Source organism: Suncus etruscus, chromosome 2, assembly GCF_024139225.1.
Source record: "Suncus etruscus isolate mSunEtr1 chromosome 2, mSunEtr1.pri.cur, whole genome shotgun sequence".
NCBI classification, from domain to species: Eukaryota; Metazoa; Chordata; class Mammalia; order Eulipotyphla; family Soricidae; genus Suncus; species Suncus etruscus.
Genome location: NC_064849.1, coordinates 152,999,573 through 153,071,661, shown reverse-complemented (window position 1 = coordinate 153,071,661; position 72,089 = coordinate 152,999,573).

The following is a 72,089-nucleotide window of genomic DNA, read 5'->3' as shown; positions in this document are numbered from 1 at the left end:
GAAGCTCACTCTTGTGGTGAGCACAGTTATAGAAATAACTACACTGAGAACTACCATAATCAAGTGAATGAATGAGGGAACTGGAAAGCCTGTCTGGAGTACAGGTGGGGGTGGGGTGGGATGGAGGGAGAGTTGGGACTTTGGTGGCGGGAATGTTGCACTGGTGAAGAGGGGTGATCTTTATATGACTGAAACCTTATCACAATCATTTATGTAATCAAGATATTCAAATAAAGAGAAAAAAAAAGAAAAGTTAAAAAAAAATGAACACCCTCCTCCACCAGTGCAAACTTCCCAACAACAATGCCCATTTCTCTCCTCCCCCACCCCTTCATGCATTCAAGACAGGCATTCTATTTCTCTCACTAACTACGATTGTCTGGGGCAGGAAAGATAGCATGAAGGTAGGGCATTTGGCTTGCATGCAAAAGGACGGTGGTTCGAATCCCGGCATCCCTATGGTCCCCAGAACCTGCCAGGAGTGATTACTGAGCATAGAGCCAGTAGTAACCTCTGAGTGCTGCTGGGTGTGACCCCAAACAAACAAACAAACAAACAAATAAACAAAAACTCCACTACGATTGTTATAGTTGTTAGTGTAGTTCATGACATAATATTCCATTGTGTATATTTACCACTGTTTCTTTAGCCATTCACCTGTTATTGGGCATCTGGGTTGTTTCCAGATTCTGGCTATTGTAAATAGTGCTGCAATAATATAGGTGTGAGAAAGGGATTTTTGCATTGTGTTTTTGTGTTCTTAGGGCATATCCCTAGGAATGGTACAGCTGGATCATGTTAGATCATGATAAACTTCCAGTTTTTTTTGAGAAATCTCCATATTGTTTTCCATAAAGGCTGACAGCATTCCCACCAGCAGTTCCCACCTCACATTCCCATCAGTACTTAATGCTTTTGCTTTTTGTGATGCGTCCCAGTCTCTGTGGTGTGATATGGTACCTCATTGTTGTTTTGATTTGCATCTCCCTGATGATTAGTGATTCAGACCAATTATACATATATATTATTTAAACAACTTTATTACATACATGATTGTGTTTGAGTTTCAGTCATGTAAAGACCACCACCCATCACCAGTGCAACAGTCCCATCACCAATTTACCAAATCTCCCTCCTCCCCACCCAACCCCTGCCTGTACTCTAGACAGGCTTTCTATTTCCCTCATACATTCTCATTGTTAGGATAGTTCACAATGTAGTTATTTCTCTAACTAAACTCATCAGTCTTTGTGTTGAGCTTCATGAGGTGAGCTGGAACTTCCAGCTCTTTTCTCTTTTGTGTCTGAAAATTATTATTGCAAGAATGTCTTTCATTTTTCTTAAAACCATAGATGAGTGAGACCATTCTGCATCTCTCTCTCTCTGACTTATTTCACTCAGCATAATAGATTCCATGTACATCCATGTATAGGAAAATTTTGACTTCATCTCTCCTGAGAGCTGCATAATATTCCATTGTGTATATATACCACAGTTTCTTTAGCCATTTATCTTCAAGGATATCTTGGTTGTTTCCAGAGTCTTGCTATGGTAAATAGTGCTGCAATAAATACAGGTGTAAGGAAGGGATTTTTGTATTGTATTTTTGTGTTCCTAGGGTATATTCCTAGGAGTGGTATAGCTGGATCGTATGGGAGCTTGATTTTCAGTTCTTGGAGGAATCTCCATATTGCTTTCCATAAAGGTTGAACTAGACAGCATTGCCTTTTGGCCCTTTGTATTTTTTCTTTGAGGAAGTATCTGTTCATTTCTTTTCCCCATTTTTTGATGGGCTTAGATGTTTTTTTTCTTGTTACTTTCTGACAGTACCCTGTATGTCTTAGAAATTAGCCCCTTATCTGATGGGTATTAGGTGAATAATCTCTCTCATTCTGTGGGTGGCTTCTGTGTCCTAAGCACTATTTTTTTTGAGGTGAAGAAGCTTCTCAGCTTAATATAGTCTCACTTGTTTATTTCTGTTTCCAGTTATTTGGACAGTGCTTTTTCTTCCTTGAATATGCTTCTAGTCTCAATGTTATGGAGTGTTTTACCTACGTGTTCTATATACCTTATGGTTCTGGATCTGATATTAAGGTCTTTAATTCATTTGCACTTGACCTTTGTGCATGGTGATGGAGGGAGGTCCGAGTTCACTTTTTTGCATGTGGCTGACCAGATGTTCCAACACCACTCGTTGAAAAGGCTTTCCTTGCTCCATTATGCATTTTTTGACCCTTTATCAAAGATTAATTGGTTGTATGTCTGGGGAACATTTTCTGAATACTCAACTCTATTCCATTGATCTCAGGTTCTATCTTTATTCTTTTCCCTTCTACTTCACAGTATAGGCAATGATGATTGTATTACATACTTATACAAAATAAACATTAGAGAAGTTGAATGAATAGGCACATAAAAAGCCTATGGATAAATCTTCATTGTCTGACTATGTGTGTGCATGAGTGTATGTGTGGGGCCACCTCTATATCTGTTGATTGTCCTTCTTTAATATATGTAATGTCTGCCTATGTTGTATATAGTCTTTTCCCCTGTTAGATATAACACTCCCCCACAGCTTACCACTATCTAAATCCTTTTCTATCCCTTCACTGCAGTGTCTTCTGACTTGCTCTCAGTGATCCCCTATCCCCCCACCTTTCTTAACTGTGGACTGTTGCTTGCTAGTGGATTTGGTTTTTAAAAAAAACCCAACTCTAGGACATTTCCTGATCTGTGACTACTTTTGGAGCTGTTTCTAAGACTCCATAAGAACATGTCACAGGCTAAAACTGTGCTCCAGATTTTATCCCTTCCCCAGGCTATTTCAAAATATTTATTTTAAAATAATACCTTAATTTAAACGCCATGATTACAAGCATGATTGTAGTTGGGTTCCAGTCAGAAACAGAACACACCCCTTCACCAGAGCAACAGTGCCACCACCAATGCACCCCCATCTTCCTCCTCTTCCATCTTGCCTATATTCTAGACAGAAATTCTACTTCTCTCACTCATTGACGTTGTCATGATAGTTATTAGTGTGGTTATTTCTCTAACTGCACTCACCACTCTTCATATCATGAGTCAGTCCTTCCAGCCCTTATCTCTATTGTCTCTGGACATTATCACAATAATATCTTTTATTTTTCTTAAAATCCATATATGAGCGAAACTATTCTGTGTCTATCTATCTCTGTCTGATTTATTTTATGCAGCATAATAGTTTTCATGTGAATCTTTGTATAGGAGAATTTCATGACTTCATCTCTTCTGATGGCTGCATAATATTCCATTTATTGTGTATCTGTATCACAGTTTCTTTAGCCATTCATCTGTCGAAGGGCATCTTGGTTGTTTCCAGAGTCTGGTATAGTAAATAGTGCTGCAATGAATATAGGTATGATGAAGCCATTTTTGTACTGTGCTTTTTTGTTCGTAGGGTAGATGCCTAGGAGTGGTACAGCTAGATCATATGGAAGCTCAATTTCTAGTTTTTTGAGGTATCTTCATATTGTTTTCCATAATGGTTGGATAGGCAGCATTCCCGCCAGCAGTGATAGAGAGTTCCTTTCTTCCCACATCCCCACCAGTACTATTATTCTTGTACTTTGTGATGTGTGCCCGTCTCTGTGGCATGAGATGGTACTTCATTGTTGTTTTGATTTGCATCTCATTGATGATTAGTGATGTGGAACATTTTTTCATGTGCCTTTTGGTGAATGGTTTCTCTCATTCTGTGAGTGACTTTTGTATCCTAGGTACTATTTCCTTTGAGGTGCAGAAGTTTCTCAGCTTAATATAGTCCTGTATATCTGTTTCCACTTGTATGGAGAGTGCTGTTTCTGCCTTGATGATGCCTTTATTCTCAATGTCATAAAGTGTTTTACCTATGTGTTGTTCTATATACCTTATGGTTTTGAGTCTGATATCAAAGTCTTTAATCTATTTGAATTTGACCTTTGTGTATGGTGTTAGATAAAGGTCTGAGTTTGCTTTTTTGCATATGGCTGACCAGATGTCCCAAAACCACTTGTTGAAAAGGTTTTTATTGCTCCTTTTGCATTTCTTGCCCCCTTTTCAAGATTAATTGATTGTATGTCTGTGGAAGGAAGATTCTCTGAATACTCAAGTCTATTTCATTGATATGAGGGTCTGTCTTTATTTCAACACCATGCTGTTTTAATAACTATTACTTTGTAATATAATTTAAAATTGGGGAATGTGATGCATCCCATATTCCTTTTCCCAAGGGTTGCTCTAGCTTTTCATGAGTATTTATTGTTCCAAATTAATTTCAGGAGTAAAATTTAATCCACTTCTTTGAAGAATGCCATGGGTATCTTTAGAGGAATTTTATTAAATCTGTACAATGCTTTGGGAAGTACTGACATTTTAATGATATTCATCCTGCCAATCCATGTGCAAGATATGTGTCTCCATTTCCTTGTTTCTTCTTTTATTTCTTTAAGCAGGGCTTTGTAGTTTTCTTTGTATAGGTCCTTCACCTCTTTAGTTAAGTTGATTCCAAAACCTTTCAACCTGAAAATGAGTCTGTCTGGGTGCAGTATTGTAGGTGAAGCATTCATTTTTTTGAATTTTGGCACTGTATTCCACCACTGCCTTCTGGCCTTGAGGGTTTCATGACAGGTCTTCTGTAAATCTTAAGCATGTTCCTTTGAATGTAATTCCCCTGCCCCCTTTTTTCTGGGTTATACCTGAAGATACTCAGCGGTTACTCATGGTTCTTTACTCAGAAGTCACTCCTGGCAGGCTCTGGGGACTATATGGGATGCTGAGATTTGAATTGGGACCTGTCCTGTGTTGGCTGGGTGCAAGGCAAACACCTTACTGCTGTGCTATCACTTTGGCCCCTGTAACTTTCCTTTCAGATCTTGATCTTGCTGCTTTCAGTATTCTATCCCGAACTGTGGGATTTGTCATTATAAGTAGAATGTGTCTTGGGGTGTTTTTCTTTGGATCTCTTTTAGCTGGTACTCTTTGGGCATGCAGGATTTGGTTGCATGCAGTCTTTAGCTGTGAAAGTTTTTCTGCAATGATGTCCTTGACTGTTGTTTTTTCCTGGGGATTTTCTTCCTCTGTCTCTGGGACTCCAATGATTCTTATGTTGTTTCTGTTGAGTTTATAAAAGACTTCTATTTTTTTTATTGATAATTGCATTTTAGGCAGTGTTTTTTTATATAATTTTTATTTTGATCATAGTGTCTTACATATTGTTGACAATAACATTTTAGGTACATATTTACATAAAATCAGGGGGGATTCCCATCACCAAATTGTCCTCCCTACCCCTATTGTGTTTTACCTCATAGTTTTGCATTTTCTATAAAATTAAGAAGAATGGAAAATAGAAAGGATGAGGGCCAGGGCCAAACCTCCCATTTCCTCTTCCCTCACCCCAGGGCGGCTAGAATATGTGGTCCCCTCTGTATCCAACCCACTACTTAGTAGTCTTGCACCTGTTTGGTCTTGAAGACTTCTATTTTTATCTGTTCACTTTCTTTGAGTAATTTTTCCGTGGTCTGATCATTTGCTTTAAATCTTTTTTCCAATATTTTCTGTTGTATGGAGTTGTTATGCATCTCATTTTTCAGCTCACTGATTCTATCCTCAGCTGCTGTTACCCTGTTTGAGAGGCTTTCCATTTTCATTTCATCTACTGATCTTTTCAGACCTTTTATTTCAGTTTGGAGTTTTCTGATTTCTATCCTCATATCAACTTGGTTCTTACTTCAATTTATGCTTTCTTTGAGTTCTATAAACAACCTCCACATTTCCTCTCTAAACTCCTTATCTGAGTGGCTAACTAGGTAGTTGGCAGTTTTCAGGTCATCAGAGCTGCCATCTTCATTCTCTATGCATGGTGTCTGCTTGTGTTGTTTTCTTATTGTGACACCTGTTGTGTGTTTTTTTCTACCTGTTATGGTGGGATTCATTGGCTAGAAGATGCACACTGCAGTGCAGTGAAGCAAAGCCACTTTGCTCCTCTGGCTCCACTCTTTGTGGGTGAGACAGTTCACCTCCCAAGAAGAATCCTCAGGGAATGATGGGCAGAGTGGATCAAAGTCCAGGCCATGGGACAACAGAGAGGCAAAGTCCAGAATGTCTGCTGTGTGTCTTCAAAATATTTAAAGGGAATATATATATATTTTGTTAGTATATTTTATATGTATTTCCTTAATAATTATAATTCTTAGTGTGCATTTTCTTATGTAGAGGTAGTTTTCTCCATCTCTTTTTGGATATGTTTAGTAGAAAATTCTAGTATACAAGTCTCTCTTGGGCTCTGAGTTCATGTTATAACCAGTTTATAGGGATTGTTTAGCTTGTTATTTTTGCCCCATATGCACCAGTGTGGCATGGTTCCTTTTTGCATAGGCAAAAAAGAAAGTTCTTATTTAATATAGATGTGAACACATAAATTTTATATTACAGTGGTATCTTTCATCCTGAACATTTTATAAGGACTTTACTTAGACTTTAGTTGATCAGAGATATTAGCCATTCATTTCTGAATCTTGGATTCCATCTATAGAACTGGCACGGTCTTCTGCATCAATACAAAGAAATAGACTATACCAGGAAAGGCTCTAAAGCTGCCCTGTCACTGACTTGCTCCAGAGTAGGTTCATATAACACCCTGACAATTTGGAAACAGCAACACTTGCTTTTTCAGGGCAGGGATTCATGTATTGCCACCTAATGGTGAGCTGAAAACAAAAGACACTCTTTGACACCTGACTTCGACATAGGATCCATGCAAAAAATAAGATCTCTAATTACAGAAATCTGACTGCAATATCTATAATTGAGAAGAGCTTTTACTGGGACCACGAAGAAAGACTTTGAAATTAGACAACTTAGTATTCTGGAGCCTGTAAATGGTCGTATGGCAGGATGCTTTATGAATAGGGTCTCCCTATTTTTAGGCCAAAGGCTTTTCTTTTCTCTTTTCGCCAATTCTTGCTGCACCTTTGCAAAGAAACCTGCCACACACACACACACACACACACACACACACACACACACACACACCCTTTTTTTCTCTTATAAGTAGGAACTCCCACCTTTTCCATAGAATCTTTGGACATGGATTATTGTGTTTTACCTCATAGTTTTGCATTTTCTATAAAATTAAGAAGAATGGAAAATAGAAAGGATGAGGGCCAGGGCCAAAAGGTCTCAGCTGCATTGGTGGAGATAAAAAAGACAGCACTAAATATCCAAGCCAAATTAACAACAATAGAATTAAGAAACCTAAACTTTAACAGTCTAAACTTAAATGGACCTATTATACATGCAGGGTAGGGGACAAAGGGTGGTGGTTTAGGATGCACTTTGGGACCATTTGTGGAGGAAGATTGATACTGGTGGTGGGAATGTCCTTGATTCATTGTATATATAAAATTCAAGTCTGAAAGATTTTGTAGATAACAATACTTTTAATAAAATAAAATTAAAAAATAAAATAAAAACAAAAGAAGCCTGCATTTATTAAGGCAATGAGGACAAACAAACAACTACCTATTAACCTTAGTAGCTTTGTCTTACAATTTTGACAACTACAGAAGATAAAGTATTAGCTTTGAGATAAAACAAAAACAAACAGAAAAGTAAACTGAAAACCAAAAAAAAACCCACCTTACTCTGGGATCTGGAGTTATAGGCCTGCAGATAGGGCACTTGCATGGCAGCCAACCTGTATCAAATCCCTGGCATCCCATAAGGTCCCCTGATCCTGCTGGGAGTGATTTGTGGGTAGAGGGCCACATTTAGTCATGCTAAGTTTTGCCCCAAACAGAGCAAACCAAACCAAAACAAAGCTTTTCTCTCTCATTCTTTGTTCTTATTGCTTATTGTCCAGTACCTTCCCAAAATTTGGCTTCTATTCACAGGGTTTATTAAAAATTCAAATAAAAAATTTTTTTGGCTTTTGAGCCACACCAGGGGGCACTCAGGGGTTACTCCTGGCTTTGCCCAACAAATGCTTTTGGCAAGACCATATGGGATGCCAGGAATCGAACCCAAGTCTGTCCCAGGTCAGCCACATGCAAGGCAAACGCACTATCACTATACTATCTCTACAGCCCTAAATAATAAAAATTATTATGACATGTTGATGGAATACAGGATAGCACATCTAGTGTTGTCTATTCTTCTTTTGCTAACCTCAATATTTCTTTTACTAATTTTCAAGTAAGGGCAACAATTTAAGGATGTAAAAACAGTAAAGGCTATTTTACTAAGACCGGTGGGATGTGTGTGCTAGACATGGTGCTAAGCATTTTACAGTTATTATCTCCTAGGATTATCATAATCACATCATAACAACAACATTGCTGTATCATTCTAATTCCAATTTTGCTGATAGGGAAACTGAAACAAATTTAACTCATTTGGATTTTACTTAAAGATGGCAAAAATTTAAGACTGAAACTTCAGACTCAATGCCAAACATTTTCTATTGTTCATTTAATTCTCAACATATATTTGAAAAAAAAATTTTCACAGGGCTGGAGAGATAGCATGGAGGTAAGGCATTTGCCTTTCATACAGAAGGTCGGTGGTTCAAATCACAGCATCCCATATGGTTCCCTGTGCCTACCAGGAGCAATATCTGAGCACAGAGCCAGGAGTAACCCCTGAGCACTGCCAAGTGTAATCCAAAAACCAAAATAAAAAATAAATAATAATTTCACATCTTGAGAAGGATCCTGGCCCTTTGATCAGAAGTTGCGTTGGATTTCACAAAGTTTACATTAATCCTTATCACAAGCATTCAATTTAACTCCAGCTTCCAACAGGAATTCTACCCACAAAATAATAGTAGAATATAATGTTAAAAAAAGGAAAAGATGATTAGATTCTAGGGTTGGAGATAGCAACCACAGTAAGCAGTGGTCCTCAAACTACAGTCCAAGGGCCACATATTGCAGTTGTTCCCATTTTGTTTTTTCACTTCAAAATAAGATATATGCAGTGTGCATAGAAATTTGTTCATAGTTTTTGTCTTTACTATAGTCTGGCCCTTCAACGGTATGAGGGAGAGTGAACTGGACCCCTGTTTAAGACGTTTTGAACCACTGCTTAGAAACGTGTTACTTTGCATGCAGGGACCTGGGTTCAATTCCTAATACCCCTTATGGTCCTCTGAGTCCACTAGAAATGATTCCTGAGTTTTGTCAGGAGTAAGCCCCGAGGACCACTGAATGTGGCCCACACATCCCCCCAAAAGAGGATCATATTCTGAATAAAACAAAATATATCGTAATGTCAAAACTTTATGATGCCATAACAAGGGATAACAATCTTCCCTTCTATGGTGTGTATGTGTGTGTGTTTGTGTGTTTGTGTGTGTGTGTCTGTCTGGTCTAAAAGAGTTGAGGAGGCTGGGAAGATAGTAAGGCACCTTTCTTTCATATGGCAGTACCTCATTTGGTCCCCTGAGCACAGAAGTGATCCCTGAGCACAGAGCCACGAGTAAGCACTGAGCACTGTTGGGGTTTCCCAACCTCCAAATAAAATAATTGAGAACTATTTAAAAACGTGGGATACAGAGTTCTTAATTTCCTGGTATCAACTATTCTAGTTTCCTGAGTTTCACAGATTCTACCTTTACTTTTCTGTCTTCTTTGACATGTAGTTTAGATTAGAGATTATCAAAAGTGTTAGTATAGTTGTATACATTTATTAGTATATTTGTTGTTGTTGTTCAAAAAAGATTGTTGTGGAATGACCCACTCTTGGTAGTGCACTGGGGCTATCAGGCCAATGAGGTGAGGACCCTAGGACCACAAACTGGATGTGCTGCAGGAGGTGTGGTCATGAGAAATAGGGATGAAACTCAGGGCTTTACATTGCAAGACACATACTCTACTCTTGGAGTAACATTTCTGAATTGATGTAGTATTTTTTTCTACATGTTAATTATATGCTTGGTCATATAGACTAATTACTAAACAAACAGAATGTGCATTTTTTCTATTTTGCTGGTCTCCAGCATGTGGAGCTTTGGACAAATCACATTTGAAAATACTTATTGACTAGTCTTCATTAGAGCTTTAAAATATCCATTTGAACATATTTTACATACATGCAACTAAGGCTTTGAGATCTTTGAGGCCCTTGGGAGGAAGAGTCACAGTTCACAGGCCATAGGGCAGATAATACAAGCGAGCCACACTCTTCCTTCTACATAATGAGATGTCTGCTCCTTCCTGAGCACATTTATGCTGGCCCACGCTCCTGGTGCTAGTGCAGGCGTCAGCTCCATCGATCTCAGACAAACAAAGAGTCACTTATCCATATGCTCAGGGTGTTTGACGCTTTGTCCCTGCCCAGTCACAAATTAGTCACTTTCCGTTAGTGACTGTGAATATAAAGGAGGCATTTTTCAGAATATGATCTTGTTTGAATAGCTAGGAACAGACAAACCAAGAGCTATCTTTTATAATTTAGTATGTGTCTACATGAAATTATTTAAATCTGTGGTCTTTCTACATAGTAATCAAAAATTTGCTTATGAAGCTCCAGTTCTAAAATGGGATGACCAGACTGAAACAAAAATGAACCAAACATGTAGAAAAGTTAACTTTCTCAGTTTTATTTCTTACATTGAGGGGCATAGCCAATTTACAGAGTAAGATAATTTTATTTCTTTATTTATTAATATATTCTTTATTTTCTGCATTTAAATGATTTATTTTCTTTATTTCTAAAGAATTAAATCTTTTAATTGAATTACCATGAGATACACAGTTACAAAGTTGTTTATAATTTAGTTTCAGTCATATAATATACAACACCCTTTACCAGTGCATATTTCCTGCCACCAATGCCCTCAGTTTCCCTCCCTCCCTCCCCTTGCCCTCCCCCTAGACTGCTTCCGCCTTACATTTTTAATAAGGGAATTTTAGAGTTAGAAGAATACTCAGAAATCATGCAGATTGAATCATAGGTCTATAAAATGTCCCAGGATAACATTTTCAATAACCTCTACTTGAACACTCCAGCCTAAGGAGCTGTGTTGTTGGCTGTTGGAAGCTGGAATGCCCACATTTTGGGGAGGCTGGTGATCTTATAGCATTCTCTTTTACGTTGAACGTGGCACAGTTTGGTTGTTTATAAGTTGATGGACATGAACCTTTTCCCCCAGATTTTCTCATGCTAACAGTGCTGCAGCAAACATCTTTGAGAGTATCCATTACTCAGAAAAAAATCCCACCAGAGGAATTGTAGTTTTAATAGGTAATGCTGTGTTACTTCTAAAAAATATTATAATAATTAATTACTTATTCAAAAAAGCATGGCAATGCCTGTTTCCCCAGTAGTTTTATCAAGGTTTTGAACTTTTATTCACAAATTGGAAAAAATCCTCACTTTGTTGCTTTGATTTCAATGCCACTACTGAGGTCAAACATTTTTTTAAAATGTTAATTGTTTGTGTTTGGTCTTCTGTGCTGTGTGTGTGTGTGTGTGTGTGTGTGTGTGTAGGGTTGGTTTGAAATATTTGTCTATCTTTGGATTATTATAACACTAATTTTCAAGAGTTCTTCATTAAAAGTTGACATTTCTATTATTATTATTCAGATCATAGTATCTAACTTAACTCTTGTCTTAGTCATCACTGAGTAGATTAATTTTTCAGTAATTTTCTTGAATTATCCTTGTTGTAGGCCAGTGTTTCTTAGCCTTTCTCCACTATGGCTCTCTCTGATGATCATTTATTTCTGTGTTTCCTGTCCTTCTAGTTGGCTATTCTTATGTGGGGTCTCATTTACTAGCTGTCCACCTGTTGTCCCTTCCGAGTAAACTGTGGCCCATAAGAAACCTTATGGCACATGATTAAGAACTGCTATGAAGACAAACCCTTGGTTTTGATTGAAAAAAAAAAAAAAACAAAAAACCAAAACACCCGAGATTATCAAGCAATGTAAGGAAGGAGGTTCAAAGAAAAGGCATATTAGAGAAGATATAAAAGCAGTGGTGAAGGATTTTGGGCACTTTGGTGATGATGAACATAAATGAATTTGTTTATAAAATCCAGGATCAATGGCGTCAGAACACTTGCCTTGAATGTGCTGAACTGGGTTCGATCTCCAGCATCTATACAGTCCCCCCTCATGAGTCATCTGTGAGCACAGAGTCAGGAGTAAGTCCTGAGCACAGTTATGTGTGGTCCCAAAACAAAAAAAAAACACATAAAATTCCTATACAGTTAACATTGCATTCACCATATTACCTACACTGCAATTAAGAAGAGTGACAAAGTGACTCTTGCTCCTCAATGAGTTCTACCATAGATATGATCAGTGGAAGACAGGGCCTTGGCTTTTTTTTTTCTTCATGGACCAACAGACCATGAGCTTGTTGGTTACAGAATCTCAAGTGCTGCTGCTCCAAGTCTGCTAAACTAGAGCTTTATGTTCTACAGGATACTTGGCCAATATGTGTGTACATTAAAAGGTGAGAAAAATTCTTGAGTATACAGGGCCTTAAGTTTCTGTTCTAGGGTCTGATGTTTATATATAAATAACTATAAGTCATTTACCAAGTAATTTAATTTGGCTAAAATAAGATAATGTTCCCATCAGTACTCACTGATAAATCTTTTGTAACAAAATTCAACACTTTTATCCTGGTTTCCACTAAATTTCATCATATTTGTTTCAATTCTGACTTATGATATGCCTTTTAATTTTAAATCTATATTTTAATATAGAGGTTCTTATTACCAATTTTTTTTTGGTTTTTTTGAGCCACATCCTGGCAGGTTTGTGGGACCATATGGGATGCCAGAGATAAAAACTGGATTGGTCATGTGCAAGGCAAATGCCCTATCTGCTGTGTTATCACTCCAACCCACCCTGTAAATTATTAAGAAGACAAATTAGTTTGGGATCATAGGCAAAAGAAATAGCACATTAGACTTTTATTGGTCCTACTCAACAGAACAAGGTGACACAAATGCAATATTTCCTGCCCCAACAATAGTAATAAAAGGTGGGCCTGTTCTTCCATTTGGGTTGAATGGGAGACCTAATTAAGACATTTTCTGAGTCCAGTTTGACACCATTACCAAGGGAGTAGAGGTAGAGACTCCACTAACAGTGAATGATCCCAGCATACTCTCTTCCCTTGCAGGTCTTGAGACCACTCTCCTCACAGATAAAGAGACTGGCAGGAGAGATCCAATCATAACCCAATCAGGGAGCCCTGTCCATAGACTACCAAAGTCAGTGGAACTTATAGGATACTCCTGTCACAGTTGATAAGGCGTTTGAGACTTTTCTTCCCAGCTTGGGGACAATGAAAGGAAATAGAGAAGGTTACTTGCATATGGACAAGCATTGTCAAGAGTTACTCCTGAGCATAAGGCCAGGAGAAGTATCTGAGCACTATCAGCTGTGATCCAGATTACACAGACAAATTGACTCCATGGACACTTGTGAATTACTAATATTGGAATTGATTTTTAAATTAATATTTCAGATGTGATGGTAAGTCAATATATGAATGGTAAGCCATTCTCATATGCTTCATTAAAAGTATTGTGAAATTGTGAAACAATCCATAAATTTGACAATTTAAAAGCAACCAATTTCTTAAAAATTTACCTTTTTTTATACAGATGCAATAAAAATTTGAATGGATTTAAAATAATGAAAAAATCAATTCATAGTCTAGAGTTTTGTGAAAAAGGAAATCTCGGGGACCAGAGCGATAACACAGTGGGTAGGGCATTTATTTTGCATGCCCTGACCCAGGTTCAATCTCCAGATCTTCGATCTTTGATCTTCAGAGCCTGTCTGGAGTAATTTCTGAGTGTATAGCCAGGAGTCACCCCTGAGTGCCACCAGGCATGACCAAAAAAACAAAACAAAACAAAACAAAACAAAAAACAAAACTAAAAAATGTAAGGTTCTAGACTTGTATGTTTAACTGGAGAGCTGTACAAACATTTAAAAACATCAAAACTAATCTTACATAACACTTTTTAGAAATTAGAATAAGGAACATGCTTCAACACATTGTTAACATATTTTTTACTCTGATAACAAATCCAAAGACAATACAAAAAAATAAACTATAGACAATTCTCTTATGAATTTAGACCAGATATATTCCTCAGAAGGAAACTAGAAAATTATAGCTAATTTAAGAGAATTATACAACAGGATAAAATGACTGAATTCCAGGTATGCAAGGTTTGGTTATTCATTGCAAATTCAATGAATATAGCCCATATATCAATAGGTTTGATGCAAATAAGAAATAATCACATAGACTTTTCAGTAGAGACACATAAAGAATTTGACAAAATCCAATAATCATTCATAGTAAAAACCTTCATTAAGTTAGGGGATTATATCACTTTGATAAGGAGAATCTACAGTAGATCTACATTTGGCATCTTGTGTGGGAATGAATACTTTGTCTCTAAGATCCCAAACAAGATGTCTATTCTCAACTGACACTTAACACAATACCAAAACTTTAAGATACTGCTTATAGTTGGAAAAATAAAAGATCAAAAAGAAATGAATAAATCTAGTTTTGAATGATGATGTCTGCTTATGTAGAGAATTTTGAGAAAACCACCTCACATTTTTTCTAGAACTAATAAGTAAGTTAATAAGATCATAGCATAAAATATATGATCTTTAGCCACAAAGTATTCTCATTTTATATACTTTAATATATCAAATATCTACGTTTTATGTACTATGACAAAAATTACACATGAGCTGAAAGTTTAAATATAATGTCATAATAATGGCCTCCCAAATTTAAATACCTGGGGCCAGAAAGATAGGAGAGGGGTTAAGGTACTCAGTCTTATATATAACCAACCCTAATTTGCTTTCTGATGCCATGTTTGGTCCCCAAGCATTTCTAGTAGTGATTTCTGAGCACAATATACATAAGATACATAAGTATCCTATTTGCCTTATGTAGCTTACCTTCATACTTCATACTTCAAATACTTAAATTAAATATGTATTTGACAAAAATTATATGCTGAAAATAGCCAAATGCCGATGAGAGGAAAGAAGACCCAAATATATAGAGATTATATAATATTTATATATAAAAACACTAAACATTAAATAGTGCAATCCCTTCAAATTAAACACAATGTTTAATGCAGTTTCTATAAATACTCCAGAAAATTTATTATGTTAGCTAATTAATGACATAGACAAGCTTATTCTGTTATTTATTTAGAAAAACAAAGGCAGTGTGTGTGAAGAAGACACCTATGCTGATGAGCATAATAGAGAACACAGAAATAGTCTCACACAATTTTGGTGACCCAGTTTTTCTGGACTCAGGCATAAAAACAACTTAATGAAAGAGCAATAGCCTTTTTCACCAAATATCACGGAAGCAATTGTATATCCATGGGCAAAAAAGATACGTCTTGGGCCAGGAGATAGTACTGTAGTTAAGGCTAGAGCTGAGTAAAAAGTTCTTAGACTTGACACACAATAGAAAAATCCACTAAAGAAAAAAGTGATCAATAGGATCTCTTAAAAATAATGCTTTGTGAAAGTTATGGTTAATGACAACAAAAGAGAAGCTATATAATAGAATAAAAGATTTGCAAAGCTTATATTTTATAAATAACTAAATTTAGGGCTCGGAGAGATAGCACAGTGGCGTTTGCCTTGCAAGCAACCGATTCAGGACCAAAGGTGGTTGGTTTGAATCCCGGTGTCCCATATGGCCCCCCGTGCCTGCCAGGAGCTATTTCTGAGGAGACAGCCAGGAGTAAACCCTGAGCACCGCCGGGTGTGGCCCAAAAAACAAAAAACAAAAAAAAAAACAAAAAAAAAACACACACACACAAAAAAAAACCAAAAAAAAAAACAAACCAAAAAAATAAACCCAAAAAACTAAATTTAGGATATTGGGAGAGCTACCCAAACCAAGTTGTGGACTAGAAATATGGCCAAGTTTGGGGCTGGGAACATGGATATGTGCTTTGAATGCTTAAGATTTTGTGTTTGATCCCTGGTGCCATGTGCACATCTCTCCCAGCTCCACCCAGTGTGGGCTCAGACTATTTCCTATTGAAACAGCACTGGGAGTGTCCCCATCCAAAGAAATTACCAATGTGGTAAGTATAATGATCTAATTGAAAAATAAATAACTTTATGAAAGTTTGGATAATAATGATCATTTTAATGATATATACACTGCTCATAATGAAACTAAATGAAATATAAGTAAAATAATATTGTAAAAATACTGTAAAAATAAATTTTGTATTTGTACAATAAATATTGTAAAATATATTGTAAAAAGAAGTAATAATAATATTCATATAACTATGAACAACAAGTAAAAATCTCAAAAGATTTTGACTAAAAGAGGTGAGAAAGCAAAAACATATACTCTAGTATTCCATTTATAGACATTCAAGAGCAAACAAAACAAACCTAACATGATAGACATCAGAAGAATATTTACTTGAGAAAGTGGTAGATACAAATATTCTGAAAGGGAGAAAAGAACTTTTAAAGTTTTTTGTTTGGTTGGTTTGGATTTGAATTTGACACACTCAAAAGTGCTCAGAGATTACTTCTGGCTCTGTGCTTGAGAAACTAGCACTGGAAGTCAATCATAACTACCTTACCCACTATTTTGTCTCTTTAAGCCAAAGAACTTTCTAAGTTGATATCAATATTTTTAATTTTTTTAGCTCATGGGTACATGAATTTGTTCATATTCATCAGAATGAATCTTAATGAGCTGTGCAAGTTAATCACTATAAACTATACCCTAATAAGTATACATTAAAAAGGAAAAACTAGGGAAAAATTAAACATCCAGGTAATTTAAGCTGCTTCAAGGTACAGATTTCTATCTTGCTGGGAAAGACCATGAAGATATGGTTGAGGACCATCTGCCTCTTATCCAGTTCAGTCATCACCCAGAGCACAGTCCAAGGGCATAAGCCAGACAGTTTTTAGAAAAGAAACACCTTGTAAGATAGACTCTGCAACTTCAGCAATTATCTTCGTCAGCATCACATCCCTCAGTATCACAGCTCTATGCTAAGCAATCAGTCTTCAGGAAATCTGCTCCTGCCCTTATTCAAGCTCCTGCTGTGTTACTTCTGTTTTGTCCTGAGCACACCTTATTCATTTCACAGGAATGAATATTACATGTTAGTACTTCTTCCCCATTGTGCTACCAGCTCCCAAAAGGCTGTGCAGGAGACAGTAAGCAATGCCTGTTACACACTCCACTTCTGACAGGCTCACGATTGCTCCATGAGGTGTTATTTCCAAAAAAAGAGTGGGCTATCCACCATAATACCTTCTTTTTTTTTATTTTTTTTTTATTTAAACACCTTGATTACATACATGATTGTGTTTGGGTTTCAGTCATAAAAGGAACACCACCCATCACCAGTGCAACATTCCCATCACCCAAGTCCCAAATCTCCCTCCTCCCCCCCCAACCCCCGCCTATACCCTAAACAGGCTCTACATTTCCCTCATACATTCTCAATATTAGGACAGTTCAAAATGTAGTTATTTCTCTAACTAAACTCATCACTCTTTGTGGTGAGCTTCCTGAGGTGAGCTGGAACTTCCAGCTCTTTTCTCTTTTGTGTCTGAAAATTATTATTACAAGGGTGTCTTTCATTTTTCTTAAAACCCATAGATGAGTGAGACCATTCTGCGTTTTTCTCTCTCTCTCTGACTTATTTCACTCAGCATAATAGATTCCATGTACATCCATGTATAGGAAAATTTCATGACTTCATCTCTCCTGACAGCTGCATAATATTCCATTGTGTATATGTACCACAGTTTCTTTAGCCATTCGTCTGTTGAAGGGCATCTTGGTTGTTTCCAGAGTCTTGCTATGGTAAATAGAGCTGCAATGAATATAGGTGTAAGGAAGGGGTTTTTGTATTGTATTTTTGTGTTCCTAGGGTATATTCCTAGGAGTGGTATAGCTGGATCGTATGGGAGCTCGATTTCCAGTTTTTGGAGGAATCTCCATATCGCTTTCCATAAAAATTGAACTAGACAGCATTCCCACCAGCAGTGGATAAGAGTTCCTTTCTCTCCACATCCCCGCCAACACTGTTTATTCTCATTCTTTGTGATGTGTGCCATTCTCTGGGGTGTGAGGTGGTATCTCATCATTGTTTTGATTTGCATCTCCCTGATGATTAGTGATGTGGAGCATTTTTTCATGTGTCTTTTGGCCATGCGTATTTCTTCTTTGTCAAAGTGTCTGTTCATTTCTTCTCCCCATTTTTTGATGGGGTTAGATGTTTTTTTCTTGTAAAGTTCTGTCAGTGCCTTGTATATTTTGGAGATTAGCCCCTTATCTGATGGGTATTGGGTGAATAGTTTCTCCCACTCAGTGGGTGGCTCTTGTATCCTGGGCACTATTTCCTTTGAGGTGCAGAAGCTTCTCAGCTTAATATATTCCCATCTGTTAATCTCTGCTTTCACTTGCTTGGAGAGTGCAGTTTCCTCCTTGAAGATGCCTGTAATGTCCTGGAGTGTTTTGCCTATGTGCTGTTCTATATATCTTATGGTTTTGGGGCTGATATCGAGGTCTTTAATCCATTTGGATTTTACCTTTGTACATGATGTTAGCTGGGGGTCTAAGTTTAATTTTTTGCAAGTGGCTATCCAATTGTGCCAACACCACTTGTTGAAGAGGCTTTCCCTGCTCCATTTAGGATTTCCTGCTCCTTTATCAAAAATTAGATGGTTGTATCTCTGGGGAACATTTTCTGAGTATTCAAGCCTATTCCACTGATCTGAGGACCTATCCTTATTCCAATACCATGCTGTTTTGATAATTGTTGCTTTGTAGTACAGTTTAAAGTTGGGAAAAGTAATTCCTCCCATATTCTTTTTCCCAATGATTGCTTTAGCTATTCGAGGGTGTTTATTGTTCCAAATGAATTTCAAAAGTGTCTGATCCACTTCTTTGAAGAATGTCATGGGTATCTTTAGAGGGATGGCATTAAATCTGTATAATGCCTTGGGGAGTATTGACATTTTGATGATGTTAATCCTGCCAATCCATGAGCAGGGTATGTGTTTCCATTTCCGTGTGTCCTCTCTTATTTCTTGGAGCAGAGTTTTATAGTTTTCTTTGTATAGGTCCTTCACATATTTAGTCAAGTTGATTCCAAGATATTTGAGTTTGTGTGGTACTATTGTGAATGGGGTTGTTTTCTTAATGTCCATTTCATCCTTATTACTATTGGTATATAGAAAGGCCATTGATTTTTGTGTGTTAATTTTGTAGCCTGCCACCTTGCTATATGAGTCTATTGCTTCTAGAAGCTTTTTGATAGAGTCTTTAGGGTTTTCTAAGTAGAGTATCATGTCATCTGCAAACAGTGAGAGCTTGACTTCTTCCTTTCCTATCTGGATTCCCTTGATATCCTTTTCTTGCCTAATCGCTATAGCAAGTACTTCCAGTGCTATGTTGAATAGGAGTGGTGAGAGAGGACAGCCTTGTCTTGTGCCAGAATTTAGAGGGAAGGCTTTCAGTTTTTCTCCATTGAGGATAATATTTGCCACTGGCTTGTGGTAGATGGCTTTCACTATATTGAGAAAGGTTCCCTCCATTCCCATCTTGCTGAGAGTTTTGATCAAGAATGGGTGTTGGACCTTATCAAATGCTTTCTCTGCATCTATTGATATGATCATGTGGTTTTTATTTTTCTTGTTATTGATGTTGTGTATTATGTTGATAGATTTACGGATGTTAAACCAGCCTTGCATTCCTGGGATGAAACCTACTTGATCGTAGTGGATGATCTTCTTAACGAGGCATTGAATCCTATTTGCCAGGATTTTGTTGAGGATCTTTGTATCTGCATTCATCAGTGATATTGGTCTGTAATTTTCTTTTTTGGTAGCGTCTCTGTCTGGTTTAGGTATCAAGGTGATGTTGGCTTCATAAAAGCTATTTGGAAGTGTTTCTGTTTGTTCAATTTCATGAAAGAGTCTTGCCAAGATTGGCAGTAGTTCCTCTTGGAAAGTTTGATAGAATTCATTAGTGAATCCATCTGGACCTGGGCTTTTGTTTTTCGGCAGACATTTGATTACTGTTTTAATTTCATCAATGGTGATGGGGGTGTTTAGATATGCTACATCCTCTTCCTTCAACCGTGGAAGATTATAAGAGTCCAAGAATTTATCCATTTCTTCCAGGTTCTCATTTTTAGTGGCGTAGAGTTTTTCAAAGTAGTTTCTGATTACCCTTTGAATCTCTGTCATATCAGTAGTGATCTCTCCTTTTTCATTCCTGATACGAGTTATCAAGTTTCTCTCTCTCTCTTTCTTTGTTAGGTTTGCCAGTGGTCTATCAATCTTGTTTATTTTTTCAAAGAATCAACTTCTGCTTTTGTTGATCTTTCGGATTGTTTTTTGAGTTTCCACTTCGTTGATTTCTGCTCTCAGCTTTGTTATTTCCTTCTCTCTTCCTATTCTTGGGTCCTTTTGTTGAGCATTTTCTAGTTCTATTAGCTGTGTCATTAAGCTACTCAGGTAAGCTCCTTCTTCCTTCCTGATGTGTGCTTGCAAAGCTATAAATTTTCCTCTCAGTACTGCTTTTGCTGTGTCCCATAAGTTCTGAGAGTTTGTGTCTTTATTGTCATTTGTTTCCAGGAACCTTTTTATTTCCTCCTTGATTTCATCTCGGACCCACTGGTTATTGAGCATGAGGCTGTTTAACTTCCAGGTGTTAAAGTGTTTCTTCTGAGTCCCTTTGGAGTTCACAAATAATTTCAGAGCCTTGCGGTCAGCGAAGGTAGCCTGCAAAATTTCTATCCTCTTGATCTTATGGAGGTATGTTTTATGTGCCAGCATGTAGTCTATCCTGGAGAATGTCCCATGTACATTGGAGAAGAATGTGTATCCAGGTTTCTGGGGATGGAGTGTCCTATATATATCCACTAGGCCTCTTTCTTCCATTTCTCTCCTCAGGTCTAGTATATTCTTGTTGGGTTTCAGTCTGGTTGACCTGTCCAGTGTTGACAAAGCCGTGTTAAGGTCCCCCACAATTATTGTGTTGTTGTTGATATTATTTTTCAGATTTGTCAACAGTTGTATTAAATATTTTGCTGGCCCCTCATTCGGTGCATATATGTTTAGGAGAGTGAATTCTTCCTGCTCTACGTACCCCTTGATTAATATAAAATGTCCGTCTTTGTCCCTTACAACCTTCCTGAGTATAAAGTTTGCATTATCTGATATTAGTATGGCCACTCCAGCTTTTTTATGGGTGTTGTTTGCTTGGATAACTTTTCTCCAGCCTTTTATTTTGAGTCTATGTTTGTTCTGACTATTCAGGTGCGTTTCTTGTAGGCAGCAGAAGGTTGGATTGAGTTTTTTGATCCATTTAGCCACTCTGTGTCTCTTAACTGGTGCATTTAGTCCATTGACGTTGAGAGAAAGAATTGTCCTGGGATTTAACGCCATCTTTATTTCAAAATTTGGTGTGTCTTTTGGGTAGTCTTGTCTTAGATTAGGTCTTTCAGTTTTTCTCTTAAGACTGGTTTTGTGTCTGTGAATTTTCTGAGCTGTTTTTTGTCTGTGAAACCATGTATTCTTCCATCAAACCGGAAAGTGAGTTTTGCTGGGTATAGTATTCTGGGTGAAGCATTCATTTCATTCAGTCTTGTCACAATATCCCACCACTGCTTTCTGGCATTGAGCGTTTCTGGTGACAGGTCTGCTGTAAATCTCAGGGAAGCTTGCTTGAACATGATTTCCCCTTTTGATCTTGCTGTTTTCAGAATTCTGTCTCTATCTGTGGGATTTGTCATTGTGACTAGGATGTGTCTTGGGGTGGTTTTTCTGGGGTCTCTTTTGGTTGGTACTCTTCGGGCATGCAGGATTTGATCACATATATTCTTTAGCTCTGGAAGTTTCTCTTTAATGATGTTCTTGACCATTGATTCTTCCTGGAAATTTTCTTCCTGGGTCTCTGGGACTCCAATGATTCTTAAGTTGTTTCTGTTGATCTTATCATAGACTTCTATTTTCGTCTGTTCCCATTCTTTGACTAATTTTTCCATTGTCTGCTCATTTGCTTTAAGTTTTTTGTCCAATCTCTCCTGCTGTATGGAATTGTTATGTATCTCATCTTCCACAGCACCAAGTCTATTCTCAGCTTCTGATACCCTGTCCCAGAGCTTATCCATTTTGTCATTCACTTCGTTTACTGACTTTTTCAGTCCTGTTAGTTGACATGTTATTTCAGTTTGGAGTTTTGTCATTTCTGCCTTCATATTTTCTTGGTTCTTATTAGTGTTCTGTTCAACTCGATCCATGGTTTCTTGGAGTCTGTTGAGCACCTTCCATATTGCTAGTCTAAAGTCCTTATCTGAGAGGTTGATTAGTTGTTCAGTCATTATCTGGTCCTCAGAATTGTCATCTTCATTCTCTATGTCTGATGCTGGTTTGTGTTGTTTCCCCATTGTCACACTTGTATTGTGGGTTTTTCTACGTGTTGTAGTGGTATTCATTGTCTATATGATGTAGGCAGCACACTCCTCTGGCTCCTCCCTTTCTGGATGGGCTGACTTGCCTCTAAGGGAGGGGAGTCCTCCGTGGATGAAGCCTCACACTGGGACAAATCTTAGGCCCGAGCATGCAACAGAGAAGACAGTCCAGAGAGAAATGTTTGCTTCTGTGATATAGCGCCGTTCTTAGTGTGATTTTTCCTTCTTGTTGCAATGGAGTTCTTTCCTTAGAAAGAGTGCACGGCCGCGTAGCGAAGCGGAGCGGCCGTGCTCCTCTGAGCCTCCAGGTTTCTGGAGGCTCTTTTTCTGGAGGCTCTTTTTGCCCCACTCGCAAGAGTTTCACGCAAGAGGACAGTAGACAGACATAGACAGGTCACACTCACAGTCTTTCACAGCTGAGCCCCACTGGGCCGGTGTACTTTTGCGGATTTTCCCCGCCTGGTGTCACACACAGGGAGCCAGCTTTTGCAAAGGTTAGCCGGTTTTTATGCTCTGAAGTCCCTCCCTGAAAATGGCGTCTGGGCGAGCGAGGTTTCTGGAGGCTCTTTTTGCCCCACTCGCAAGAGTTTCACGCAAGAGGACAGTAGACAGACATAGACAGGTCACACTCACAGTCTTTCACAGCTGAGCCCCACTGGGCCGGTGTACTTTTGCGGATTTTCCCCGCCTGGTGTCACACACAGGGAGCCAGCTTTTGCAAAGGTTAGCCGGTTTTTATGCTCTGAAGTCCCTCCCTGAAAATGGCGTCTGGGCGAGCGAGGTTTCTGGAGGCTCTTTTTGCCCCACTCGCAAGAGTTTCACGCAAGAGGACAGTAGACAGACATAGACAGGTCACACTCACAGTCTTTCACAGCTGAGCCCCACTGGGCCGGTGTACTTTTGCGGATTTTCCCCGCCTGGTGTCACACACAGGGAGCCAGCTTTTGCAAAGGTTAGCCGGTTTTTATGCTCTGAAGTCCCTCCCTGAAAATGGCGTCTGGGCGAGCGAGGTTTCTGGAGGCTCTTTTTGCCCCACTCGCAAGAGTTTCACGCAAGAGGACAGTAGACAGACATAGACAGGTCACACTCACAGTCTTTCACAGCTGAGCCCCACTGGGCCGGTGTACTTTTGCGGATTTTCCCCGCCTGGTGTCACACACAGGGAGCCAGCTTTTGCAAAGGTTAGCCGGTTTTTATGCTCTGAAGTCCCTCCCTGAAAATGGCGTCTGGGCGAGCGAGGTTTCTGGAGGCTCTTTTTGCCCCACTCGCAAGAGTTTCACGCAAGAGGACAGTAGACAGACATAGACAGGTCACACTCACAGTCTTTCACAGCTGAGCCCCACTGGGCCGGTGTACTTTTGCGGATTTTCCCCGCCTGGTGTCACACACAGGGAGCCAGCTTTTGCAAAGGTTAGCCGGTTTTTATGCTCTGAAGTCCCTCCCTGAAAATGGCGTCTGGGCGAGCGAGGTTTCTGGAGGCTCTTTTTGCCCCACTCGCAAGAGTTTCACGCAAGAGGACAGTAGACAGACATAGACAGGTCACACTCACAGTCTTTCACAGCTGAGCCCCACTGGGCCGGTGTACTTTTGCGGATTTTCCCCGCCTGGTGTCACACACAGGGAGCCAGCTTTTGCAAAGGTTAGCCGGTTTTTATGCTCTGAAGTCCCTCCCTGAAAATGGCGTCTGGGCGAGCGAGGTTTCTGGAGGCTCTTTTTGCCCCACTCGCAAGAGTTTCACGCAAGAGGACAGTAGACAGACATAGACAGGTCACACTCACAGTCTTTCACAGCTGAGCCCCACTGGGCCGGTGTACTTTTGCGGATTTTCCCCGCCTGGTGTCACACACAGGGAGCCAGCTTTTGCAAAGGTTAGCCGGTTTTTATGCTCTGAAGTCCCTCCCTGAAAATGGCGTCTGAGCGAGCGAGGTTTCTGGAGGCTCTTTTTGCCCCACTCGCAAGAGTTTCACGCAAGAGGACAGTAGACAGACATAGACAGGTCACACTCACAGTCTTTCACAGCTGAGCCCCACTGGGCCGGTGTACTTTCGCAGATTTTCCCCGCCTGGTGTCACACACAGGGAGCCAGCTTTTGCAAAGGTTAGCCGGTTTTTATGCTCTGAAGTCCCTCCCTGAAAATGGCGTCTGAGCGAGCGAGGTTTCTGGAGGCTCTTTTTGCCCCACTCGCAAGAGTTTCACGCAAGAGGACAGTAGACAGACATAGACAGGTCACACTCACAGTCTTTCACAGCTGAGCCCCACTGGGCCGGTGTACTTTCGCAGATTTTCCCCGCCTGGTGTCACACACAGGGAGCCAGCTTTTGCAAAGGTTAGCCGGTTTTTATGCTCTCTCCACAGTCAAGAGTCCTTGGCTTTCAAAAGCATTCTGCACCTTGCGTGGCTCACTGGGACGACCAGTTCGCGCTCGCGCCCGGGGTCCAAAGCCCCGCCCCTCGGGCTGCACGCGCATGCTCGGTGCGCGCCGCCGTTCCTCCTGCCTCCTCCCCCGGGACTCGCGCGCCGCTTGAGAGCGACGAGGCAGGTTCCTCACGTGGCCACGCCCCCCCGCCCGCTGTTTGCGGGAGCGCGCTCGCTGCACCTCCGGGTCCCGGGAGGTTCTGAGAGCGAGCGAACGAGCATGAGAGGCGATTGGCTGGCCCGGCTAGCACGGCTTCGGGCCGGAGCAAACTCTGGGCGAAGCGAGCTGGGGGCCTCCCGGGGCGGTGCGCACCATAATACCTTCTTACCAATAAGACAAACATTATAAATTTGTTTGATGCCCACATAAGATATAGTTGGAAAAGGTTGGTGAAGGAAAGATCTAGAAATACCAAATTTCACACACACAAAAAGGTTTTTGAATGATTTTCTTTAAATCTACTTCCAGGGTTGCAAATTTTAAAGATAGTAAAAAAAAAACTGGCATATGATATTGTATGAAGAATCATTAAAATAAGATAAATTGGGGCCAGTTTAAGCAAAAGTGCACATGCATTGCAGATGTGAGTCCCTGAGTTTGATCCCGAAACTTCCTGGCTCCCTGAGTACTGTGCTGTGTAGCCCTGGTGTCTCCCAGGACTAGTCTCAAAAGTACCAAGCTGGGACTATCTGGAAGAAGTCTTTGGTCAACCTCCTAGCTCAGCCCCTTTATGAAAATAAAAGGGGAAAAATCTCATAAATTATATGATCAGAAATAACTAGTAGAATTGCAATTCACTATATGCAATACTTTTGGTAAAATTATCTTCATATATAAGATATACGCTTATACATATAAGCTTAGAAAGCAACACTTTCCTGATAGAGTTGGTTCTAGATTTATGTATTAAATATTTGGAAAACATCTAGCTACCATTGGTACTATGTAATAACTATGCTATCCACCTATTTTTTTTGGGCCACACTTGTTTGGTGCTCAGGGGTTACTCCTGGCTAAGCACTCAGAAATCGCCCCTGGTTTGGGGGGATCATATGGGACGCCGGGGGATCGAACCGTGGTCCTTCCTTGGCTAGTGCTTGCAGGGCAGACACCTTACCTTTAGTGCCACCTCTCTGGCCCCATATTTTTTTAATTATTAGTAATCCCAATCAATAATTCATTTACAAGTTAATCTTAGGTTATTAAATTCAATAATATAGAACACTTAGTATATACTAGCCACTTAGGTTATATTTTAGGTTGCATCAATAAACAGAACAAAGACACTACTCATCTATTTTACTTTTCCTGTGGAGTGGCTGCTAAGAAATCTGCAAATATCACATAATATAAGAGGGATTCAACAGAGCTTTATAAGGAAGTAAAGAAGAGAAGGGATATATATGATGTCGTGAGATGCTGTTTTAATTAAATTCAGCATTGTTCTTGTGGAGGGGATGATGAATAGAGCCTGATGGATGAGAGGAAGCAAAAAGTCTTCTGGAAATCCAAGACTGTTGTCCTGTTATCTTTTCAGGCTGGGTATTGGCATCTGACAGTTCATCCTGCAAATTGCCTTTGCTCAGTGACTATTCAGGTAATTTCAACCATCCATGAGAAAATGGACCAATTTAAGAACTTATATTTCTTTATCAACATTATTCTCTCCCAAGTACCACCGATAACTCTCTGAAATATTTTCTTTGTGGGGGATATCACACCTGGTGCTGCTCAGGCCTTACTACTGGCTCTGAGCTAATGGATTATTCTTGGTGACTCAGCGGACCATGTGTAGTGCCAGGGATTGATTCCTGGTCAGTTACATGTAAGGAAAGCATCCTACTCACTGAATTATTGCTCTGGCCCCTAGAATATTTTCAAAATGAGTAGCATTTATAGGTTAAACACAAGAAACAAGAACCACCACAACAAAAGAATGTCCAGAAATGTTTTGTGCTGAAAAGAGGAGCAATTTGACACTTATTCTAGTCAAAATTAAAATGTATTTATGAGAAAAAGTATTAAGCATTTTAATATTTAAAATATATATTATTAAGATACTCATAATTTACAAAGCTATTAATTAAATTCCAGGCATCCAACACAGATCCTACTTACAGTGTTAACTTCCCTCCACCAAAGTCCCACTCTTCTTTCCAACCCCCAGCCTGCATTCTTGACAAGCATTCTTATAAATCAATTTTTTATTATAACACCTTGATTTACCAAGTTGGTCATAACACTGTTGTTTCAGGCATTACATTTTCAAATATCAATCTAACTACTAATGTGACCTTCCTCTGCCAGTGTCACAGTTGCCCACCCATCACCATAGCCTGCTCCCTTGTAGATACAAACACATTTACCTCACATTGTTTGTTACACCAAGGAAAATGGAATTATAAAAATTTAGATTAGTATGTGTTAATTTGTAATAGTTATAGCTCTCATCTTATATATCTATCTTTAGTGTTTTAGTGGATTTACTGGGATGTAGTTGGTGCTAATTGAGCCTTTATGAGAGGGGCAGACATGGTTGCCCACGACAGTAGATCTCTCTAGCCTTTGGGGACATAGTTCTAAGTGGGTTTTCTATCTGTTTTCAAGACAGTAGATCTCACTAGCCTTTGGGGACATAGTTCTAAGTGGGTTTTCTATCTGTTTTTAGGTGTTGCAAAAAATAAAAGAATAATCTTTTCCATTTACTGTTCATCTTTAGTATCTGCTCAGGATTTAAATTCCGCTCCATCTTGTTATCTATCACGAATACATTCCTATTCTGAGATGACTCTGTTGTCATACATGCCATGTTTCTGTCACATTTCTATGGCAGAAGCAGAGATTCAAGTAGAGTGTTGTTTTGGGCCTGCTCATTTGCAGATCTGGAGCATTAGAAATATTTCCTGTTACTATTTAAGCTCACTGAGCTTAGAGATCATCAGGTTCGTTGTGATCATAGTGAAGCCTCTTGAGAATTATCTTATTGTTTATATATATATATATTTTTTCAGCACTAAAGAGGCAAGCATGCCATCAAACAGTTCTTAACCATAAAACTACTAAGCTGCTTCTTTGTAAAGCCTGTATGGCATGCTCAGAAGTTCACTAAGTTCACCTTTGTTGTTTCTACATTTTGTCTTGATAAGTGGCCCACACAAAGGAATGTCATCATACAGAAAGGCCCCCAAATTCCTAGTACTGATTAGATTTATCAGGATCACCAGACCCTGTTAATTAAAGGTCTCTTTTGGTTTTGTTTTGGGGCCACACGTAGCATTGCTTAGAGCTTACTCCTGGCTCTGGGCTAAAAGATCACTCCTGGTGGTATTTTGGTGACCATTTGTGGTGCCAAGGACAGAACCTGGGCTCACTGTGTGCAAGACACGTGCTTTACCTGCGATAACATTTCTCTGGTCTGACAATGAATTTTTTGGTTCATGATAATATTGATGCCTAGGTTCCCTAGATTTATTGTTCCACTTCACTAGAAAATTATTCCTTCTGTGTTATATATATATATATATATATATATATATATATATATATATATATATATATATATATATATATATATATATAACCTAGGACATCTTGTGGTCAGTTTTAATATAGTATTGTTTTCAAAAGCAAAACTATTTTAATATTCCTCTCAAAGCAGTAAAATCTAATTGAAACCTTTACTAACATTGCATAAAGTAGTGCTACAGGGCCACTTTTAGTGTACCATGTCTTATACAATCTTAATTTTTTAAATTTTGTACTTCATATAGAATAGTTGTTACTAGGGGCTGATCTCAAGCTCCCCTATTATAGCCGTTTCCCTTGAGATCTCTCCCTAATTCACTCTTCCCCTATAAGTTTGTCTTTAGAATCAATTGTTCTTTGAGTTCCAGACCTCTCTAAAGCCAACAAATTAATCTTTTCTCCTCCTGAGTCTTCCACCTCAGCTGCACTCAAATGACCTTGATTTCTGCAACAGCAATCTAATGATCAACAAAGATTTATGATCAACAGAGATTAGCCCTTCCTCACTAGCTAGCAACTGTGACTATTATTCTTATTGGTCTTGAAATTCACTTTATTCATCTTTTCCAGTGTGTACTGTTTAGCAGCTGACATATAGCAGAGAACAGGATCTATGCCTTTTCCCCAAAGGATCTTAAAAGTATCACAATATTGTGAGGCAGACAGACAAGTTAATAAACTTGTGGTTTCCAATTGCAGAGCTGTTCAACATTCACAAGTGAGCTGCTGATTTTAAATCAAGTCATAAACGTATTTTTGTTGAATCTGAGGATATGACTTGAAACTGTGGTGTCAATCAGATGGAATTAGAGAGACAAATGTGACTGAGAACCAGATGCCACCTGTTTTTGATGAAGGAAACAGGTGAAGTCAAACCAGAGTCATTATCAGATGTCTGGTCTATTGATTTATAGGAGAAATTCACTCTATGCACATATAAAAGAGTAGGTAGGCAGTGAACAGTTATATTCAAAGAGCAAAATAGAGCTGATGGATGTACAAGGCAACAGGAACTGTGGCTACTCTTTTTAGCATAGTTTACTGGAGCAGAGGTTGTGTTGTCACCATTAAAGACTTGTTTATTGCTATTGTGAGAATTGTAGTTTTTCTGAGTAATATGTCCCCAAATCCTAGTATTTATTATTTAGAATTAAAACCTAAGAAGCTGAGAATCACAAAGGAAGAAAGAAGATGGAGCAGATGGAATGAAAGGTAGGGAGAGGTATTTGTGAAGAGTCTGGTAGTATGTCTGGGACAAGGGCCACTACAGTGTGACAGCCCAAGAGACATGGTTGCCCAAGGCAGCAGATCTCAACGGCCTCTGGCGACATGGTTCTAAGTGGGTTTCCCACCGGACTTCATGTGTGTGAGTTGCAGAAAATAAAAAATTAAACATTCTCATTTACTGTTGTTCATCTTCAGTGCCTGAGCAGGATTTAAATTCAGCTCCATCTTGTTGTCTATCATGAATATATTCCTATTCTGAGATGACTGTGTTGCCATACATGTCATGTTTCTGTCACTTTTTAAAAAAAATTCAGCCATTTATTTAAAATTTATTTAAATTTAAAAAGCAAGAGACAAATCCACTGAATATAAGCATTTTGGGGTGCTGTTGTTGTCACTAAAGAAATTTAACTGTTGGGATGCCATCTGTCATATTTCTATGGCAGAAGCAGAGACTCAAGTAGGGTGTTGTGTTGGGCCTGCTCATTTGCAGATCTGAAACATTAGAGATATTTTCTGTTAATTGCAGCAGGTGGTTTTCCATGAAGTGACATTGATTGTTATTGATTTGACATCTTGAAACCCTTAGGGAGTGTCTTTTGCTCATTAGCCTAAAATGTGGAACAGCCACAGCTGAGAAGGTGGCAGCCAGGGGTGGTGGTGTCTGGAGGAGACTTGGTCTGTACAGAATGTAACTGCTGCTTCGTGCCAGCAGTCTTCTATTTCTGGCTCTGACATAACAACAAAGACTGTTTCTGAGTTGATGTATCATATGTATATTATTCCCGTTTAGTAAAACTCCCAGAATCATTTCTGCTTGGCTTTGCTAACCACATTCTAAATAGATATAGATTTAGTTATTACAGAGGTTCAGAGACATTCCATCATTTTAGTTGCTTTTTGACAGGTGCTATACAACATCTCCCCCCACCTCCATTTAGCAAGCAAAGAAAATAAACATCTCCATGAAAAAAAAAAAAAAGCACAGAGAGGAGAAAGAAGAAGCACTTCAGTTTTGAGTAAAATGCAGAATACAATGCCAACATATTCCCAGCCTGTCCTGCTATTAAAAGCAAACAAGTAGATGAAAGACAATCTGTGGAGGGGTTCAGGAAGGAGTAAAGGCCTATGAAGAACAAAGTAATCCACTGGATTTTTTGGCCTAGCCAGTCTCTACTTAGAACCTACTTCTTCCTCCCCACTTAAAAACACTAACAGCTCACCAATAGCCAGAGGAAGGTTTAAATCTTTGAGCACCCATTAACTTGCCTTTTCTTCAGAAGAAATTATAGCCCATATTCAGCAAGTTTAAAATCTATGAAGCAGAGGTTGATGCTCTGGTTAAACCAGGAACAATTAGCTCCTCTGCTTTTCCCTCCAGAGGGCTTTAGCTTTGTAAAAACAGGGTTGAACCCAGACTCTAAGATCATCAGGGGTTTCCACCACATCCACATTGTCTGGTCCTAAACCACTTCACACTAATCACTCACTTGAACAGCTTGTTGGATGTCTCCTGGCTAATAATTGTACCTAGGAATGCAATATTTTTATCTCACTACTATGTGAGCATCTATAAAAGAACCTGTGCTTGTCAAGAGGGATAGTAACATAACCTGTGCTCTCCAGGGGCAATCTGGTACACACACATGCATACCTACATGTTGTACATGTATGCTCACGAACATGTAGAAACCCTGTTTACAAAAGCAGTCATTTAGAGAAGTGTTTAAGGAAGACCTGAAGTTGCCCTTTCTCAAAGGGGAAGTGACTATTGGGCCTTAAGGGAGGGCTGTTAGTTGACCCATTGCAGTAACAAGGAAGAAGTCTAGAAGGAGGAAAAGGTCCAACTATGGAGCAGGAGGATAAATGTTTGGCTGAGACAAAAATATGGAGAACATCTTGAATTTGGGAAAAGAATAATGTCTAACTTGATTTACAGTAAGGAAACATTACCTATTCTTCACTGCAAGGGTAGCACAATAAAAGTAGGACTGGGAAATCTGGAAGAGAAGAATAATATAATTCAAGTTATAGAGGGAGAAAAATTGAGTCTCTCAGTATTATGCTGACGAAAGCGAGTAGCTGGAAGGTTACTTTAATAATGAATGAGCTCTTCTTTCCCGCTGATAAAAAGATGTATATGCCTTCACTCAAATTCAGAAATTCCTATGTAATTTGCAGCAAATGCTGATGCCTTTTCTTGGGGCTCTTGTGCAGATGAAAGCAGACCAATGTTGGGCTCAAAACAAGTTCATATGTTTGCAAACATATACACTAAGAAAACAAACATGAACAAATAATGCATGCTTGCTGTTTATATAAACTCCATTAACTCTGTTTTTAAATCACAATTGTATGTGCACTGAAAATTTGTGGCAATTTTTTATTTAATCAATTTCAAGTTTACTCTTTGCAGTAAAAGATATGCTGGTTTCTGCACCAGGATCCTGGCCATTGTCATCTGTATGCTTTTATTCAGCTACTAACCTCTGCCATACCTTTCTCAGCATTAGACTTTACAATTCTTGCAGAGTCTTTCAGACCTTCCAAAGAGTCTAGCTCAGTGCGCTGAAGAAAGCAACACACACGTTTATATTTGTGTGAATCACAAAGCTCTCATATCATGTTTCCCACAGGTCTCCTTTGTTTTTCACAAGTCCCAGCTTTCTCATGTTGGTTGTCTGTGAAGCACCCATTTCAATAAGAGCAGGGGCTGTTTCTTTCTTTCTTCTTTTTTTTTTTCAATTTCATGCCATCAATGATGGATTAATCTTACCCTGCTACTCTTTCCCCTCATTTTATCGCTCCCTGTTTCACTTTGGGGGTTCATTTGCATCCTTGCTATCTTAATTTGAAAGAGAAGAGACTGCACTGGAAGAACAATGAAGTCAACAAGTAGAATACATGAATCAGGCAAAATTCCTAAAGTGCTTTTCTCCATGGCAGATTTTGCACAGAGATATTCGCATTCATTAGACTAAAGCAGAGCGTGTCCAGTTAGTTGCAGGTTTAATAGAGAGGTCAGACCCTTTCCCTCTGCCGTTTCTACTGAAGACATCATTAGAGCTACAGTAAAATAAGAGAATGTCACAGAATGTCAGCCCAGTCATCCCATAACTGTTCTTTTTTCATTAGTGACTCAGCCAGTTGCCATGACAACCCTACTCTAGTCTCAAGGATACTCGGGCTGATGCTTTCCGCCTCTATTTTCAGTTGGATAAATTGTGCTCCCACCTCACAGGCTCCTGCCATGATATTTATATTTAGGTCACGGTAATAAAGCCAGTTGGAAACACGGCTGTTAAGATTCTAGCCAGGCAGAGAGGTTTTCCACTAAATGGGAGAATGAATATAGGATTTCTAGGCTTGATTTGAGCACCAATTATCCTGTAGGAGGGCAGGTATTCCCTTCTGCCCTGTCTGTCTCACCGGGGGATTGAAGCTCTCTAACACACTTGTGCTGCTTGTTCTCTGGACTGACAAGTTCTAAAAATCTGGGCAGGAGATTTTCAGTGTCCCTTCCTGCTCAACCAGTTCATTCACTTAAAAACTTCTTTTCTTAGGGGGGCTCAGTACTTTTTCACACACTCATTTATTTACTAACTAAAGAATAATTGCAATGGACCAAGAATTGTATGCACTTAGCTGTTGGTTTGTACATGCTAATCACAATGGGCAGAGAGATAGGGAGGGAAGCACGATGCCAACATGGGATAGCACTGCATGAGGCACCGTGAACCCAAGGTGTTGGTTTATTTTGAAAGTTTATTTTGAAAGTTCAGACCACCGAGAAAGAGTAGGGGGTTGGATAACCGAGTATACCTAGAGCCTTGAGTTAGTGTTATGCCAAGGTCTTTTGGGGGGTGAGATCTCCCTGTTTTGCAGGCCAAAGGTGTTTATTTCCAATGTCTTCCATATTTTGGTGTGCCTATGCAAATGACAATTGCTATACACAAAATTTTTTTAATGTATTTCCCATCTCTGGAGAAAAAAATGGGAGCATACTAAATCTTCTCTTCGGCTATCATGTTAATAAGTATAACTGATACAAGAAGTTTCACAAATATAACTGCTAATGAATTCTCTTCCCTTCCATTTTTTAAATTCTCTATTTTCTTTTTTTCCCAATGAGAACTTAAGATTTATTCAGTAAGGAAAGCAAAGCCCCGAACTACAGGTGGTCAAAAGTCAGGAGTGGAATGGAGCAGCCCGGGGGAGCTGGATGCTCAGGATCTAAATTCTCTATTCTCTTTCTATTTCTTAATAACTTTGCTTTCTATCATCACAAAACAAACGTATTATGATCAGTTATGTCAACAATGTGATACATTTTCTTTAAATAAATAATTTAAATTAAAAAAAAGCAACTTGCCTGAGGGGAAAAAATGAAAGTTCAGATAAGGGTCGAATAACTTAGTCTAGGTGACTTGGCAATTGCATCCTAGAGGAGATAATGTTCAAGTTGTTGCTCTAAATGCTTTTAATTATTTATTTATTTATTTATTTACTTTTGTATTATGGATCATACCTGGCAGTGTTCGGAGTTAATCCTGACTCTGCACTCAGGGATCACTCTTGACAGTGCTCAACTATATGTAGTTCCAGGAATTGAATCCAGGTTGACAGTGTGCAAGACAAGTTCTATCTCTCTAGACTCTCTTTTTTGACACTCAAAACAAAAGTCCTGGCAGTAAGTCAGGATTTACTCCCAACTTTGTGCTCAGGGTTCACTCCTTGTGGAACTATATGTGGTACCAGGATTTAAGTTGGAGTAGGCCGTGAGGAAGGCCAGTGCCTTCACACAGGGTCCTAAGTAGAGAAAAAGTATGTTCTTTAGAGAGAACATGGATTTGTCAGGACTGAAGTTTCTAAAGACCTGGAAAGTCCCTTTCTTCTAAGCCTGCGGTATCACAAAGCACAGAAGTTTAGTCTGTCCCTCCCCGAGGTGTCCTCTCCACAGTGTGATGCAGCCTGAAATGTTCTCTCCACTGTCTGTGATGATCACATGGACCCAGGCTGTGTGTATTCAAGAAGCAGCCCCTATATGCTAAAAACTCAAACATTAATTAAACTTTGTAAATCATGGTGCCTCCATGAAAGAAATATGGAAAAGGAAAAAGAAAAGCCACCCATGAGATCTCTGTCTAGCTCCCACAAAAGAGGCAGAAGCTTCTTGCCAAATTCTTTGCCTTAAAATCTTTGTCAGTTGAATCCCATCCCTGGATCATCACCAGATGCCTGTAATTTTTACAACAATTAATTTTTTTAGGTTATCCATACATGGGCACAAATTCAAAAAACATCTGGATAGAATGCAATTGCATGTCTGCCTCACCCCCACTTCCAACAATGAAATAGGCTTCCCAGAAGCCAGTGATGATCCTGTTTTTTTGTTTCAGGGACTCCACACTCAGATACACAAACTCATGGAATGTATACTGGGAAAATTCTCTGAGCTTTGATCTTTTTTCCCTTTACTTTATTCCTCGTTGTAACTCACATTCTAATTGAAATGCCTCAGCTTTTTAAAGTGAATCACATAGCATCTTATTGAATATAGAGAATGCATGTCATGTTCCTGGATGTTGCCTCTGTTTGGGCGGTATAATAAAACATACTCACCGGGTAGCTTACATGTAATGTATGTTTTTTGCACTCATGGTTTTGGATTGGAAGACCCAGTTCAGGGTGCCAGCAGAGTTGGGGGAGCATCATAGCTGGACTGAATCCTGATAAGGTGTCAGGGGTTTGAGATCTCTGGACTCTCCTATAAGAATATTTATTCACGAGGTCCCACCATTGACTCACCTTTGAGACCCCTCCCCTATGCCACATGTCTACAGACAAGAATCTGAAGGTATGAATTGGGGGTGGGAGGAGAGCCATTGCAACCACTGAGGAGACTTTCCAACTTTTTGCTACCCCGTGCAACAGTGTAATGAGTTCAAGTATGTGCCAACCAATATCTACAGATGTATAAGTGAGCTTCTGCAATTTCAGCAACTTTGCAAACTTTCCTATGATTGAAGTTGTGTCATATTTCCCTCCCATCCATATAATATGCAAGTTCTCTTTTCCCCTAGTCCTTACTTCACACTGTATCCTACAGTGCCTTGCTCAATCCTTAGTTTGACAGGCCAGAACTTGCACTTGTAGCTTAAATGTGCACTTCCTATGTTATGAGTAAAACAATTTTTTATACATTAGGAGCTATTTATATATTTTAATAAAATCGTTTTATTATACTTTTGTAAGAAATTTAATAGGTTATTTCACTCATCCTTAATGATTGTGATATAAGAAGCAATGTTTTTATTAGTTATTTTATTTAGTATATAAAATTAATTAAATTTTATAGGAATCACTCTCAGCTGTGCTCAGGGGCCAAACCTGGTGGTTTTCAGGCACATGAGAAACTGTGCCAGAATTCAGGACCTCATACAGACTAAGCCAGTGTTATGCTTCTTGAAAAATTTCCCTGGCCCTGTATAGACCTTTTAAATTATTAATTTATTTACTTATTTTATATTATTTTTAGTTTAGGGTATTTTGGGGTTTTTGGTCACACCTAAATGTTCTCAATAACTATTTCTGGGTTTGTGCTCCAGGCCTTTGGCTCTGTGTTTATGGATCCTCCTGGTGGTGTTTGGGGGATCATATTTGGTGCTATGAATCAAACCAAGGTTGACTGCAAGCACAGCTAAAGCCTTCACTTCTGCACTGCCATTCTGACTCCAGTTTAGACATTCTAAACTATTTCTAAGGTTTTTTTGTTACTGAAAAATACTTTTCCACTCTATTTTTTTTTGCTACCAACTCCCTCCACTCTGTGTTTTACCTATGCATTTCATTCCCATGTTATTTGCATTTGTATTTTCAACATTTAAATTGTGATACACTTAGAATTTTAGCATTGTACATAAAGTATCTAGCTAAATTAATTTTTTCAGATAGGCCTTGTTTCTTCAATATTAATTTTTGAATAATTCATTCCTTTATCCCAACTTTTATTTTGTTAGTTGGGGCTTAATACATAAGTTATATTTTGATATAATAAACTAATTATCAGGGTGCACATTTAGTTTTATGTATCTCATATTTTGTACTGATTTGAAAATTCAAGGTTGTATATTTACAGAGTTTTATCACATTAAGTGTTAAAGCCAGCTTTGAATCTACTCTTTGATGTCCTGCTAGTGATATCAGAGCTGGAGCCTGTATTTTCTAAAAACCTCTCCAAAAGAGAGTGCTTTTGGGTCATTGCTGGAAGAAGGGACTTCTCTTCTTGGTTCCTTAATTTTCTTGACTTGTTTACGCAGTAACCAGCTATTGCTTCACTTACTAATGTTAACAATCAGCATTAATGGGCCTGGTTAGGGTTCTCTACCAACAAATTTTAACTTAAGTGTCCCAGGAAACTTGCACGAATTTAGTCCCATGCATACCGGCTTTAACCTATACATGTTCTAGTGAGGAAATTCCTGGCTTCCCAGTTCAGTACTGCCCAGTGAACTAACTCTGGCCTCAATTTTTGGGTCCCTGGAGAAAATTCAGGGGCAAAGCAGAAAAATGCTAAACAAGTATTAAAAATGTAAAACTGTATCTGCAATTTAAATTTAGTTGGGTATCATTGGCTTGTTCATTTTGTATTTTGCTAAATATGTCCATTATAGAAGATGCTCCATTGACTAAGCACTGATAGATAGACTTGATAGAGTAGTATTAAAAATCTGTGAGAACTGTTTGCTTATCATAATGGGAAGGTTTGCTTAGGAGGAATTGTAACATTCAATGAGTGCTTTGATTTCAGTGGCTAGAATGAGATGAGACCTAGGAAAGAAGACAAAGATTTCACTACCCTAAAAAATGCCTGTAGTTGTCAAAAACCTAGCCTGAAATCTTCACAGTGGAAAATTGTAAACTTTCATCCACTTCTAGACTTAAGTCATAACCTCAAAAATATTGGTTTGATTTCTGTGTGTTAATTTTGTAGCCTGCCACCTTGCTATATGAGTCTATTTTTCTAGAAGCTTTTTGGTAGAGTCTTTAGGGTTTTCTAAGCAGAGTATCATTTCATCTGCAAACAGTGAGAGCTTGACTACTTCCTTTCCTATCTGGATTTCCTTGATATCTTTTTCTTGCCTGATCACTATAGCAAGCACTTCCAGTACTATGTTGAAGAAGAGTGGTGAGAGCGGACAGCCTTGTCTTGTACCAGAATTTAGAGGACAGGCTGTTAGTTTTTCTCCATTGAGGATAATATTTGCCATTGGCTGTGATAGATGGCTTTAACTAGATTGAGAAAGGTTCCTTTCATTCCCATCTTGCTGAGAGTTTTTACCAAGAATGGGTGTTGGACCTTATCAAATGCTTTCTCTGCATCTATTGATATGATCATGTGATTTTTATTTTTCTTGTTGTTGATGTTGTGTATGATGTTGATAGATTTACAGATGTTAAACCATTCTTACATTCCTGGGATGAAATCTACTTGGTCATAGTGTATGATCTTCTTGATGATGCATTAGATCCTATCTGCCAGGATTTTGTTGAAGATCGTTGCATCTGCATTCATCAGGGATATTGGTCTGTAACTTTCTTTTTTGGCAGCATCTCTGTCTGGTTTTGGTATCAAGGCGATGTTGGCTTCATAAAAGCTGTTTGGGAATGTTCCAGTTTTTTCAATTTCATGGAAGAGTTTGGCTAGGATTGGTAGTAGCTCTTCTTGAAATGTTTGAAAGAATTCATTAGTAAATCCATCTGGGCCTGGGCTTTTCTTTTTGGGCAGATGTTTGATCACAGTTTCAATTTCTTCAATAGTGATGTGGGTGTTAGATATGCTACATCCTCCTTACTAAACTGTGCAAGGTTATAAGTGTCCAAGAATTTATCCATTTCTTCTAGGTTCTCATGTTTAGTAGCATAAAGTTTCTTAAAGTAGTCTCTGATTACCCTTTGGATCTCTGCAATATCTGTCGTGATCTCCTCCTTTTCATTTCTAATACATGTTATCAGGTTTCTCTCTCTCTCTTTCTTTGTGAGTTTTGCAAATGGTCTATCAATCTTGTTTAATTTTTCAAAGAACCAACTTCTGCTTTTGTTGATATTTCGGATTGTTTTCTGGGTTTCCACTTCGTTGATTTCTGCTATCAGCTTTGTTATTTCCTTCTGTCTCCCTATTTCTGGGTCCTTTTGTTGAGCACTTTCTAATTCTATGAGCTGTATTATTAAGCTGTTCAGGTAGGACCCTTCTTCCTTCCTGATGTGTGCTTGCAAAGCTATAAATTTTCCTCTCAGGACTGCTTTTGCGGTGTCCCTTAGATTCTGGCAGTTTTTGTCTTTTTTTTTTTTTTAGCTTTAAGGCAATCAAATGCTTTTAATAAGATATTTTAGAAAGTTTGAATACCCAGTTTGCCTCTTTTTTAATTATTTTTTTTAAATTTTATTTAAACACCTTGATTACATACATGATTGTGTTTGGGTTTCAGTCATGTAAAGAACACCCCCCATCACCAGTGCAACATTCCCATCACCAATGTCCCAAGTCTCCCTCCTCCCCAACCGACCCCCGCCTGTACTCTAAACAGGCTCTCCATTTCCCTCATACATTCTCGTTATTAGGACAGTTCAAAATGTAGTTATTTCTCTAACTAAGCTCATCACTTTTTGTGGTGAGCTTTCTGAGGTGAGCTGGAACTTCCAGCTCTTTTCTCTTTTGTGTCTGAAAATTATTATTGCAAGAATGTCTTTCATTTTTCTTAAAACCCATAGATGAGTGAGACCATTCTGCGTTTCTCTCTCTCTCTGACTTATTTCACTCAGCATAATAGATTCCATGTACATCCATGTATAGGAAAATTTCATGACTTCATCTCTCCTGACAGCTGCATAATATTCCATTGTGTGCCCAGGATACAAGAGCCACCCACTGAGTGGGAGAAACTATTCATCCAATAACCATCAGATAAGGAGCTAATATCCAAATTATATAGGGCACTGACAGAACTTTACAAGAAAAAAAATCTAATCCCATCAAAAAATGGGGAGAATAAACAAAGACTTTGATAAGTAAGAAATACAAATGGCCAAAAAGCACATTAAAAAATGCTCCTCATCACTGATCATCAGGGAGATGCAAATCAAAACAACGATGAGATACCATCTCACACCAATGAGATTGGCACACATCACAAAAAATGAGAACAATCAGAGTTGGCGGGAACGTGGAGAGAAAGGAACTCTTATCCACTGCTGGTGGGAATGCTGTCTAGTCCAACCTCTATGGAAAGCAATATGGAGATTCCTCCAAAAACTGGAAATTGAGCTCCCATTTGACTCAGCTATTCCACTCCTAGGAATATACCCTAGGAACACAAGAATACAAAACAAAAAACCCTTTCCTCACACCTATATTTATTGCAGCACTATTCACAGTAGCCAGGCTCTGGAAACAACCAAGATGCCCTTCAACAGATGAATGGCTAAAGAAACTGTGGTACATATGCACAATGGAATATTATGCAGCCATCAGGAGAGATGAAGTCTTGAAATTTTCCAATACATGGATGTACATGGAGTCTATCATGCTGAGTGAAATAAGTCAGAGGGAGAGAGAGACACACAGAATAGTTTCACTCATCTATGGGTTTTAAGAAAAATAAAAGTTATTTTTGCAACAATTCTTAGAGACAATGAGAGGAGGGCTGGAATTTCCAGATCACTTCATGAAGCTCACCACAATGAGTGGTGAGTGCAGTTATAGAAATAACTACACTGAGAACTACCATAATCATGTGAATGAATGAGGGAATTGGAAAGCCTGTCTAGAGTACAGGTGGGGGTGGAGTGGGATGGAGGGAGATTTGTGACATTGGTGGTGGGAATGTTGCTCTGGTGAAGGGGGTGTTCTTTACATGACTGAAACCTTATCACAATCATATTTGTAATCAAAATGTCTAAATAAAGAAAAAAAATTTAAAAAAAGAAAAATAAAAAAAATCTTGGGTCTGGCTCTCATCTTACTGAGGCTATAATGGACATAATGCAAAGTATCCTCTGAATGTTCCTCAAAGACTGGACACAATAAAATGTCTAGATTTAGGGACATTGCTTGACATTGGCTCTGATTTGGCTAATTTATGGAGTTCTAAACATCACAAGAACCAATCAAAGTCAGACTATTGTTGCAAGAAATAAATAATTAGCTTAAGTCAGATACATAGAAAAGCACGTTGTTCCAACATGGTGATACCTACCTTATGTATGTTGAAATTTCTCATTTCTTGAATGTATCATTGGAGTAGAAATATTTGACAATGGGCCAAATGCTCATATTGTATTGTATTCTCAGATCCTTGAACTTCTTTGCACTTCCTTAACCACAGTGTATAAGAATCCGCATAGAATTTTCTGAATAAACACTATAGAAAATAGAGAAACTGTGGTACATATACACAATGGAATATTATGCAGCTGTCAGGAGAGATGAAGTCATGAAATTTTCCTATACATGGATGTACATGGAATCTATTATGCTGAGTGAAATAAGTCAGAGAGAGAGAGAGAAAAACGCAGAATGGTCTCACTCATCTATGGGTTTTAAGAAAAATGAAAGACACCCTTGTAATAATAATTTTCAGACACAAAAGAGAAAAGAGCTGGAAGTTCCAGCTCACCTCAGGAAGCTCACCACAAAGAGTGATGAGTTTAGTTAGAGAAATAACTACATTTTGAACTGTCCTAATATTGAGAATGTATGAGGGAAATGTAGAGCCTGTTTAGGGTACAGGCGGGGGTTGGGTGGGGAGGAGGGTGATTTGGGACTTGGGTGATGGGAATGTTGCACTGGTGATGGGTGGTGTTCCTTTTATGACTGAAACCCAAACACAATCATGTATGTAATCAAGGTGTTTAAATAAAAAAAAAATAAAAAAAAAAATCTACTTAAAAATAAAAAAAAAAAAAAGAAAATAGAATAAAATTCGGGTTATCCTGGCCTTATTTGACTACCTGTTTTGTTGTGTAGACACCAGACAGCTATTAGGGAATGATTGTAGACTGTTGTAAGCTTAATTACTGAGTCACTCAAATTGCAGTGTTCTGTCTCTACTGTAATATCTTTGCCAGATCAAATCAATATTGTTTCTGGCATTTGTTTACCAGCTTTTATGAAGCCATGCATCTTTTCTTCATGGTAATTTTCAAGGATCTCCTGAGGAAGTTTACTTTTATCTAGGATGGCCTGGTTTACTTTCATAAAGCCTGTTTTTGAGCTATGTTGGTTCCTTGCTATATAATGCAACCCTTAATGATTCTGATTATTTTGACATTTCACAAAACATACTTACTGGTTTACAATATTGACAACACTAAACTTATTGATTCTGGTAAGTTGAAAACTGCAAGTTCCACTTCATATGATTTAAGAAGACATTTGAGAGTCAGAGAGTTGGAGATAAAGCTCACAGCACTTCAGAAACCTTTTATGTAAGAGGATTGCTTTGCAGTTAAGTTCAGTAATTTTGGGAATACTATGTTAGAAACCTCCAAACAAAAAAACCCTATCTACCCCAACACTATCTACTCCTGCCACAAAAAGGCAGTACCTTTTTCAATAGGCCTTTGGAATTCGAATGACTATATGTGCCATGGCTGAGTGGGCTGCTTTGATTCTTCTAGGAGTCACCCATAAAGATATTAGTTCCAAGAAAGAAAAAAAGAACAGTCTTTCAGAAGGAAATATCTTCTATCAGATGAGACAAATGATCCATCAAATACACTCATTAATGGAATATGTGGCAAGTGATGATGCCATATAGGTTGTCTCCCAGAACAAATAAAAGAAGCACAGTGACAACGTCTAATATAATAGAACAATATTTTTGTCAGATAACTATTTCTACTTTGAGAATGACTATCTAGTTTGCTGTTAGATCTTCATAAATTGAATTTCTGAACATAGGACACCTAGCTAGAGATTTCATAAAAATTTGATTTTTTTTTTTTGGTTTTCCTTTTGGGCCACACCTGGCAGTGCTCAGGAGTTACTCCTGGCTTTGTGCTCAAAAATTGCTCCTGGCTCAGGAAACCATATGAGATGCTAAAGATCAAACCCATGTTAGTCCTGGGTCAGCCACATGCTAGGCTAATGTCCTACTACTGTACTATTACTTTGGCCTCACAAATTAAGTATTTCTAAATTATAAGTTATAAGGTTCACTGTGCAAAAAAAGCATATCAAAAATCTAAGCCTGAACTAGGAGAATCTAATGAAACTGCATAAATGACTTAGAAACCATTAATATTGGCTATTGTTGCATCCTCTGACATCTCTATTTATCACTTGGGTGACTTGGAATACTCTGAATAATCAGCCATATATGAAAGAAAAATATTCTTATTCCCATTGTGTTGGATTTGTACCTTATGTCAATGTTACCTGGAATTTGGAAGTACTACAGAATATCAAAGGTAATCTTGTAGGACAGTAGTGATGAAAAATCCATAGTCGTGGGCAAATATGTAAGCAGAGTTGGCCACTAGTTGTCCACTTTGCCAATAGTAAGAGAGAGCCAGAATAATAGATGTTTTCAGGGGCCTTAGAGATATCTCAGAGATAGACACACTTTTACCTTGTGTGCTATTGACCTGAGTTTGATGCTTAGTATCCCACATGGTCCTTTGAACCTGCCAGGAGTACTTTCTGAGTGCAAAGAAAATAGTAACCCCTGAGTGCTGCTTCGTATAGCTCAAAAGCAAAAAGGAAAATAGATATTTTCAGAAGCAATGACTAAACTGACAATAACTTGGATGAAACAAGAATAAACTGATGACAAAAAATCTGGGAAAGGGATGTGTAATTGAATTAAAGACTCAGCACAAACATTCAATATATTTGTGTGAAGTTAGTGGCCATCCAAGGATATTCATGTTAGAGGATATTCTTAACAATAGTTAAAGGAAATGACACAAATAATCATACCAGTCAAGTTTCTTCTCCAGCCTCTTGCAAAACTGGATTATGACATGATGGCATGGCTTGTGTCTGACTTGGGCTTAATTATAATGGAATTTACCTTGTAATGACTGATCTGCTGCTGACAATAGTGCGTGACATACAATTGAGAGGAAAACATCAATTTGAAAATGTCATCAGGGAATTTGAAATAAAAAGTTGTTAGATATTACTAAGTATATCTTAGACTAGCTACAATTCAAAATATTGGCAAATGTTGGTGGTGATGTACAACTACAATATTTTCATTTGGTGCTTGGGGCACACAGTTTATACTAGAAAACAGTTTGACAGTTTGTTACAAAACTAAGCACAGTCTTGTCATAACAAATTATCCTGCAATTACACTTCAAGGTATTTACCTGATTCGGTTTAAAGCATGTCCACACCAGAATGCTTATAGCAACTATATTCATGTTCAACAAAAACCTTGAAAGAATTCTTGAACAAAGGTGTCCTTTGATAGATGATTACATAAATTATGAAAAATATATTTTTTGGAAATCAAACTCAAAAATTATCTACAGTCATTAAAATAAAGAAGAATTTTAAATACTATTTCAAAGGAAAAGAACTAGTCTAAAATGACGTATTGTATTGTTTCAATTATATATTTTAAAAACTGTCCAACCAGTTTAAAAACATATGGTTGTCATGAGTTTGAAAAAGAAGAGGAATAAATGGGTAAAATGGGGTTGGAGGATGAAGACTTAGGGCAATAAAACAACTTTTGCTATGTTTTACATTTGTTTTGAGGTCATATCCAGCAGTTTCAGAGCTTACTCCTGGCTCTGTGCTGAGGAATCACTTCTGGTAGTGCTCAAGGCCATATGCAGTGCTGCAGATCAAACCAGAATGGGCAAAGCAAGCATGTACACTGTCTCCCAAGGCTCTCTGAAACAATAATTTTTGGTGCTATTATGGTGGATACAAAACATTACAGTGTTTGTTTAAAAAAGCTGTAGAGCTGGAAACAACCAGTACGGTAGGGATATGATGAAAAACTGAACTCTCCTACTGTTGTTGATGGTGAGACTGTTATTTATTTCAACCTCTGGAAAATCATATGGGGATTTCTACCCCCAAACACAACACATTAATTTAAAATATTCTGTGCACGCCTATGTTCATTGCAGTAAATACAATAGACAGGCTAAGAAAACAACTCTGGTTTCCAATGACAGATGAATGGACAAAGAAGTTGTAGTATATACATACAATGCATTATTTTGCAGCTTTTAGATAGATGAAATCTTGCCACTAGCTAAAAATGTAATAGAACTGGATAATTTACTGTTAAGTGAAAATAAGTTAAAAGGAAAAAACCCAAATACCAGAGTTAGCAACACCACAGTGACATATACAGAAACACAACAAGGAATTATACCAGTATTAAATAATCATCAAACTGTGGCTTTGGTTTATAAAATTTATTCTCAAGCAATAATGGGGGGAATGGTGCAGGGAATTGAAGAGTATAGACTGCTGGAATAACTGGTTTTCATTTTATTCAGGATAATTATTTTTTTCTGGGTGCTTGTCACTCATTAGATTGAAGCATCTTTAGGTTGAAGCATCTTTTGGATTGGTCCCTTACCCTACCTGTTCTTCATCCAACATGGTAGTCTTTCACTTCCCAATAAAAACCCCAGGTCTCAGGAAGAAACTGTTTGTGGTTTCAGTTTTCCACAACTGGGCTGGTCTGCCTGCTGGCCTTTGTACTAGGAGCGAAAAGTTTGTGGTGGAATTTTCCTGGACCTGGAGAGTCTAAGTATGGAACAAATTAAAAGAAAAAGATGAAAGACAAGGTGTTGGTTTAAATAAGCTTTTGTACAAGTGCAATTTTTAAAATTGTAATTTGGGTAACATGTTTATAATAATAGCTAACTTTATAGTCTTGATGTATAATAATAACACCTCTATGCCACTAAAATACCCTTTACCCTCCACAATATCTTTATGTTACTATTGTGAATGGCATTTTTAAGACTAAAAGCAAAAATAACCACAAGTACCGTTTTATTTCAATGCTGTCACAGATTAGCAATTTTGAGATTCTTATACTTGTATACAGGAAGAAGACTGAAGTAAGTGAATGGTAGACGATGGAACCCATGCTCTTTAATTTGAAACAGCAGTATAGAGATATAGCAGAATAGCAAAGAAAGGAGACTAGGGTAATCCATTTGGTAAGACCTTAGAGTTGGAGACAGATTAAGAGCATATTTAATTTAACATAATAAATAATTTATAGAAAAGTTTATAAATACAGTGTAGATGCACATATTTATATACACACATATATGAATTTGCTCTATCAACTAAGTGGGACCAAATAAGGTGACATCATTATTAGCATAATACTTAGCACCCAGATATTGATTTATGATAGAAGTAGGATAGAAGTAGAAGTAGGATTCCTTGAAGAAACATTTTTTCTAGACCTGGAGCAAAAAATTAAAAGATGAACTTGGAGCAGCTTGGCATTTTCCATGCCAGAAACACAGGAGAGATAGCACACTGGTACGGTGTTTGCCTTGCATGTAGCCGACCCAGAACAAACTAGGGTTCGATTCCTGGTATCCCATATGGTCCTCTGAGCCTGCCAGGAGTGATTTCTGAGTGCAGAGCCAGGAATAACCCTTACACACTGCAGGTGTGGCTGAAAAACTAAAGAGAAAGAGAGAGAGACAAACAGAGAGAGACACACACACACACACACACACACACACACACACACACACAGATGAACTTTATACCATTAAACGTCCATGGTGATGTACATTGAAGGGACCCAGAAGCCAATAGACAAGTTTCATGAACCTAAACTGAAACAAATTAAATAACAAGGTAAATTGGAATATGAACCAAAACACAAAATTAGTATACATGAGCCCTTAGTGATGTAAATGATAGTTAAATAAATAATTGAGGGACATAGACAAAATGTTCAAAAAGAAAAATGTCAATTTTTTACTCAACCTTAATAAAAGTGGAATGTGGCTCCCACGTTCTTACTCTCTAAATAATACAAAATGTAAAGAGAGGAATGAATAATCCTATGGTGATGAAACCTGAAAAATCTGTCAGACCATCAAGTCTATCATCAGTAAAAACCATACAGATAGCATATTACCTCCATGTGATGTGACAAAGACACGTAAGTTCTTTCTCTCCAAAATTCACAGTTATTTTCTAATCATGATAAAAATGTCAGACATTTCCCAGAACATGGACATCTATAGGTACCCGATCCATACTCATTAAAAGCAAAGAAGTTTTGTCACAGCTAAGTAGAGTTTTAGGAAACTTGAGAATTACAAACTATGTGATGTTTTAGATGGGAACTTGAAAAGAAAAAAACATTAAATACATCTAAGAAAATATAAATAAACTAAAGTTTTGTTAGTAAGAGAATCTTGCTATTCTGGTTTGGAGCAAAGAGAACACTGTGGGAATATATATGGTGTTCGTGATAATTTTCTGTGTTATTTCTTAATGTAAACTAAAACAGTAATCCAAAATGTACTCCGAAACTAAATTCTATTAATAAAAGTACTAGAAGGAAAACTGGTGAAATAATTCTTTTTTCTTTATTGTGTCATACTTGGAGGTTATTGAATTTACCCACCTTTGCAATCAGGAACTATTCTAGGCAGTGCTCAGAGGTCCATATGGGATACTAGGTTGAACAGGTCCATATGAACGTGGGTTGACTGCATGCAAAGCAAGCACCCTACATGTAAGGCAAGACCGGAGACTGCTCCAGTCTCTAAATTATTTTTCAGGCTTATAAAACCTGAAAGAGCAGCATGCTCTACAAGAAACCATAAAAGAATGGCTTGAGGGGTTGGGGAAAAACAGACTGGCTTGCCTCTTTAAGCATGGCTTGCTCTTCAAATCTTTGCTCAACCTTGAATTCATACCTTACTGGTTTCTGTTTCTTAGCTTGCTTATTTTCACTCTGGAGAAGTCCAAGTTCTCTGCTGAACACTTTTCCTCTCTTTCCTCACATCTTTCAAAATGAGTTTTGTTCAATGAAAACTACCTTTATTTAACCTTCTCCTGAAATTCTTTGATAGAGTTTTGTTGATGGTCTTTATTTTGGTGTAGATATTAAAGTTGTTGATGTCTCCAATTATCTTTTTTTTTTTTTTTTGGTTTTTGGGGCCACTTCCGTTTGATGCTCAGGGGTTACTCCTGGCTAAGTGCTCAGAAATTGCCCCTGGCTTGGGGGGGACCAATATGGGACGCTGGGGGATCGAACCGTGGTCCTTCCTTGGCTAGCACTTGAAAGGCAGACACCTTACCTCTAGCACCACCTCACTGGCCCCTCCAATTTTCTTTTCTTTCTTTTCTTTTCTTTTCTTTTCTTTTTCTTTTCTCTTTCTTTTCTTTTCTTTTCTTTTATGTTATCTTTCTCATCTTTTTGCACTCAGCATGATTTGATTCAGAACCAAGACTATGGTGTGGTGCTTGTCTTTTCTGCTGTATGTGCTCACTGAATATTTAATTTGATATTTATTTCTTTAATGTTGTGGTGTTTCAATTACCTTTATCAGGTCCTCTCTCAAACTGAGGTTGAAAGCCTCATTTTCAGCGTGTATTTGACTTCTTTCTTTCTTTATCTTTCTTCTTTCTTTCTTTCTTTCTTTCTATCTTTCTTTCTTTCTTTCTTTCTTTCTTTCTTTCCTTTCTTTCTTTCTTCTTTTCTTTCTTTCTTTTTTCTTTCTTTCTTTTTCTTTCTTCCTTTCTTTCTTCCTTTCTTCTTTCTCTCTTTCTCTTTCTCTCTTCCTCCCTCCCTCCCTCCCTCCCTCCCTCCCTCCCTCCCTCCCTCCCTCCCCTCCCTCCCTCCCTCCCTCCTTCCCTTCCTTCCTTCCTTCCTTCCTTCCTTCCTTCCTTCCTTCCTTCCTTCCTTCCTTCCTTCCTTCCTTCCTTTCTTTCTTTCTTTCTTTCTTTCTTCTCTTTCTTTCTTTCTTTCTTTCTTCTTTCTTCCTGTGAAAGGGTGTAGGTGTCAAAGTGTCTTACTATTACTCTGTTGCTATCAATGTCTTGCTTCAAGACTATTAGCATTTGCTTTATATATTTTGATGCCCTTTTATTTGAAGCATAAACGTCAATGAGTTGTAAGTCCTATTTCTGTATTATTTTTTTTTTTTTTTGCCACACTTAGCCATGCTCAGGGTTTATTCTTGGCATTCAGGAATCACTCCTGGTGGGTTCAGGGCACCATATGATATGACAGAGATTGAACTCAGGTTGGCCGCACGCAAAGCAAATGTCCTATCCACTGTGTAAAATCATACTCCATACTCCATATCTCCAATTTCAGGTGAGTGAGTCTGAATCAGGGCATGCATGAAATAATCCAAACAAGGCTGAGAGTAAAACACATGTAGTCTGGCAGTCTTCTATCTCTTATGGAGAGCCTGATGCCTGACAGAACTGCCATTTTTATTGAGTACAGAGACCACCTGGGTGGGGCCAGTTCCACCCAGCTTTACAAGTAAGAATCTCTGTTTTGGGGTAAAGAAACATACAAAGGAATCAGAACATAAGGTATAATCTAACACATCTGTACTGTCTCTGACCCCCAGATTCTTAATCATTATGTGTTTCAATTTGTATGAATAATTTTTATCGTGAAATTTAATTTGTTTGAAATAAGCATGGTTATCTTTTTCCTTTTTTGGTTTTTCATTAGATTTATAGGATTGTTTTCCAATCTTTTGTGGGTCTTACTATAATAGTATTTTTTTTGGGTTTTTGTTTGTTTGTTTGCTTTTGGTTTTTGGGTCACACCCAGTAGCACTCAGGGGTTACTCCTGGCCTCTTTGCTCAGAAATTGCTCCTGGCAGGTTCAGGGGATCATATGGGATGTCCAGGATTCGAAACCACTGTTCTTCTGCATGCAAGGCAAATGCCTTACCTCCACGCTATCTCTCCAGCCCCTATAAATAGTATTTTTTATTATGGCTCCTAATCGGTATGGTCAGAATGTGCTTTTTACTTACTTATTTGTTGGTTTCGTGTCCATATATGGCAGTAGTGAAGGCTTTTCCTGGCTTTATTCTCAGGGATCACTCCTAGTGGGGTTCAGAGATATATGAACTATATGAATCCTATATGCAGTGCTGGGATTGAGTTGTGGTTGACACATGCAAAGCAAGTGCCTTATCACTGTACTATTTCTTCCACCACTCACTCTGTACCTTTGATTTTTAAGACCATGATTTACAGCACCATTAGTGATAAGGTTTAACATGTAACACTTCAGCATCACACTTTCCACCAAAGTGTCTAATTCCACCATTGTTCCAATGTCCAACATAACATAATATTCCTCCTTACTTCCCCTATGGTAGGCTTCTTATTAAAAATCAGTTCTCAATTTCTGCTGCTTTGGTGCATTTTTCCACCGGGGGCATTTTTATTACCCTGCTTTGTTTTATTTATATCCCACTTAAAGAACATTCTACATCTGTACCTCTCTTTCTGACTAACTTTGCTCAACGTGATACTCTCCAGATCCACCCATGTAGTAGCAAATTTCATAGTTGTATCTTTTGTTAAACCCAAGGAGTATTCCACTGTGTAGAATACATAGATCATTTTCTTTAACCTGTTTTAGAATGCTTAGCTATTTCCAGATTTTGGCAAATTGTGTAAGTGCTGCAATGAACATGCATGTCTTTTTTGTGCAAATATCTTATCTGAATAAAGGTTTGGGCTTTGGGATGGAGAGATAGCATGGAGGTAAGGTGTTTGCCTTGCATGCAGAAGGATAGTGGTTCAAATCCCGGCATCCCATATGGTTCCCTGAGCCTGCCAGGAGCGATTTCTGAGCGTAGAGCCAGGAGTAACCCCTAGCGCTACTGGGTGTGATCCAAAAACCGAACTGAAAAAAAAAACAGTTTGGGCCTTTGGAATATATATCAAGAAAGAGAATTGCTAGGTGATATAGAAGCTCAGCTCCTAGTTTTGTGGTGAACTGTCTACATTGTTTTCCAAAAAGGGAATATATCATATTAATTATAAATATATAATAATTTGAATATATAATTTATATTGATAAACATATAAATGTATCAATATATATGTATAATGTACAGACTCATCATTAATAAATTATAGATATAATGTGAATATATTATATTCTTATTAATTATTAATATATTATACTATTTCCTTTTAGTCTTCATTTTCAGTTGATAAATCCTTTGTCATATAAGGATTCTATTATATGTGAATATTAGGTTTGTTTTGGAACTTTAGTATCTGTTTTTACCTTTGACTCTTACCATTTTAATTATAATGAGTCTTGAAGTAACTCTTTGGTTTTCATATTTGAAAGTAAGTTTTCTAGGTCTAGGTACCTGTTTTCTTCATTTATTTGGGGAAGTTCCTTTTTACAAATTTTTCAAATTTTAATTTATTTTTATTTCTTCTTAAAGTTCTTTTACACTGATTTCCCCTTCAGCTATTACTGTAAGTCTTCAGCAGGAAATTTATAAAGCTCTGATGTCCTTGAAGACAAAGAAAGCTCTCTGTCTACATCAATCAATGCAAAAATATATATTCTTCTGTTCTTTTCTTTTTTGAGAATTATTTTCATTTGGACCACACTTGATGGTGCTCAGGGGTTACTCCTGGCTCTAAGCTCAAGGACCACTCCTGGAAGTGCTTAGGGAACCACATGGAATGCTGAGACTAGAACCCAGGTCAGCTGCATTTGAGACAAACGTCTTACCTGCTGTTATTTATTTATTTTTAAATAAAATCTTACTTAAAAACCATAATTACAAGCATGATTGTAGTTGGGTTTCAGCCATAAATAGAACACCCCCCCTTCACCAGTGCAACCTTCCCACCACCAATACACCTCCCACCCCGCCCACCCCTGCCTGTATTTGAGAAGGCATTTTTGTTTACTTATTTATTTTATTATTAGTTTTCTTTTTTATTAATATCTTTATTTAAACACCTTTATTAGAAATATAATTGTAGTTGGGTTTCAGTCATGTAAAGAACACCCCCCTTCACCAGTGCAAGATTCTCACCACCAATGTCCCAATCTTCCTCCTCCTCACCCCACCCCCGCCTGTACTCTAGACAGGCTTTCTACTTCCCTTATTCAATCACTTTGTTGTGATAGATCTCAATGCATTTATTTCCTAACTGCACTCACCATTCTGTGGTGAGCTTCATGCGAGACAGGCATTTTATCTGCTGTTCTAGGCTCTTTTTCCTTCCTTCCTTCCTTCCTTCCTTCCTTCCTTCCTTCCTTCCTTCCTTCCTTCCTTCCTTCCTTCCTTCCTTCCTTCCTTCCTTCCTTCCTTCCTTCCTTCCTTCCTTCCTTCCTTCCTTCCTTCCTTCCTTCCTTCCTTCTTTTTTTGTTTTTTTTGGCCACACTCATTTGACACTCAGGGGTTACTCCTGGCTATGCGCTCAGATCTCTCCTGGCTTGGGGGGACCATATGGGATGCCGGGGGTATCGAACAGTGGTTCGTCCTATGCTAGCGCTTGCAAGGCAGACACCTTACCTCTAGTGCCACCTCCCCGGCCCCTTTCCTTCCTTCCTTCCTTCCTTCCTTCCTTCCTTCCTTCCTTCCTTCCTTCCTTCCTTCCTTCCTTCCTTCCTTCCTTCCTTCCTTCCTTCCTTCCTTCCTCTCTCCTTTCTCTCTCTCTCTCCCTTCCTTCCTTCCTTTCCTTCCTTCCTTCCTTCCTTTCTTCCTTTTCTTCCTTCCTTCCTTCCTTTCTTCCTTTTCTTCCTTCCTTCCTTCCTTCCTTCCTTCCTCTTCTTTCTTTCTTTCTTTCTTTCTTTCTTTCTTTCTTTCTTTCTTTCTTTCTTCTCTTTTCTTTCTTTCTTTTTCTTTCTTTTCTTTCTTTCTTTCTTCTTTCTTCTTCTTTTCTTTCTTTCTCTTTTTCTTTCTTTCTTTCTTTCTTTTCTTTCTTTCTTTCTTTCTCTTCTTTCTTTCTTTCTTTCTTTCTTTCTTTCTTTCTTTTCTTTCTTTCTTTCTTTCTTTCTTTCTTCTTCTTTTTCTTTCTTTCTTTCTTTCTTTCTTCTTTCTTTCTTTTTCTTTTCTTTCTTCTTTCTTTCTTCTTCTCTTCTTTCTTTCTTTCTTCTCTTTCTTTCTTTCTCTTTCTTTTTTCTCTTTCTTTCTCTTTCTTTCTTTCTTTCTTTCTTTCTTCTTTCTTTCTTTTTCTTTCTTCTCTTTCTTTCTTTTTCTTTCTTTCTTCTTTCTTTCTTTCTTTTCTTTCTTTCTTTTCTTTCTTTCTTTCTTTCTTTCTTTCTTTCTTTCTTTCTTTCTTTTCTTTCTTTCTTTTTTTTGAGTTCTTTGAACATTCTCAAAATTTTCTCTGTAATGTCCTGATCACCCAGATGCTCAACAATAGATGAGTGGCTAAAGAAATTGTGGTACATATACACAATGGAATATTATGTAGCCATCATGAAAAATGAAGTCATGATTTTTCCTATACAAGGATGGACATGGAAACTATTATGCTGAATGAAATAAGTCAGAGGGAAAGAGATAGACATAGAATAGTCTCACTCATCTATAGGATTTAAGAAAAATAAAATACTTTATTGTTATATACTCAGAGACAAAAGAGATGAGGGCCGAAAACCAGCCACTGATATGAAGCCTACCACAAAGAGTGGTGAGTGCAGTTAAGAAATGACTACATGATAATTATCATGACAATGATTATAGCAAGTGAAAGAAGTAGAATGCCTGTCTTGAATATAAGCAGGGTGTAGGGGAGGAGGGAGATGGGGGCCATTGATGGTGGGAATGTAAAGTGGGGGTGTTCCTTTTATTATTAACTTAAACCCCAACCTACAAAAATGTTTCGTAATCATGGTGCTTCAAGATATTATTAAAAAATAACATCCTGAATCTAGAGATTATGTGGGGGGATGATGTTGGGATTCTAGAGATTAGTAGGGGGATGATGTTGGGATTCTAGAGATTATGTAGGGGGATGACTGTTGGAATTATAGAGATTATGTAGGGGAATGATGTTGGTTGGATCTTTAGAATTGCACTCTTTAGTCAGAGGATGTGCTGGGGTTCTTTGTTGTTTTCTCATCGAGATGTTTTAGTGTGGTATTGTTATTGAATGTGTTGTTGGGGTCTTCTTGACTAGAAAAAGTGTGCAGCCATGGAGTGAAGCAGAGCGACTGTGCTCTTGGCTAGGCTCGCACACCTCAGTTCATTTAAAAAACAGTGCTTTTATTGCCCAAACTTTAACCTCAGTCCACAGCTCCTCCTGCTTTCCTCACACATCTCATTTTAATTCAAAATTCTGCATTTTTTAGTTCAAACTCCACCCACAATCCACAACCACTCCTGCTGAGTTCATGAACCTCACTCAGTTTAATTACAAGGTTCTTTTTCTATATTGAGATCACTAAGGTGATGCTTACTAGTTATTCTGTTACATTATAGATACTTACCAATACAGTTTACATTATAGATAATTATATATATTTATAGATACCTAGATATTCTTTTCTCCTGTTCCTATTAATGTTATAAATATATGATTATAGGATTGGTGTGCTGAGTGTAAACTTTCTACCTTCCAGGGCAGTGTCCTGCACATTAGAAATTTCTATCTGGCACTAGATTTTTGGGTTTTGGCAGGATATCTGATCCCAATTCATCTGGGAGTTCTTCTGTCCATTTTTATCATGGATTCATATAAAATTCTGTGATCAATTCAAAATTTTAGTAGATTTTCTAGTGATCAATGAGAATGCATTTTTTCCTATTCTGCCATCTTGACAGCATCCTATATATGTATAAATTTTATAGCACCAAAAGCACACAGACCAGAGAGGGAGACATTGAACTAAACTGTTTCAAGAATTTTATGCTTTAGATAGTTTGTTATACACTACAATAAAAATAAATAGATATGCTCATAAATCCTACAAACATTAAAATAATAACAAAGTTATGTTTATTAATCCAGATAGAGAAAAAAATTAGGTCACAAATCAATAATATATGATAGAGGAAAAACATACATGAGATGGGAAAAATATGCATGAGATAGGAAAAATAGAGGGAAGAAAAAAATGGTACAGCTTGTAAGACAAAACAAAGATATATTTAAATCCAGGGATTAAAGTCAAAACTATAATTTTCTTAAATGTAAATGATATAAAATATCAACTGGAGCTATAAGTTATCAGACTAGAAATAATATTGAACTTTTAATATAAAGGCATAAATAGGTTTAAAGTAAAAGAATGAAACAAGTTATCATATATTAATACTAATCAAAATCAAATTGGAATAATAGTAATTCTATCAAGGTAGTTTTCATATAAAAGACTATTAGGATGGAGTTTATCACTTGAAAATGCTATAAGACATCTAATCTGTACGGAATTGTAATATAGTTTAGAATTTATTAATGGAATATACATTACCATTGTGGTACTTTTTCATGCTCATATAATTAACCTGGTAGATGAATTGCATTGTTTATTAAAAAGGTTTGACTTTAATTTTGATTTTAAAACTTTGACTCTGGGGGTCCAAGCCAAGATAATTCAAATGGTAAGATCTGAGCAAGCTCCTTCTAGATCATGAGACCCTGAGCATTGATTGATGATAGGTCTTTAGACCTCCAATAACCAATGATCTGGCCCTGATGTTCCCTTTTAAATCATCCTAAACATTACATACTCAGGGTTAGTGCTGAAACAGCAGCCTACCTGGCATATTTCTAGGAGTGATGCTAGGCTTCCTGAGCATTGCTTTTGAGCCTCATCACATCTCCCGATGCCATCTCCCTTCAAAACCCGCAGAAAAATAGTGTTTGAATTGGGCACAAAATTTCATGAGGGGCCTTGCTGAGAAAATCCACTAGCAAAAGCAACCATAATCTTAGGGAGATTCACCTCTACAAAATACAGAATTGCAGATGAGTTCAGAACTAAGGATTATTTCTCCAGGATGTAGGGAGTGGCAAGAAGAAAAGGAAAGAGAAAAAGTGCAAGCAAGCTGGCACTGAGCTTTGAAAACCATCCTAAGTCAGGAGGGTGCAGAGCCCTTTGTGTTTGCCTACTCTGAGACTACAGTTGGGAGAGGACACAGTGGTGACTTGTATGAACATTCCTTAGTCACAGTAGCTCAAAGTTAAGGAAGTGTGTGTGTGTGTGTGTGTGTGTGTGTGTTTTCAGCCTCAGGATATGGACACTGCTTCAATTCTTGTCTGCAACTTAGACTAAGAAAAGTCTTAGTCAAACTAGCTTGACTCAACACAAATAGTGTGGAGCTGCTGACTGGGATGACAGGGATATTCATGCCACAGGTTTGCAAGTGTGATCTTCAGAACAAGTACACAGCCTTGGTCCTGTTTGCCTAAGAGCTTGCAGCTCAAGCTGTTCAAACTAAGGAACATGCGTGATATTCCTTCAGTAGCAATATGTCAAACCACAGTGTCTAAAAGGAAACAAGTATATGTGTGTGAGAATGAGAGAGAGAGAGAGAGAGAGTGAGAGAGAGAGAGAGAGAGAGAGAGAGAGAGAGAGAGAGAGAGAGAGAGAAGACAATGCCAGCCATAGAGGCAGGCAGGGGAGCAGGCAAGAGAAAGAAGAAGGGAGAATTGGACATAGGCACTGGTGAAGGGTGTTGAACATTGTTCTGAATGTACTGAAAACCAATCAGTAACAACTTCGTAACTGTGTGTCTCACAGTGATTCCATGAAATAATGAATTGTATTAGAAATAAAGAAAAATAAGAACTAAGGAACAACTCCTAGGGCAGAGGCGTTGAACCTTAAGGTAGAGCCCTTGAGCTCACAGTTTTGACAAAGCACAGCTTTGTGCCTGCTATGAGGGAAAAAGAGACCTAGAACAAACTAGATGGACAGTGTGCTGGTGCTTTGGACTCCAGCCAGGAACAATCATACCCAGATCCCAGCGTGAGCTCCACCCATCAGATCTTGGCTAGAAGCAGTCATTTCTAAGCCAATATTGGAGAATAAAAAACCTCCCAGTAGCTGTGAAGATCAGCTTGCTGGGCAGCTGTTCTGAACACGTGGCCATAGTCTCCAGTAGCTGCTCAAACTGGGCTGGCTTTGACTCCGCAGCTGGGGCTAGACACCAGCAACTGTAAACCCTGGGCCAGAGCCCAGATCAGTTAGACACAGAGCTGCTGTAGCTCTAGGGCGCTGGCAGCCATAACCCCTCAGCTGTCATCCAGGTTACCTAAACAAAGAGGCACAGGCTTGCATTCATCTTACAAATGTTAGTCCTAGAACCTTATTCAACCAGCCTATTCTTAGTTTAGCCCTCACTTAAAACCAGGTGTGATGGGGAAATGGAGACTTTACATCAGATTTTTTGGATGAAATTCTCCCCTTTCCTCTCCTCTCCACTCCTCTCCTCGCCCCTCCCCTCCTCTTCTTCCCCTCTCCTCTCCTCCCTTACCTCTCCTCTCTCTCTCATTTCCTCTCCTCTCCTCCCCTCTATCTCTCCTCTCTCCACTCCTTTCCTCTCCTCTCTTCTCTCCTCTCTACATCTCCTCCCCTCTACCTCACCTCTCTCCTCTCTTCTCCTCCCCTCTACCTCTCCTCTCCCCTCCCCTCCCTCCTCTCCTCTCTCTTCCCTCTCCTATCTTCTCCTCCCCTCCCCTCTCTCCTCTCCTCTCCTTTACCTCTCCTCTCTTCCCCTCCCCTCTACCTCTCTCCTCTCCTTCGTCTACCTCTCCTTTCTCCTTTTTTCCTCTCCTCTCTTTTCCTCTACCGCTCCTCTCCTCTCTCCTCCCCTCTCCTCCACCTCTCTTCTCCTCTCCTCCCCTCCACCTCTCCTCTCTCCTCTCCTCTCCCCTCCCTCCTCTCTTCTTCCTTCCCTCTCCTTTCCTCCCCTCTACTTCTCCTCTCTACTCTCCTTTTTTTCTCTCCTCTCCTTTACCTCTCTCCTCTCCTCTCCTTTACCTCTCTCCTCTCCTCTCCTCTCCTCTCCTCTCCTCTCCTCTCCTCTCCTCTCCTCTCCTCTCCTCTCCTCTCCTCTCCTCTCCTCTCTCAGTACTACTATATAGAATATGGGAGAATCTAACCCAAATTGGCTATGTGCAAGGGAAATGTCCAACCCACTGTAATATCTCTCCACCCCTATTTTTCTGATGAATCTTTATAGGTAAAATGGAACTGGAACAATATATTCAAAGTGCTGCTAGATTATTGCTTAGATTTGAGAGTGATGAAAACATTTGCAGACCAAAACAAAGCAAAACAAAAAACCCACACATCCACACAAAAACTCAGTCAAGGACATTTGTTATCTTGAATTCAGTTCTGCAAAGAATAGTAAATGGCCTCAATTAAAATAAAAAAGATCTCATTCAGATACAGAAATATATAAATATTTTGGCATTTATAGCAAAAGCACACACACAGACAAAACATTAACTCAAAAAGATTCTGTGCATACCTACATTCACTGCAGTACTAAGTACATTAACTAAGACAGAGAGCCCAAATACCCAACAGAAGATGAGAGGATAAAGAGGATGTTATATATAGAGATAATAGAACACTACTCAGCTGTAACAAAAAATAACATGCAGAGTCTGAAGTGATAGAACAGGTAGGTCACTTGCCTTGCAAACAACCAATCCAGATTTGATCCCCAGTACCCTATGTGGTCCCCACACCCCACTTGGAGCTGTCCCTTAAAATAAAGCCAAGAGTTGGGGCCAGATTGGTGGTACAAGCAGAAGGGCATTTGCTTTGCATGTTCTAATCTAGGATGGACCCTGGTTTGATACCCTGCATCCCATAGGGTCGCCCAAGCCAGAAGCGATTTCTGAGAGCATAGCCAGGAGTAACCCTTGAGCATCACCAGGTGTGGCCCAAAAACCAAAAAAAAAAAAAAAAAAAAAAAAGAAGTAGAAAAGAAATAAAATAGAGTCAAGAGTAAATCCTTTTTTTTTTTTTTTTTTTTTTTTTTTTTTTTTTTGTGGTTTTTGGGTCACACCCGGCAGTGCTCAGGGGTTATTCCTGGCTCCAGGCTCAGAAATTGCTCCTGGCAGGCACGGGAGGACCATATATGGGACGCCGGGATTCGAACCGATGACCTCCTGCATGAGAGGCAAACGCCTTACCTCCATGCTATCTCTCCGGCCCCAAGAGTAAATCCTAAACATTTCCAGGTGTAGACCCAAACTCAAAACTAAAATAAAATAAAAAATAAAAAGATGAAATAACGTGATCTTTTATTAAACATGAATGGAACTAGAAAGTGTCATGTTAAGCTAAATTAGGACAAATACTGGAAGATGTCATTTATATATGATTTATAAAAACAAATTAAGGTAATAGACAGTATCTAATGATTAAAAAAAAAAAACTCTGGACCTTGACTACAGGACTGACGTTACCAAGTAGTAGGTGGAGGTGTCTTGTGCAAAGGACAGAAGAGACAAATCCTTATGTAAATAAGGAGAGTGTTGGAAATGTTTATTTGGCACTAGTGGTTATAAAGGCGCAATAATTTTGTACACCAGAAGCATAATAAAACTTTACATAATTGTAGCCATGCTACTTCAACTACCATAAAAATATAAAGTAAATCTTTGACTCAAGTTTTGCCATTTTTTATAGTCATTCAATGTATTACTCAAATTTTAGCACCATGAGTCAGTGCAACTGAGTTGTTAAAATGGTGGTATTTTGACATTTGCTATGATTATCTTTATACATATTTTATGAGAAAATAAAATAAGAGAGAAGGGAGTCTGCTTTCACTTTATTGTGCAAATAGAAGTGGTTGATGGGACTAATCTAGTAGGAGCACTATAATGAAAGTCAGTGGTCTTTTTCATATAAAATTCAGAATGATGCGATATCATCATATTGACTAAATATAAAGTTTCCTCTTATGTTGACTTAATAGAAGAACCATTAAAAATAGTGCCTCTATGAATCACTTAATATTGATTTTTCTTCTTCATTTCCTGAGAATATTTAAAAGTCCCACACCACCAGAGTGCACTAGCCCGAGCCTGATATTTTTAAGAGCATAAAACAGATTCAGTCTTCTAAAGATCAATCTATTTCTGACCAGAGGACTGCATAGCTCAGGGAGAGGTGGGGAGTCATATTTGTTACTTATGATGAGCATTTTTTACTCTTCTATTCAAATGACCCATGTTAGCATAGATTTAAGATTGAGGTCAGTCTAGAACATACTCAAATATATCCACTGGATCTAATTATTTTACTAATTCATAACATTAAAAAATCTCAAGATAAGAGAAAAAATATTTTCTACTACTATTTTGGTAATGGGTCATATATATTTTTCTGGCTCAGTGTTTGATCTTATTAAATAATCTCAATTAATTATTTATGTGATTGTTCACTGCAAGGAGCTTCCCAAATACTTTTCAACTATTGTTTTTTTTTTTAACATGAAAAGAGGAGGAGAGGAATTCTACTTCTATTTATAAAACAGCCATAAGATTAAAATAATGTGACTGGAGTGATATCTAGAGTACATTCTTTGCATGTTGAAACCCTGTGTTCAATTTCTGGTACTACATGGTTACCTGTAGACCACTAGGCATGACCATGGAGCACTGAGCTGGACGTACTCTGAATATTCAGAGGTACTATACCAGTAGTGGGAAAATATAAACTCCAAAGTAAAAAAAAATTCATGTATCATTTTTATATAATGTTATATTAGTATCAATGCTTATTCATTGAACTGTTTTATTCAATGCTTTAAATTAACTAGAAATACTATTCCTTAAAGCATCTTTCCCTAGAACCTGAAAACACTTGGTCATTTCTGTGATTTAAAGAAATCTTGAAGGACACCTCTGTCCCTAGTTGATGTAACAAAGCTTTATTCTTTCATTAATCGCTTAATAAACATTTTGCCTTATATATATGAGCCTGAATAGGAGTTTCAGAGTGTAGAGAATCTGCTAACCAGAGGAAGAGTAGGAGATAGGTTGGAAGTAGATGCTGCTGCAGGAGGTATTTTAGGAAAGAGCAGAGGTGGAAACTGTGCAGATATAAAGGAAATTCTTGTTAAAACAGGAGCAGTACAATCTCTTCTCAGAATTTTAGCAAACATCTGTACCGGATATCCTCAGTTTAGATGTATTGAGTATTGATGTATTGACTGATCTCAGGCGGACCATGACTCAAGAAATTCAGTGACCAGGTTATCTCCTGTTCAAAACATAGGGAAATAAAGCCATCCATCTTTTGGTGATACTCTGTCTTTCTCTCTGCTTTCAAGATGGCAGAGTCTATAAGTAATACGGAGGGAAGAAAATTAGATGAGGTCAACTTCTTTGTAGAGAAAATGATGAGTCATTTATGTCATGAGAGATAAAAAGATGATTTTTTTTTCATTCTTTCTGAGGTGCTCAGAGAAATGTAACAAGCATTTTAAATAAATTCTCTTCGCAGGGAGCTCAATAGCTTACCATATACATATGTGATTCCAGCAATAGAAATTAGATGGCTTTTATAAATCATAGCACAATAGACAGGGAATGAAGAGTACTTGGAAAGCTTAAATGGGGGCTGAAAGATTTGTGTATTGTTCCAACTAGAGAAAAATGTGTTCAGACATCTCTATAAAAATCTTCTGAAAAGAAGCAATTTCTGTGAAGAAGAAAGCAGTTCATATCCAGTTCTTAGAGGTATTTTGGGCCAGGAGAGGCAAGTGTTATGTTAAAGATATGTAATACAGATCTTAGCAAAATTAGGTTCAATTTAGCATGAAACCAGTAAGTCAGTCAATAGGATTAGCTTGAGTAATCTAACAAATATATTGAAATATTAATTGAATGTAGGCTCCATGTCTTGTGTCTACTTGAATTTCCTTAGACCTTATGAAAAAAAGGATAAGTTTTGGCAAAGTTATGATGTGCTTATTGTTTCTGTCCCTGACTCATATCTGGTTCAGAATTATGATAAATAATTGTATTGTATTTTTAATAACTTCTTTATTATTCTGTAAAGAATAACCATGTTGTACTTTGGCACTAATGTAACTACTTAACTCAAACTATAATAAAAGTTTTTTAACCAACTCTGTTTATAAAAATGAGTGTAAATAATAAAGGAGTTGCTTGCATTTTTATATACAATCAAAAATAATATTTTTAATGTTCATATTGTTACAAACATTTCTCTACCAAAAGGCTAGACTCTTATCCAGTTATTTGGGGGTAGAGGATTTTCCTACAGTGTTACTTCAAATTACTATTAGAGTTTTATATTCTTCATAGAGTTGCATGGATTTGATATGACAGCTCAAAAAATAAGGACTGATTTGATATATGTAATGAATTATATAAAAACAAAGTGTAGGAGCTAGAGAGAGAGCATAGGGGTAAGTGCACTCTCCTTGCATGCAACAGATCCCTGTTCAAACCCAGCATCATATATAGTCTCTCAAGAATAGCCAAGATTGGGGCTGGAGAGATAGAGGTAAGGCATTTGCCTTGCATGCAGCCAACCTTGGACAGACCCAGTTCGATTCCTGGCATCCCATATGGTCTCTTGAACTTGCCAGGAGCAATTTCTGAGCATAGAGCTAAGAGTAATCCCTGAGTATAGCTGGGTGTGGCCCCCAAAAATCAATCAATCAAACAATAAACTGTTTTTAAAAAATTACAAAACAAGAATAGCCAGGATTAAGTAGGGCCCAATCACAGTCAGGTGTGGCCTCAAGTACTCCTTCCCAACAAAGAAAACTATACTATCATGATATTATTTATTTTTTATTTTCAAATCTTATACCTGTTTCTTATCTTGCTCTCTTCTATTTCTATAATTACCTCTTCATTCTCATCTTATATTTAATTTTTAATCCACTACAGTCTTGTTGCAGATTCTTCCATCATTGTCTGGCAACTGCTGTTACCAAAGACACACTTGATCTCCTCAGAGCAAAAGACAGAATATACAGAACTCCAACCTCATTTGCCGCCTGTCCCCACCTTCACCCCATTTCCTTTCATAAGAAATATAAAGCTTATAGACTGGAGAGATAGTGCAGCAGGTTAATTAGCTTGTCTTGCATGACCTGAGTTTCAGCCCTAGGACCACATATGGGTCTTTAAGTCCCATGAGGAGTGATCCCTAAACACAGAGCTAGGAGTAAGGTCTGAGTACCAACTAGTATGTCTCAAAAACAAAAAAGAAAAAAATTAATGTTGGAATGTTTGATAAAAAACATAACTCCTGCGTTTAGATGTTAAAGTTGGAACATAATTTATTAGTTAATATAATATGTATATATGTTAATTAGGACAAGAGAGATATCAGGCATGTTGGTGTGGCCTGCTGGTCCCTGAGCACGGCTGTAACCCTGGCTCTACTCAGCCAAACCAGTACCATCAGGTCTTTTGAATTTCTCACCTGCTTGACTGAGAATCGACTGGAGTAGCGTAGGGCCCCTCTGGGCACTTCTTGAGAAGTTCTCCCTCTCTCCCACACAATGTATAGGATATACAGACAAGTTTAAGTTTATTAAAATTATTGCACACATTTTAAATACGTCTCATACAATATTGAGGACTGATATATATTGAAAATGTATAAAATTATAAAAAAATTCTTTTTTTATTTGTTTGTATCCTCACACTCAGAGAGGCTGAGGGATTACTCCAAACTCTTCTTGGACATCACTCCTGGCAGGGCCATGTGGGATGGCAGGGATTGAACTTGAGTCAATTGTGTGGAAGGCAAGCTACCTACATGTTGTGCTTTAGTATTAGCCCCGAGTACTGTTTTATTATTATTTTTAGCAATTTTACCTGGTTGTATAGGATACAGTAGAGTTTGCTCTACCTCTCAAAGGAAGTAATCTCTAATCAGAGGAGGAATTTGGGTCATTCCTGGACTACTCAGGCCTTACTCCTGGCTCTGTGCTCACATTAACTTCTTGTAGAGGACCTTATGTAGTGCTGGGGATAATGAACCAGGCTCAGCTGAAAGCAAGGCAAAGTGGTTTACTCTTATATTGTCTGTTTGCCTGTAGTACTTTTTATTTTTTGTTTGTTTTTGGGCCACACTCGGTGATGCTCAGGGGCTACTCCTGGCTATGTGCTCAGAAATCGCTCTTGGCTTGGGGGATCATATGGGACTCCAGGGAATCAAACCGCTGTCCCTTTTAGGTTAGTGCTTGCAAGGCAGACACCTTACAATTGCACCATCTCTCTAGCCACAACTTCCTAATTTTTTTAACTTTATTGATTTATTGATTATTTCTGGGCCACACCCAATGGTGCTCAGGGGCCACTCCTGGCTCTGCACTCAAAAATCACCCCTAGAAGACTGGAGGACCATATGAGATTCTGGGAATTGAACCGGGTCCCTCCCTGGTTGGTTGCATGGAAGGCAAATGCCCTACTGCTCTGCTATCTCTCTGGCCCCTAGTACTTCCTAATTTTTAAAAATTGTTATATTTTAGTTATATCTATATTTATAAAATATTTAAGTATTTTCTAATATTTTTATATTTTCTCTTAGCCTCTCTGATGGATAATTTTTTCCTATGTTATCTCATTTTTCAGTAGAATTATATTTCCTTTTAAAAAATGTTTTCTTTATTTGGGCACTGTGGTTACAGCTATATTCATAACGGATTTTAGTCATAGGCACCCTCCACTAGAGCAACTTTTTTGCCACCCCCACCCCTGCCTATCTCTAGGATAGGCATTCTGCTTCTCTCTCTCACTTTCTCTATCATTCTTTTCTAACATTATAGTTTGTACTATTACCAATGAAGAAGTGCCATGCATATAACTTCATCGCTCAGCACCAAGTTCTCGTTCAGAATGATCAATTCCATCTATCATTGTCATAGTAGTTGTCATTGCAGTTAGTGCTTTCTAACTGTTCTCACTGCTCTTTGTGTTAAACTTCCTACCACGAGTTGGTCCTCCTGGCCCTCATTTCTATTGAACCTGGCTATTATTACAATATTATCTTGTATTTTTTAATCCCACAGATGAAGTAGACTATTCTACGTCTTTCCCTCTCCCTTGGACTCATTTGACTTAGCATAATAACCTCCATGTCCATCCATGTATAAGAAAATTTTATGACTTCATTTTTTGCTAATAGCTGCATAATAGTCCATTTTTTTAGATGTACCAAGGTTTCTTTAGCCACTCATCTGTTGTCAGACAACTGGTTGTTTCCAGATTTTGGATATTGTAAATAGCTCTGTGATGATCATAGGAGTGCAGAAGGCATTTTTGTATTATGTTTTTTGTGTTCCTAAGATATATCCCTAGGAGTGATATTGCTGGATCATAAGGCAGATCAATTTCCAGTGTTTTGAGGAATATCCATATTGTTTTCCAGAAAGGTTGGACTAGACAGCATTTCAATCAACAGTGAATGAGGGTTCCTTTCTCCTCACATCCACACCAACACTAGTTGTTCATTTTTGGTTTTGTTTTGTTTTTTGTTTGTGGGTCACACCCTGCGGCGGTCAGGGGTTACTCCTGGTTCTGCACTCAAAGGTTGCTCCTGACAGGCTCAGGGAACAATTTGGGTACTGGGAATCGAACCAGAGTCCATTCAGAGTTGGCCAGAAGCAAGGCAAACACCCTAGCACTGTGCTATTGCAAGGCTCCCTAGTTGTTTGTGATGTGTGCCAGTGTCTGTTGTGTGAAACGATACCTCATGTTACCCCCATTCCCCATTCTTTCTTTGTAACCTTACCTGCTAGTAAGACCTGCCCATTTCTGGGAGGGGTCTTTGGGAGGTATCAGACGTTTGCTGGAGGGGCAGGAAGAGGATAGTGAGGAGAGATTGATGGGGAGATTGGGGAAGCGAGGAAGGTAGAAGGAGCAGGAGAGGGGATGGCTGAGAAGATGGAAGCAGGGCTGATGATGTTCAGTGTAAAAGGTTATGAGAGAAGTCACACCTGTTGGCTAGGGCCTTGAATAAAGCTGATGTCTCCTGAAACCTGACTGATGTGAGTCTTCCTCACCGCCACCTTGAACCCTCAGACCCGTTGGCTGGAGGGGCTTGCAGATCTGTGGCCTGGGCAGAGAAAGGCCTCACCCTCCATCACCATCCATCACCATCCAGCCCCATCCAGGGCCGTTATTCAACAACCTCACTGTTGTTTTGATTTGCATTTCCCTGATGATTAGTGATGTGGATCTTTTTTTTTCATGTGTCTTTTGCTATCTGTATTTTTTCTTTGAGAAAATGTCTGCTTATTTCTTCTTCCCATTTTTGGATGGGGTTATATTTTGTTGTTATTGTTTTTGTTGTTGAGGTCTCTCAATAACTTGAATATCTTAGATATTATCCCTTTATCAGATGGGTATTAGGAGACTAGTTTCTCCCATTCTGTGGGTAACCTTTGTATCTTAGTCACATTTTTTCTCCGAAGTGCAGAAGCTTCTCAGTTTAATGTAGTTTCATTTGTTTATCGTTGCTTCCACTTGCTTGGATAGTGGTGTTTTCTTCTTGAAGATGTTTGTAGTCTCAATATCATGGAGTGTTTTGCCTGTGTTTTCTTCTATATTCCTTATAGTTTCAGGTTCGATATCAAGGCCTTTAATATGCTTTGATATGATCTTTGTGAATGGTGATAAAGAGAGATCTGAGTTCACTTTTTTGCATGTGGTTGACCAGTTGTGCCAACACCATTTGAAGAGGCTTTCCTTGCTCCACTTTGTTTTCTTGACCCTTTATCAAATATTAATGATTGTATATCTGGGGGTCATAGAATTATATTTTTATGGTGATTGTTTTTTCCTCTAGCAGTAAAATGCCAATGTTTTCATATTCTTCATCCTTCATTTCTAGGTAATATCTTTTGATTTTTTTGTTAGGAGAGAGACTTAATGCTCAGGCCAGTTCTCTATGCCTACTTACTATTTCTACCTCCCACACTCTGTCTCTTTATTTCATCTACTAAATTGATAACATTGATACTATTTACCACTTGTTTTGTTATAATAATTAGGCCAACAACTTGCTTCTGAAATAATTCAAGTCTATAAAGTGCTTGTTTTAGTATGACTTTGTAAACATTGTTTACTGAAGAGGTAATAATTTCCATCATAAGTATTTTCCTTTTTTACAACACAAAAATAGAACAAATAGCAGATTCTTTTCATTATTTTAATTTTACAGCCATAACCAGCAGTCTTCAGGAATCACTCTTGGCTTTGTGCTCAGTGATAACTCCTAATGATCATTAATTGCGGGAAAATATATATGGTACTGGATATTGAAACCCAGATAAACCACAGTGTAGTGTAAGTGCATTACCCCACATTCTCTGCAACCCCCAAACAGGCTGTTTCTTAAAAAGTTAATTGCAATGTACATTCTAACATCATATTCATTTCATCTTTTATGCTCTATTACATTTAAACTATTGACTTTCCTTTTTTTTGATAAATAATGCATTATTTAGAAAATAATGATTCAATGAGTTCTACAGGTCTTCAATATATATTTTTAATTTTTAACATTGAAAAGTTAATATTTTTAGATATTAACCATGGCTCTCTTCTGGGGAAAATTTTTCAGTATGGAGAGTCTAATGATTTTCTAGAAAAGGATATAATTTTCTAAAAAATCACAATTCTCTTGAAAGTCTGTATTTTATCAGTGACAATAACTATATTAGTTATTTTCTTTTATGTGATGGGCTCATATAATTCATCTCAAAAATATTTGTGAAAGATTCTAGTTTGAAAAATTATCAGTTGTCTATCGATGTTCAGTCAACTGGTATTCTGTGGGAACAGCATCTAACAGCTTATTACTCAAAACAGCTGCTCAAATGCTTAACCTTCCAAACATCATCCTAATGAGCTAGAGTAGACAGATTGTACACACTTCCTTTGATACATAGAATATTGAAAAGTCATGGATACAGAGTAAAATTAATAAAACTAATACTTTTAATGCTTCATTATAGTGCCTAGAAAAATCAAGTGTCACTTTATGCCAAAGAGCCAGAAATGTGAAAGAACATATTATAATTGAACAATCTTTGTATTTCCATTTTATGAAATCCTAAGGACTGAGCTTCATATTTCTGTGTGTCACCAGCAACAGTACCAAATTTCTACCACAAAAAAGATGCCTCTATTAATTTCCCACTTACTGTAGGTGTTTTTAATCTAGTACTCAGGTGTTTTTACTTTTTGCCAGTTTATTTGCCTTAATCACTTATATTCCACATATTAATTAAATCATCTGGTATTGTCTTTATTTCTTTAGTTACCTCAAGGTAACTTAAAATTCCTTAAAATCTCTGCACCTTTTTTCCAAAAGGCACAATTCTTTTATTTAGTATCTAGCATTTGGATCAATATTAATTATACATAATCAGTACAAATGTCAAAATTATGACTATGTCTTTTAATAGTACATTGTATGAAAATCAATTTGATTTTATAGACTTCTGAGGAAGCTCCCATGTTCCTAAGAATGTGTGAAATCCAATTTGAGGGCCATTAGTTTGGTCTGATTCTGGAAGCTTTGATCTGGCACTCTTTTCCTAGTCTATGAGTTATATTCTTCAGATCCAACTTTTCCTTTTTAGTTGTTGTTTACCTATTCATTTTAGTACAACACAAAAAACTTATAGGAGAGTTAAATTTTTCTGAATTCTTGCATATGCAAAGTATCTTAGTTTATCATCACAAAGGATGATTTAGTTAGATACAGTTTATATATACCTATATATATTTTATTTTATGATTGTTTTTGGTCACACCTGGCAGGGCTCAGGGGTCACTCCTGACTCTATGCTCAGAAATCGCTCCTGGAAGGCTCAAGGGACTATAGAGGATGCGGGGATTCAAACCACTGTCCTTCTGCATTCAAGGCAAACATCCTATCTCCATGCTATCTCTCCAGCCCAAATACAATTTATATTTTGAAACTCCTTCCTCCACCACCCGACCTCACATTGCTCCATTTTCTTCTGGTACTTAGTCTTGTTATTTCAAAGACTGATAAGAAGGTGATTCTTATTTTTTTTTATGTTGTTTCCTTTAATTCCCATTGTGAAAGAATCTAGGAGCATGTTGATATCTTTGTTTTTCTAAATTTCAATTTGATGTACTTAGAGGTGATTTCCTTTAATTAATACTACAATAGAAGATATAAAATATGATTCTAATTTAAACTCACAACCAAATATATAAAATATGAGTTATAATTTAAACTTACTGAACAAATTAATAACCTATCATTTGGGAGTGGAGTATCCACATGTACGCAGGGACTATTTTTGGTTGTGTGCTTAGGAGTAAAGCTAGGTGGGGTTTGGGGAATATATATGGTGCCCAGAGACCTTGAACCAGGTTCAATGTATGCAAGGAAATGAGCTTTATCACCACTGCTGTCTCTCCAGCTTGTTTTTATCTTTTATTTTAAATATAAAAAGGGATATGTAGAGATAATCAGGGGTAAGAATACTTGTCCTGTGTGTAGCCTAAACCAACTACAACTCTAGTTTGATCCCCATCACTGCATATGTTTTGTGCATCCATGTGTGATTCAAAAATGAATAACAACAAAAAAGAAATACAGATCATTCCTGATTTGAGACCAAGTCAAATTGAGCAAAATAGTATCAACTATCTCTTAGCACTATGCTAAATAAAGGAATGGAAGATATTATAATAATAAATAAAGATAAAAATTCAACAAAAATATGGGTTATTTAAAGAGAACCGATATAAATTTTAAAGCAAAATTTAATCTGGAATGTGCAATGCTACATGTTCTTTTCCATCAATCTCACTTAATAAGCATCAATAGAATCATTGCTTCAGAGTTTCTTGTAGTTGAAAGAGTTCTTTTGATGGTGTTGTCTTTATAGGTTCTTCATTTTCCCTTATGTCTGATTCTCCATATACACCTGGATAGAGGTTAGGGTGTCTGTTTAAGCTCTAGTCAGTGGCTCCATAGGAGCACTCTAAAGCACCTATGTGCCAAGTTGGAGGGGACATAGGCAGTGATCAGAAGTTCAAGGTCACCAGAGCTCTGGAGACACCAGGCAGCTGAGGTCATACAGTCCTGGGCTGTGACTGGAAAACTCTTGAAGGAGAGGTTTAAAAGGACACTGGGCCCTCAGGTCTGATTGGTGACAGCTTGCATCCTTGAGCTGTTTGGAGACAGGATTTGGCTGACATTTATTTGGCAGGGAAGCACAATGGGAAATGGATCTCACTGGCTGGTTTAATTGCAAAGTGCTTTCTTTTGGTCTGCCTTGGCTGTTCCTGTGTGTATGTGGGAAGTAAACTCTTTTATTTGGTGGGAAAACATTTCTTCTCAATCATGTCTGAGAGCCTGAGGGTCTCTCCTGTCATTCAAGTTCAAGACCTTTCATATGCAAAGACAAGATGGTCACCTCTTTAAACTATCACAGTGCCCAGGAGCAAACGTCTCCTTATTATTGTCTGTAGGCTGCAAGCAAGCTCAGTTCTTTGTTCAGTGTGTGGCAAAACTCTCTTCAGGGATTTGCCTAGGGAATGCTACTAAGATTCCAGAGATCAATCAGGATGGTGCCTGCCAGTGACTCTGATCCTTGCTTACGCTCTATAGCTTCTGTCTCCCTCTGTGTTGTGAGAGGATTATAGATTGTGGTGCTGTTTGTTTAACATAAGCTTCCTGCTACTTAAGATCAAATTCTGCATATTTAGAAATCTTATTCAGGATTAGAATTTACTGTCCTGTGGTAGGGTTTCTTTCTTGGCCAGAATGTCTCTGTCTCCAGTCCAAACTAGATTCTGTCCTTTGTTTTTTTAGTTTCCATAATTTAGTGTACTCAGAAAGACTGGGGGCACTTTTGGTTATTCATGGTCCAGCAGTGCAGACCTGTGATAATCTGGCTTTCTGGTACAGTGGCGTGTATCTATTTGGTACTCAGGAAGACATGCATTACTAGTGTTGACTTAGCACCTTCTGTGGTCCACTTTCTTTAATCTGGATGTTTGTCCTATAGTCCCCTATTACAAGAGCTTTTGTCCAATGAATATGTCACATCATTTCCTATGCACATTAATTAAAAATTGGTGTAGATGGCTCTAATTGTGTGAGAATATAGATACAGTTTCTCCCTGGCACCTGTGATTCTCTTCCCTACCTTTCTCTAGATTTTTAATATATAAATTTTATAATATATAATGTATCTAATTTTTATATATAAATTGCTTTTATTTAAAGATCATGAGTAATTAGGCCATTACTCTGGATAGCACAGGCGGGTAGGGCATTTTTCTTGCACGCATGCCAAGTTGGGTTTGATCCTTGGTATTCCCATATGACCTTGAGCCTATCAGGAGTAATTTGTGAGTGCAGAGACCGGAGTAAACCCTGAGTACCACTGAGTGTGGCCCAAAAAACTAAAAAAAATCATGAATAACAGTTGAAATAGTTGATCATAAGACTATTTGTTTTCACGTAAGTGGGAGAAAATTTATTTTATAAAAAGGAAAAAAAAAAAAGGAAAAAGAAGGAAATAAGGAGCATAGCGGCAAGAAAATTTGCAAAAATTATTGTATCTTACAATGAGGTCATTAGAAGTCATTGTCAGGGCCCTGGGAAGCGAACCCCAAAAAAACTACATTCGGAAGCTAGCCAGCGAGCCAGTGAGTAAGAAATGGCTGCATGTGGGGGTTCCTGAACTCTGGAAGCTCTCCTCAGAGCCCTGGGAAGAGAACTCCAAAAAAACTGAAGCTACCCAGCAAGTGAGTGAGTAAGAAATGGCTGGATGTGGGGGTTTCCAGGCAGAGTGCTGATTGCTCTACCTGCAGAGTCTCCACCTGGCTGTGCTCCTTCTGAGGAAACTGAGGACCTGAAGGGAGCCCTGTCCTACTCTTCTCTGTCTTTCCTGAACTCTGGAAGCTCACCTCAGAGCCCTGGGAAGCAAACCCCCCAAAACTGAAGCTACCCAGCAACTCTCCTCAGAGTCTTGGGAAGCGACCCCAAAAATACAGCATTCTGTAATTGCCAAGCAAGCGAGTGAAAACTACACGTCTGTCTAGTGGGGGGGCCTGACTGTGAAAAACTGTGAGTGTGCTGCCTGTGTGTGTCTCTCTACTATCCTGCCTGCGTGAACCTCCTGAGAGTGGGCTGAAAAGAGGCTCCAAAGGCACTTAGCTCCACTTCGCTACGCAGCCGTGCGCTCTTTCTAAAAAAAATAACACCATCACAAGAAGAAAAAAAAACACACTAAGAACTGTGTTGGATCACAGATGCAAGAACTTCTCTCCAGACTGTCTTCTCTGCTGCGTGCTCGGGGCCTAAGATTTGATCCTGTGTGAGGCATCATTCACGAGGACTCCCTACCTTGGAGGCAAGCAGGCCCATCCAGAAAGGGGCGGAG